This window comes from Vicia villosa, unplaced genomic scaffold, assembly GCF_029867415.1.
Source record: "Vicia villosa cultivar HV-30 ecotype Madison, WI unplaced genomic scaffold, Vvil1.0 ctg.000109F_1_1, whole genome shotgun sequence".
NCBI lineage: Eukaryota > Viridiplantae > Streptophyta > Magnoliopsida > Fabales > Fabaceae > Vicia > Vicia villosa.
In genome coordinates, this window is record NW_026705020.1 from 947,765 (window position 1) to 1,008,712 (window position 60,948).

Here is a 60,948-nt window from a genome sequence, read left to right on the forward strand (position 1 = left end):
TTCTGTAACATAAATAAACGATTAGGGAGCATGTATGTTCTTATTAAAATTATGTGTTTGTTATCATCAAAACTATTTCAAAGATGTAGAACCAAACTTTGTTCTAACAATCTCCCCCTTTTTGATGATGACAAAACTTGTATATTTTGAATACAAAATTAACATAAAAGATATCAGAAACTCCCCCTAAGTTAGAAACTCCACCTGAGTTTAATAATCAGAAGATTTAAATTAGAATACTTCCCTGACTTGTCTTCTTGAATGGAAGTTCTATTCCTGTTCTTATAAAACAAATTTAAAATATTAAATTTAAAATATTAAAATATTTGAGGGTTTATTCTCAGTAAACTGCTATGGATTCAAAATGTTTTAAGTTCTCCCCCTTTTTGTCAATAATAAAAAAATGTAATCAAAAGGAAAGAGACTTCATTAAAAATGATGGAATTACAAAAGGAGCATAAACAAAAGGGAATTACAAAAGCAGCGAAAAAGAAAAAGCTTCGCATCACTCATCAAAGAGGACTTCATTATTGTCCAGAAAATCTGTGTTGCGAAGAATATCAACTACTCCAGCAGATTCAAACAGAACAGATAAAATTTGTCCATAAGGAATGTGGAAGTTCTGACCGCATCTAAAATCCAAGAGAGATTCCCTCAAATGATTGAAGATAATGGAAGGGAGGTTCATAGGGCGTCCTCTTTCAAGTCGATGAATGGGAAAGTGATCCCTAGAAGAAAAGAGTCTATGACAATTTCCTCGGGGCTACAAGTTGGAGAGAACAACCCGAAACAAGACTTGTTTAGAAGGAGAAAGAAACTCTGGATTGTTGAGAACAAGTCTGGAAGTTCTGCTTAAATCACTTGGAATGGCAAATGCATTCCAGTAATCAAAGACGGTAAGACATGCAGCATTCAGGTTGGAAGGACAATCAATGGATTCAGCAATGGAGGATTCGGTGATGGTGAAAGAAATGCCATGGATGATGGATGAGATGTTGAGATTGTCATTACTAACAGAAGCATGAATTCAGAAGTTTTTTACCATATTGGTGAAGATAGGACCACGAAGGATGACGATATATCCACCCCATCCTTGATTTTCTAAGCAAGCAATGAAGTGGTCATTGCTTTTTGCTAGCTGTCATACCCCAAATTTTTCCTACCCCTTTTCATATAGCTTACTGTCATACCCCAAATTTGTCCTACCCTATTTATCTGGCTTACAATCCATATACATACATCATTTAGGTCATGGCCCAATTCATGCACTCATATCATGGTTACTGTTCCAAAAGGTGACAAGAAAGGGGGTTCCTGGTACAAAGAATTTCTAATCAAATATTAAGGTCTAAGGTCTGGTCTGATGGCATCATCCTTCTGAGGGCTTTCTTGAATCAGGGTTTTCTCACCTTCAATTCAGAGCATTGGAGAGAAAGTACAAGTTTGTTGTTCATCTGATTATCCTGAATTAGGGTTTCTTGACCAAAGTCAACACAATTGACTTTTTGGTCAACACATTGATCAAGAGCTGATTTTATAAAGGGAAATGGTAAGATGACTATGTGGAAGTGTTCAGTGGATCGCCATGGGTCAGAAACTGATTAATCAAGAATTTCATTGAGATCGGGGGAAAATCAGAACAGTTGACTTTTGGGTCAAAATCAGGTCAATCACTCAAATATTGGCTTTTGGTGGAAAATCGGTAAAGAAAAATCAAAGAATGAATAAAATCGGGAGTTTGATAAAAGTTGACAAAAATAGAAAAATAATCAAAAAAGGAAAATTTTTTATACTTAGAAAAAAATTTTGTTCTTAAAAAGTTTGATGAGCAGTCCACTTCAGCCCTGATTTACACGTGTCAAAAGACCTTACTTCAGAGAATTCCCAACATCAAAAATGTTCAGATCATGGCATGCTACAATTCTCTAGTTGAGAGTTTTTTCATTTGATGCTTGGTTGAGAAGATAAATTGATTTGAAGTTGAGATTTTTCATTTGGATCAAGTCACAAAGCTGGCCAAAATCCAGGCCATACGTGAAGCATTTCATCAAACATGTGATGTGCCACTGTAATACGGTGAACTGACTTTTATAATCGAAATGTGCGGTTGAGCAAGAGTAGCCACTGACTTTTATTTTATCCAAATATCGGAAAGGCTAAAAGAAACAGGAAAACACCTTTTAAAAAGATTTGAGTTCGGGGGGTAATTATGCAAAGGGAAGGTGTAAGGCACCCTTTGCATCCATGGTTTTCCCTGGGCTCTTAATTGCTTTGCTCGTTTTGAAACCAAAAGTTTAGAAATGTACAGAAGATGAAGAAACAAGGACTTTAGCTCGTAAATGAGCGTAGCCTTGAAAGTGTTTAGAAAAAGTTGATAAAAGACATTTTAGCCAGAGCAAGGCAATTAGGGGCAATTACCTTATAATTTGAAAAAGAGGTTCTTTTAGCCTTTCAGGGTAAAAGGATCTATCCATGCCATGGAGGGCAGGAAGCCTTTCATTTGGAGGTAAACGGGTCATCGAAATATCCTTCGCCATAAGACTGACCCATACCATAGAGAGGCAGGTAGTCTAAGGGAAAGACCAGAACAGCCTTATTCGTAGGCAACCAGAGGATACCTCAGCCTTTTCCGTAGGCAACTTCCGAGGGTCGAGATCATGCATATCGAAGGCAGCATCATTAGGGACCATGATCTTAATCGAGGCAACTGGCTAAGGTATCCTCGTATTCGAGGGACTGGCTATTTTGCAAAATAACACAAGGCAACAGGCAACAGGCAACAGGCAACAGAGAGGTTACCCCAAGAGTGTGCGTGGGTGCAACAATCACGTGATTAATTCGATTAAATTATCTTGTAATTAGTGAGGCTAATTCAATTCAAGGTTGTACTCCCTAAATTACTAACCACGCAGTTTAATATAAAGTAACAACAATAACAATATGGGGAAGGGGACAATGAAACCAGCGGATCCCTAATAGGGTTTGACATAAGTAATAAACGACAAGAAATATCAGGGTTTAGGGTTACCAGTACTCGTAGCTTTGGCAATTAACAAACCCTGAAAATTGGAAAAGAAAAAAATAAACAAAGAAGGGTGAGTGTATGGCTAATTCAATGAAATTAGGGTTAACCTTAATTTAATACAAAAATGGCAAAGAGAAATTAAACAAATATGAGAAGAGACTTAGCTTTCGAATTTGATCTGGTATGGTTGGCAGGCAGAGGAAGCCTCAGAGGTAACCCTAAAAAATGGCAAAGGCAGACAATAGGTGAATGTATGCATAGTTCAAGAAATATAAGGGCAAACCCTAAAATCAAAGGAAACAAAATAGACTTTTAAATAAATTAATACTTAACTTTCTATTTTGAAGGCGCGTAGTCGGAAGGCGCTTTAAGAGTAAACATGAAAAGGCATAGAAAATAAAATGTATTCAGTGTAGGGTTAATTCTCGCAAACCCTAATTAGGATTCAAACTGAGTATAATGGTAAGCTGATTTAATTAATTATTGGTCTCGCGACCTTATTAATTAACTCGAGGTAAGAAAATTAAATCGAGTGTAAAAATAATTTTTAGGAATTTTTTAGAATAAAAATAAGATAAATGTGAATTGTTGAATATATATATAAATAATTAAACATATAAATTAAATAGATATAAGAAAAATCATTTAAATAATATAAATATAATCAAAGAAAAAAATAAATAAAAGTAAATAATTATTGTTAATATAAATAAAACACAAATATTATTATTATTACCCAAATAAGTTTTTAAAAAAAAACTAATTTGTATTAATAAAAAAACAAATGTATTATAATATATATAAACATAAAAAGGGAATTATGCAATTAAAAGTAAAAAAAATTAGAAACTTAGCTGGTCGATCTTGTGTAGCGCATGCACGATGGTCCTTGATGCACATGCGTGTTCTGGGCATTGGATTAAGTGGTTGATCAGATGGAGGGCCAGGATGATGAGGGCACAGGATAGCGCGTGTTTCATATCACGCTGGATCCATTCGTCCATCAGCCAATGCGCGCCAAAAACGAATTCGAACTGGCCAATCTCGTCGTGCCAGCTCTTCGTCTTCCTCCTTTGGATTTCTGCAACTGCCTCTTTTACAGCGCTTTTTAGAAAAAGCGCTATGGATGCATGACCTGAAAATAGCGAATACATGCAAACCGAACCAAAAACGTTTTGCGACCTGTGCATTTGAATCGTCCAGATCCCCTGAACATGAATATGCTAATAGTTCATCCTAATTTTGGCTTGATCTAAAAGCCCTAAATCAAGCTCACGAACCCTAACATGGTGGTTTCAGATTCCCACGTTCAAAACTCACCAAAATTTCCAGAAACGATAATTAGATCATAACAAACAATATTATGCACTCAATTTATGTTTATGCCTCATGAATTAATGCAAACGAATCAAAGAAAGTTTCGACATACCTTGGCTTATTGGAGGCAGTTCTGGAGTTGTTGATGTCGAGCAAGGATCCAAACACTTTCAGTGATCCTCAGGGAACGTGTATGAACGATTGGAAGGCCTTGAATTGGCTTTAATCTCAGAATTGAACTTTGAAATTTTCTTTGACTTTTGCACTCGGGTTTGTGATCCTTATGCTGCCAAAAAATCGTCCCCTTGCATCTGAATGTGTTTGGTATTTATATTGGATGGATTAGGGTTGATAGAAACAGAAAAAAATCTTGCTAAATCAATCAATGGAGATTTGATTAAAATGTGATTTTTTAAGTTTCTAAACATGGCCTTGATTGACTTTCTTGAACCTCAAGCTATGGAACGAAATTTGTATGTTTTAATGAGGATATTTGATTGATATTTGGCTTAAAAACCAAGCAAAATCATATCTTTTTTTAATTCATTATTTTATGTAATTAAATCATGATTTAAATGTATAAAAATCATAAAATAATTAATAAAAATAATATAAAACTGAAGGATAAGTTTTTGGTGCGTGGATGGGCTTAGGATAAAGATTGGATGAAAAGAATATAGGCCCATTTGGAAATATTTGAAGTTTTGGACCTTTTCCTTTCACATATACCCTTGAAAATAGGTGAACTTGTGCACCTTGCCATTTCCTCATATTTCAACATTTTTCCAAGTTCTTGGACTTTTTAGAAACCTTAGAGAGTCATCTAACCAATGTTTTTGGTCTCATGTCAAAATGATTTTCCATGCTCCTTGTGTGTACTTTTGAAGAAAATGACTTTTTGTTGACTCTTGAAAAGGACCTATAATGTTTTGGTCCATATCTCCCAAATGAAGCATTTTTAGACTTGGCATGTGAGAGACAAAGTTGTAGAGAATTCAATTTCCTTCAAATTGAGCTTTGGATGGGAAATTTATGATGTTCCATGTAGGAGTTATGGCTGGTCAAAGTTCAGTTGACTTTTCCTATAAAAACCCTAATTTAGAAACTTCTTGATTTGTTGATTTTTGATCTTTCCTTGATGAACCATGATCAATTCTTGATCAAATGGTGAATGATACTTCAATATGGGGATCTTGACAAAAAATCAGGAGTTTTGACTTTACTTTGACCACAGTTGACTTTTAGGTTAACCTAGTCGATTGTTGACTTTCTGAACAATTGAGTGACCAATATTTTGAGATGAGACTTGATACTTGTCATGGGGATGATGTGATATATATTGAGTCATATGAGATGCCTTGGAGCCATTGATTTACTGATTTTCCCTTGAATAAACCAAACCCTAATTCTCTGATCTTTGCTTAGGAGAGTGTGTCTTGAAGCTTTGTGTTTTGATTTGAATTTGAATAGGAGAAAATGTATGGGCAAATTTTGGGGTATGACAGCTGCCCCTGTTCAATTATCTTAAACCTGAAGATGTAGAGTGGTTTGTATGCCAATCGGTATCTGAAGGTGGAAGATGATTGAACACTAGAATACCAAGAAATTTGCCCTAGCCGAAGTAGGGACTTTTGTCGGAGATGGGCTTGAAGATGCCATCCACGTGTTTCGAGAAGATGTATGATGGAGATGGGCTTGAAGATGCCATCCGACTTGATATACTTGAGAGTCAGAATGTGTCGTACGTAGATTATTTTTGAGGAAAAGACTTAGGTTGAGTCGTATGTTAGACTGGGTCTAGCTTGCATCCTCAGATGTCTGAAAACCGTGCATTAGGTCGAAGAATAAATCGTGCGTTAGACTATTCTCAATTGCATCCTCAGATGTCTGGAAAACCGTGCGTTAGGTCAAAGAATAAATCGTGTGTTAGACTATTCTCAATTGCATCCTCAGATGTCTGGAAAACCGTGCGTCAGGTTGATAGATGAGTCGTGCGTTAGACCAATCCAAATTGCATCCGTAGATGTCGGGAATGCCGTACGTTAGGCTGATGTTTTTTGCATTGAGGAATATTTGTTGGAGATGGGCTTAAAGATGCCATCCAGGTGTCGAGACTGAAGTGTTTGAGAAGTAATTGTTTGAATGTTGATCGTATAGTAGATGAATTAGATTTTAGGAGAGTTGTTCGCGTCAGCACTGTTCGTAGTAACTGAATTAGACTTTGGAAGATGATCGTGTCTACACCGTTCGTGATGATAGAATTAGATCTTTTTGTCGTGTCAGTACCGTTCGTAATAACTGAATTAGACTTAGGAAACAGTTGATCGTGTCCACACCGTTCGTGATGATGGAATTAGATCTCTGAGAGTTGATCGTGTCAGTACCGTTCGTAGTAACCGAATTAGATCTTGGAGAGATAATCGTGTCTACATCGTTCGTGATGATAGAATTAGATTCTCTTGTCGTGTCAGCACTGTTCGTAGTAATTGAATTAGACTGGGAAGGTCAGTGATCGTGTCTACACCGTTCGTGATGATAGAATTAGATCTCTGAGAGTTGACCGTGTCATTACCGTTCGTAGTAACTGAATTAGATCTTTGAAAATGACCGTGTCATTACCGTTCGTGGTAAATGAATTAGATCTTCGAGCGTTGACCGTGTCAGTACCATTCGTAGTAGCTGAATTAGATCTTTGAAATGATTGTGTCATTACCGTTCGTGGTAAATGAATTAGATCTTCGAGCGTTGACCGTGTCAGTACCATTCGTAGTAGCTGAATTAGATCTTTGAAAATGATCGTGTCATTACCGTTCGTGGTAAATGAATTAGATCTTCGAGCGTTGACTGTGTCAGTACCATTCGTAGTAGCTGAATTAGATCTTGGAAAGTTGGAGATTTCGTTCATTTGTCGGTACCTGTATCCTGCAATAGGTATAGTTAGTCTTTATGCAATGTCATGATGCATGTATTATGTAATGAGTCTCTCAAAATAAATGAGAAACTTTGTATGTTATGGATAAATTCATTGCGAGGTAATGCATGCAATGTATGAATATGTTTATGACATATGATAGGTGAATATGATTTATGTTGTCTTGATTGAGAAAATAAATCTCTATGTCTTTGTGATTTTGATGTCTGATCTTGTTTTGAAGATACTCAGCTGGGGGTTTTCAATATTGCTTGGGGATGATCAGTAACTTGATGTTCCCTGATTGGGGATTAGAGATATTTAATAAACCATGTTGGAGAAGAGCAAAGTGTTGGAGAACAGGTAGTGTTGAAGATGTAAACTCTGTTGGGGAGCCATGTCTTTGTCGGGAGCGTTTGAAGATATCTTCTTAATGATTACTCTGTGGGGATATGATCTTGTGAACCCGGCTCTGTGGGGAGACATGGGTGAAAGTTGCCCCCAGTATTATAGTAACTACCATTCTTGGATTTGATTAGGACACACCACTGAGTATTGATCAAGATGTCAAAACTGGACTTGCATAGACTTGCCCCTGTTAGTAGGAACTTTTGAAAAGATTCGCCTTGCGAGGACTTTATGAAGTGTATATTGTAGGCGACATGCCCCTAGTAATTGTAAACTTAGGATGATGCCCCTGACTGTTTGGCTTTTGAGAGATTCTTGGAATCTTGACTTGATTGCCCCAGATTGATTGGGCAAATCGTGCCATGCCCCTCGTGTGCGTAGGAGACATTGCTTCTTGGAGTAATCTTGTCTGTCGGGATAACTTTCAGTCGTTAGTTGTACCCTGTGCAAATTCTTTCTGTTGCTAACATTTGAAATTATGTAGCAGAATTTGTTTAGTAATGAATTCATGAGATGCAATGCATACGTTTGTCTTGAGTTTTGAAAAAACGTTAAAACAAGAGATGTAAAAGCGTGATATTTGTAAAACATGCTATTTTTGTATAAGCGAAATATCGACTCAGCATTTTAGTAAACCTTAAGGAGTCGGGATACCTTTTTGGTGACAGTACGCTTTCGAACTAACCATGCTTCAATTAGGACTTTCAAGGGTTGTAACGTGGCTTGGTTCACGGTTTAAGAAATAAAAGATAAAGGCTCAAAGTTTATTTGTACCCACCCCTCTTCGTGATGATCTTCGGTCCTAAGTTCAGTTAATTCAACTTACGCATTCAGGTTCCAAGAGACTTTTGAATTTGCACCTTTGATAATGACGATGCTTCACAAGCAAAGAGAACTTTTTGAGATGGCAGTCACTTCTTCCTTTTGGTAGTCACAATATTGTGTTGTTCAGGAATTTATTGACTTCTCTTCTTTCATCTTTTTGATATCCCTAACTTTTGCCTGAACTGTCTATTTTGAGCTTACAGTCAGCGGGATGCCTTGATTTTTGCCTAAGTCTTCTTTTTGATTTTTGACTTAGCAGGCTTTTCTTTGTATATATATATATTTTTTCATTTTTTCTTTTTTGAAAGATATTGACTGCCTTGCTTAATGATTGATGAACAAACATCTGCTTTTGATTGACATCTCCAACACTTCTTTGATGTGTGCGGATGAACGCTTGTGATTGAAGCCTTTATTGAAAGGTGTACTGAATGATTCTCTTAAAATAGAATGCGCAGCCAAATTAACTGAGAACTACCCTGCCCCAGGTTATGATCAAGGGTTTTAATTAGTACAAGAAAGAAACTTCTACTTCTTAGGCTCAAAGGGGTTGACGAGGGATTAACATCCTTATATCTCCGCTGTTTAGGAATTGAAATAATGCCTGTACATCGTCAGCATAGTCCGTTCAAAAGCATACTGTATGAGGTTGCGACATCATTTTCGTCATCCTCCCTCAAAAGGCTTACAGCTTAGCAGGAGTTGAATAAACACAAGACATATGCAAAGTAAATATATGATTTAAAATGAGTGACAACGAAATAATTTATTCAAGACAAATATATGCAATGCACTGATGATGATTATTAAAATATATAATGTCTATCATAATTTGAATGTTTAAACAAACAAAAATAGAAATTGCAAATGAAAGTAAAGCTAATGATTTAAAAATTTATCTACTTCAGACATTAGTCAGTCTTGTCGTGATTATGCCTGGGAGTAGTGATTACTACAGGAGTCTTGGGATGAGGGAATTCAATTTCACCAGCATCAATCATATCTTGGATCTTAATCTTTAACGGCCAACAATTCTCTGTGTCATGTCCAGGACTATTGGAATGATATGCGCACCTCGCATCGGGCTTATAGCTAGGAGCGGAGGTGTTGGGCTTTACAGGAGGATCCCTCACAGTAATCAAGTTTGCTCTCAACAAATGTTGTAATGCCTGAGCCAACGGCATGTTGATCTTTGTGAACTGACGCTTGGGTGCGGCTACCTTGCGTCTTTGTTGTGGAACTGGTCTAGAGATCAGAATTGTTCCCACAGATTGGTTGTGTTCGTTGCGACCTTTCCGATTGTGCTCAGCATTAGTTAGGTGAGGTTCTTCAGATGAGTTGAAGTCAATGATCTTTTCATCAATCAAGTATTGAATCTTGTGCTTCAATATCCAACAATCCTCTGTATCATGACCAGGGCTATTCGAATGATAAGCACATCTTGCATTAGGGTTATACTGATGAGACAAAGTGTTAGGATTCTGAGGAGGATCCCTCAAAGCAATTAGTCCTTTCTTCAGCATTTGTTGCAATGTTTCAGCCAAAGTCATGTTGATCCTTGTGAATTGTCTTTTAGGTGCGTTATGTTTATGTTGATTCCTCTCCTTCTCGATCAAAAGTGCCTTCAATTCTTCTTGCCCCTTGGCTAAGTTAAAGATCAAAGCTTGGAATTCAGCATTCTGAGCTTGGAGATTCTTGATAGATTGTTCGAGATCCATTTTCTTGCTGAAATAAACAGCATAAAGATGAGGCATTTGTTTTTTATGAAACCTGTGATGCGATGTTTATGAATGATATGATTATGTGTATGCAATGTTCTCAAGGAGTTAAAGGCTTTTTAACACATTTAAAAAAGAAAATAGAAACAAAACAAATTAATTATTTTAATTAGGAACCAATGTATTATATGTTTTTGAAGTTACATCAAAGAAATACTAAAAAATAATAAATAAGATAAAAGAAATCATTCTTCAAGTCGGCGCTTCCTCTTCAATCCTCTGATTTCTTCTTTATGGGCTTTGACCATCTCGTTCTTTTCTTGAATAAGCCTATCAATCTCTCGCTCCCATGATTGTATTTGATCAGGTGAGATAAAGTCTTCAATCTTCCACTTGCGAGAGAAATAGTCAAGCATGCTATCTCGTTCTTTAGCATTAGCTACTAATACTGCTTTTTCTGCCTCAACCTCTTGTAGACGTTTTTCAAGATCAGCCTTTTCTTGTCTTAAATGAGCAACGGTGGCAGCAAGTTCTTTGTTCGGAGCGGGTATATAAGGCTCCACTTCTACGTGAACCTCTGGAGGAGTGATTCTTGGAACAACAGGTGTGTCAGATGGATATGGTATGCCAAACTCGACGACTCGGTCATAAATCCATTTAAAGTAAAGATCTGAAGGAGTATAGACCCTTGTTCCCAAATCTCTTGCACCTACCTTTTTTACTTCGTACCAAGCTTTAATGAAACGCTTCTTCTTCTCGATTGTACCTGAACCATAGTCGAAACTTTCCGCACTAAGATATATGGAGCGAGGCTTATCTTTCAAAGCAAAACCAAACTGATGTCGAGCAAGTATAGGATTATAAGTAATTCCTCCTTGGGTGCCAAGAAGAGGCACATTAGGAAACTCTCCACAGCGATCAAATAACTGAACTCCCTCGAACTCTTTTGGATACCAAATGATGTCATCATATGAAAGTTTCATAATCCTCTGGATCCAAGTTAAACCTTCTTCATTCTTTATTGCTGATCGAGGTAAGTGAGAAATAACCCACTTATGTAGGAGGGGAATGCATCCTAGAACACAACCTCGTCTCTTTGTCACTCTGGCATTGATGGAATGCAATAGATCACCCAGTAGAGTAGGAACAGGATTCTTGCTAAGGAAGATTTTGATAGCAGCTCTATCAACAACTTTGTCGCAACGGTGTAACAGAACTTGTCCATATATCAACAGAGTTAGAACACTTTCCAAGGCATCCATGCTTAGAGCTTCAGCAAAGATCTTGGCTTTCTCGCATAAGAAATCCACGGGTATCCCAGAATAGTCTCTTTTATTGATCCAAACCTCGTTGATTTCTGATCTTGGCAGGTGTAAAGCAGCAGCAATGTCTTCCAACTTAGGACCTCCTTCCTCACCATTGTAAGGGATTTGATCAGGTATGGGGATGTCCATTATATGAGAAAATTCTTCCAACGTAGGTACCAGTTGAAAGTCTCTATAAGTAAAACAATGAAGAAGAGGATCATAGAATTGCATCATAGAATTGAGGAGAGCTTCATCTACTTTGACTCGCACTAGATTTATCAATTTGTTGAGAGGCTCGGAAAGAATGAGAGAACCAGTAATATCATCACATAAGATCTTCAGTGCAGTAGGTACTTTCTTGAAGTGGAGGAAGAAAGGCTTGCGGATTAGAATTCCCATATTTAAACAACCTACAAAACAAATTATGGTTAAAAGACCTTTTTCTCCTTGAGATGGGTTAGCCATGTCATGAATGCATGTATGCATGATGCATCACAGAAAAACAAATCCACACAAATCACACAATTTTTGGCTTAAGGCTTGCATGGAGTATCATCAGGTATCCTTCCCAAGGGCATTTCTATGGATAAGGAGATTTTCTGCAACGGGTTCTAAAAGTTATCCAGAATTGTCAGCCCTTCTAAAGCACCCTCGGACATGATACATTCGCATCATGCAATGATACTTTGAGAAAGAACCTATCTGAATTGTAGCATCGGGTAGCGACTAGTTCTCGACATTTGCCAAGAGTAGTCCCCCCACTACGTTCCTAAAGGCCAGGATGGGTTAAAGGTAACTAAAGGTCCTTGAGCTCCGGCGCACCCACAGACACATACATAGACCTCCCTCATTTGATAAAGGTGTGCATATGAATATGGAGTCCTAACTCAAGTGTGAACTTCATATTGACTCATCTCCCACATATGTGAAAGAGGTCGCCATGACTATGCCACTCCTAATCTTAAGTGTTCTTGAATCCGGGTATAGGATTCGTCCTTCAGTTAATTCCCAAAACGCCCCTGAAAAATAAAACAAACAAAGCAAACAATAGAAAACATTTAAAGTGAATCCTAAACTTTTAAGGTAACCCCTCTTTTAATCGAAAAATCCCCAGCAGAGTCGCCAGTTCTGTAATACGGTGAACTGACTTTTATAATCGAAATGTGCGGTTGAGCAAGAGTCGCCACCGACTTTTATTTTAATCAAATATCGGAAAGGCTAAAAGAAACAGGAAAACACCTTTTAAAAAGATTTGAGTTCGGGGGGTAATTATGCAAAGGGAAGGTGTAAGGCACCCTTTGCATCCATGGTTTTCCATGGGCTCTTAATTGCTTTACTCGTTTTGAAACCAAAAGTTTAGAAATGTATAGAAGATGAAAAAACAAGGACTTTAGCTCGTAAATGAGCGTAGCCTTGAAAGTGTTTAGAAAAAGTTGATAAAAGACATTTTAGCCAGAGCAAGGCAATTAGGGGCAATTACCTTATAATTTGAAAAAGAGGTTCTTTTAGCCTTTCAGGGTAAAAGGATCTATCCATGCCATGGAGGGCAGGAAGCCTTTCATTTGGAGGTAAACGGGTCATCGAAATATCCTTCGCCATAAGACTGACCCATACCATAGAGAGGCAGGTAGTCTAAGGGAAAGACCAGAACAGCCTTATTCGTAGGCAACCAGAGGATACCTCAGCCTTTTCCGTAGGCAACTTCCGAGGGTCGAGATCATGCATATCGAAGGCAGCATCATTAGGGACCATGATCTTAATCGAGGCAACTGGCTAAGGTATCCTCGTATTCGAGGGACTGGCTATTCTGCAAAATAACACAAGGCAACAGGCAACATGCAACAGGCAACAGAGAGGTTACCCCAAGAGTGTGCGTGGGTGCAACAATCACGTGATTAATTCGATTAAATTATCTTGTAATTAGTGAGGCTAATTCAATTCAAGGTTGCACTCCCTAAATTACTAATCACGCAGTTTAATATAAAGTAACAACAATAACAATATGGGGAAGGGGACAATGAAACCAGCGGATCCCTAATAGGGTTTGACATTAGTAATAAACGATAAGAAATATCAGGGTTTAGGGTTACCAGTACTCGTAGCTTTGGCAATTAACAAACCCTGAAAATTGGAAAAGAAAAAAATAAACAAAGAAGGGTGAGTGTATGGCTAATTCAATGAAATTAGGGTTAACCCTAATTTAATACAAAAATGGCAAAGAGAAACTAAACAAATATGAGAAGAGACTTAGCTTTCGAATTTGATCTGGTATGGTTGGCAGGCAGAGGAAGCCTCGGAGGTAACCCTAAAAAATGGCAAAGGCAGACAATAGGTGAATGTATGCATAGTTCAAGAAATATAAGGGCAAACCCTAAAATCAAAGGAAACAAAATAGACTTTGAAATAAATTAATACTTAACTTTCTATTTTGAAGGCGCGTAGTCGGAAGGCGCTTTAAGAGTAAACCTGAAAAGGCATAGAAAATAAAATGTATTCAGTGCAGGGTTAATTCTCGCAAACCCTAATTAGGATTCAAACTGAGTATAATGGTAAGCTGATTTAATTAATTATTGGTCTCGCGACCTTATTAATTAACTCGAGGTAAGAAAATTAAATCGAGTGTAAAAATAATTTTTAGGAATTAATTAGAATAAAAATAAGATAAATGTGAATTGTTGAATATATATAAATAATTAAACATATAAATTAAATAGATATAAGAAAAATCATTTAAATAATATAAATATAATCAAAGAAAAAAATAAATAAAAGTAAATAATTATTGTTAATATAAATAAAACACAAATATTATTATTATTACCAAAATAAGTTTTTAAAAAAAAACTAATTTGTATTAATAAAAAAACAAATGTATTATAATATATATAAACATAAAAAGGGAATTATGCAATTAAAAGTAAAAAAAAATTAGAAACTTAGCTGGTCGATCCTGTGTAGCGCATGCACGATGGTCCTTGATGCACATGCGTGTTCTGGGCATTGGATTAAGTGGTTGATCAAATGGAGGGCCAGGATGATGAGGGCACAGGATAACGCGTGTTTCATATCACGCTGGATCCATTCGTCCATCAGCCAATGCGCGCCAAAAACGAATTCGAACTGGCCAATCTCGTCGTGCCAGCTCTTCGTCTTCCTCCTTTGGATTTCTGCAACTGCCTCTTTTACAGCGCTTTTTAGAAAAAGCGCTATGGATGCATGACCTGAAAATAGCGAATACATGCAAACCGAACCAAAAACGTTTCGCGACCTGTGCATTTGAATCGTCCAGATCCCCTGAACATGAATATGCTAATAGTTCATCCTAATTTTGGCTTGATCTATAAGCCCTAAATCAAGCTCACAAACCCTAACATGGTGGTTTCAGATTCCCACGTTCAAAACTCACCAAAATTTCCAGAAACGATAATTAGATCATAACAAACAATATTATGCACTCAATTTATGTTTATGCCTCATGAATTAATGCAAACGAATCAAAGAAAGTTTCGACATACCTTGGCTTATTGGAGGCAGTTCTGGAGTTGTTGATGTCGAGCAAGGATCCAAACACTTTCAGTGATCCTCAGGGAACGTGTATGAACGATTGGAAGGCCTTGAATTGGCTTTAATCTCAGAATTGAACTTTGAAATTTTCTTTGACTTTTGCACTCGGGTTTGTGATCCTTATGCTGCCAAAAAATCGTCCCCTTGCATCTGAATGTGTTTGGTATTTATATTGGATGGATTAGGGTTGATAGAAACAGAAAAAAATCTTGCTAAATCAATCAATGGAGATTTGATTAAAATGTGATTTTTTAAGTTTCTAAACATGGCCTTGATTGACTTTCTTGAACCTCAAGCTATGGAACGAAATTTGTATGTTTTAATGAGGATATTTGATTGATATTTGGCTTAAAAACCAAGCAAAATCATATCTTTTTTTAATTCATTATTTTATGTAATTAAATCATGATTTAAATGTATAAAAATCATAAAATAATTAATAAAAATAATATAAAACTGAAGGATAAGTTTTTGGTGCGTGGATGGGCTTAGGATAAAGATTGGATGAAAAGAATATAGGCCCATTTGGAAATATTTGAAGTTTTGGACCTTTTCCTTTCACATATACCCTTGAAAATAGGTGAACTTGTGCACCTTGCCATTTCCTCATATTTCAACATTTTTCCAAGTTCTTGGACTTTTTAGAAACCTTAGAGAGTCATCTAACCAATGTTTTTGGTCTCATGTCAAAATGATTTTCCATGCTCCTTGTGTGTCCTTTTGAAGAAAATGACTTTTTGTTGACTCTTGAAAAGGACCTATAATGTTTTGGTCCATATCTCCCAAATGAAGCATTTTTAGACTTGGCATGTGAGAGACAAAGTTGTAGAGAATTCAATTTCCTTCAAATTGAGCTTTGGATGGGAAATTTATGATGTTCCATGTAGGAGTTATGGCTGGTCAAAGTTCAGTTGACTTTTCCTATAAAAACCCTAATTTAGAAACTTCTTGATTTGTTGATTTTTGATCTTTCCTTGATGAACCATGATCAATTCTTGATCAAATGGTGAATGATACTTCAATATGGGGATCTTGACAAAAAATCAGGAGTTTTGACTTTACTTTGACCACAGTTGACTTTTAGGTTAACCTAGTCGACTATTGACTTTCTGAACAATTGAGTGACCAATTCTTTGAGATGAGACTTGATACTTGTCATGGGGATGATGTGATATATATTGAGTAATATGATATGCCTTGGAGCCATTGATTTACTGATTTTCCCTTGAATAAACCAAACCCTAATTCTCTGATCTTTGCTTAGGAGAGTGTGTCTTGAAGCTTTGTGTTTTGATTTGAATTTGAATAGGAGAAAATGTATGGGCAAATTTTGGGGTATGACAGCCACATTTGAAGAGAATTTCAGGGCAATCCCATAACCCTACAAATGCAAACTTGGTATGCATCTAATCACCTCCATGTACTCTTTTCAATGGAACTATAACCACTACATTTGGCTATGTATTGAGCAAATAATGAAGGCTCAAAGTCAAGCCCTTGCAAGGTTATGTGTTAACATGACAATAAGCCAAAATTTATGGGCAGCAGGAAGCATTTGATCAAACAGGTGGCAGGCCACATATAAAGCCCACTTTAAAGAACTACAAGCATCTCCTCAACCCCATTACAATAAAAATGTGTTCTCCTCCATTCCCTCTATCTAATGAGATAAGGATCACTGACTTTGGTTGCGTGGTTGGAAAGATACGAAGCTTCAAACTCATGCCCATGAAACTTGGCAATGTGACTGGCCAACAACAACAACACACGTGCGCGCCATTCAGGGGTGGTACTACAAGTTCGTAGCTTTTTTCTCTTACTTGCAGCCATCATTTTAAGAACTCATTAACACCAAACTTTGTCCCCTCCATTTCCTCTTAATGTTGATCCCAAAATTGAGTCAGTTGGCAACCCATGGTCGAAGATAGGTACATACAAAGTTGGTATTATGAGTATTATGGTTTGGCACAAAGCATCAGGTCATCTACATCAAGGCATGTGTGAGGTAGAAAAGAATCAGGATATTACTACAAACAGCCATGAACCATACTGCACACAAAAAAAAAAGCCAAGGGAAGACTTACCACAAATGCCACCCTTTCTCACTAAGCATGAGAAATGATGCAATGCAACACATACACCATAACTTCCATGTAACCTCATACCCCATATAAAAACAAGACTCCCTTCACAATTTCAACACCGCACTCTCACTTTTTCATTTCTCAAAAATTCTCTCCTCACTCTCTCCTTTCTCTCTCGGTTCTCTCTTTCCACCCTCCTTCAAAAGTTTGTTACAAATTGTAACAAACTGTAACTTCCATAACCAATCTGCACTTTCCTCCATCTTCATCTCCTTCAACAAACCTTCATCTTCATCATCAAACCACAATCACCACCAACTCCATCTCTGATTAGCATCATTACATATCTTCTGAGCTGCATATCACTCCCTTAGCATTGGATTCCTGCAGAAGCATACGACACTGCCATCTTCCACAACTTTGAGTTTATTTCTCAAAGGCTTCTTGTATTTCTTCGAAAGCGCATCCACCATCATCATCATCGAAGAGCCTCAAGATTTGTGGAGTCTCCTTAATCTTTCTTCACTCAAGATACACACAGGTAAGTCACTGGAACTTCTCAACATCGCAGTAGCACGTAATAGGTCCATTTGTGATTGTTGTGTGTTCAAATCTTGCTCGATTGCATTGTGCTCATGCTCTGTAATTTTTAATGTGATGTTTGGATCATATGCATAGACTTGAGTAGGTTGATACTCCTAGCTTGCATTTTTGTTGAGTCTAATGGAGTTATAATTTTAGAAGCATGACTCGGTTTGTATCTTAGAGGCATAATAAAGGAAAACGGATGTTAGATTCGGGATCAGGGAGGAGAGACGAGTTGAAAGGTGGTGCCTTTTGGAATTTCTAGGCAAAGGCGTGTGTTTCCGGCGGCGGGTGACCGGAGAAGACGACCGGAGCCCTAGCTCCAACGTCTCTGTGTATTTGTATATATTCCATATGGTTGCTGACATGGCGACGCGCCACTGGCCTGTTTCACACTTTTTTTCTTTTGTCTTACTCAAATCATTAGAACGTGTGTTGGCTCGCTATGATTGGCTCAATATATTTTTGTCCTTTTGTGATTTAATTTAACTTGGACCGATTGATTGCATGTGTGTATTTGTTCTTGTCACGTTTTATTGAATTAAACACCATAGCATAAAAATAATATCACATGCTGAACAAAACGATAAGTAAAAATGAGATAAAACTTGGAATGGTTTGTGAAGTGATTGGGCCAGGCATGTTTGGGCCCTCACCCATCTTCAGAATCACACCCCTTCATTGATGGTGTACACGTTTGTAACATGGTTTGGGCCTGGAGAGAAATGATTGAGGCGTAGGCCTCAGTGTATTTCTTAACCGCTATTTAGAGAAACGATTGAGGTGTAGGCCTCGGTGTATTTCTTAACCGCCATTTAGAGAAACGATTGAGGTGTAGGCCTTGATGTGTGTTCTCAAAATATTCAAAAACTCTTTTTTTGTATGATCTAAGTCACAAACAAATTCCCACTTAAAAAATAAGGAAGTGATGCAAAGCCTTGTAGTGGGTTTTGTCATCATGGAATTACCCTAAAAGACACAAACCAAATCCTCTCTCTCTCTCTCTCCCTCTCTTCTTTCTTAAGGGCATTGTTATTTCCGCTCGATCGCATCGTAGGTCTTCCCTTATCCAAGAGCGCGAACGTTAACTCCGCCCAACTAAAAAACACAAAAACAAACAGAAACTATTGAGCCAAACTACGGCGCTCTGATTCCTGAAAGGGATACGTAGGCATCAAGTCGCGGGGCTTGAACGAGCACAATTGTAAATAACCTTTCAATTAAAGATTCAAAGGAGATTTGATGTAATTGTGTTGCCCTATTCCACTCACTTATAAGTAGATGATCAGTTCACAACATGAGGGGAGGATTACACACGTTTGCAGCCAAGAACATCAAGGATAGAGCTTGATTTTTTTCATAAAAACTCAAACTCGGTTTCAAAGATTGGTGGGGTTTTAAGGAGATTTGACCGTTGTTACACGATCCTTAGGAATTCCTGGAGCTTTCTGATCATCTTCAGGCCAAGACGCGTCGCAAATCATCAACTGTAAGTCACGGTTTACCTCTCTAATTTTCAATCCGATTGCATCCATTAACGCATCATAAACGTGTTTTGATTACATATTTGTGTTTGTATGAGCGTATGTATTGTTTCTGGACTGTTTAATTGTTGATTAAATACCTGTACGAAGATATGCCATGATTAGGGTTCTTAAGCTTGAAATTAGGGGTTTCAATTGAAAGCGCAATTGGGCTGAATCGATGCCACTATCGTGTTTAAATGATGATTTCCAATCGGTTTACGTCCTCGTATGGAACTTATGCTGCGTATTTTGTGAGATATGAATTTGCAGGGAATAGCTATGGCATGTTTCGTAGACAAATTGCAGGTAATTCATAGCAAAATTCCAAGAAGTCTCCACGAGGAAGACGATGCAGGGCGTGCGAAGTTTGTTTGAATTTTCTTATATGATCTGTTTTTTTTTATATTATTATTGAGTGCGATTTGGTTAACAAAAGCTTGGTAAGTGACCTAATGGTTGGAAGCGTGACTGGTAAGCATATATAGGGTCCCTAGTTCGATCCTCACCCATGCCATCTATTTTTTAGCAATGAGCGTTCATGGATCCGGTGTGCAATCTCCATGCGTGATCACCATGGATCGTTGATCAGTGACTGTCAGATGGTCTCAGCGTCAAATCCAATGTCCCATAGACTGCAGGTTTATCATGGACTTCAGGGAATGTCCACATTGAATCATACACCCAGGTTTTTTAATTGTTTTATTTTGTCTTTTGTTTTTCTCTTTTCTTTTATTTTTAAAACCCAATTTCTTTTCTTTTCAATATCCTTTTTATTAATTTTTCTTTTTTCTTAATTAACTAAATTAGGTTTAATAATAAATTAACTTAGAAAATAAATTAGGATTAGTAATTAAGAAATTTAGGTTAATTAATTTAGGTTAATCAATTTAGGTTGATAATTAATATTTTAATTTAGGATTTAATTAATTAATTTTAATTAGGTTAAATAATTAGAATTAATTAGGATAATTAAATTAGGGTTAATAAAATAATTTAAGCAGGATTAGTCGATTTTTAAAATTAATTAGGTTAAAAACCAATAGTTAATTTTTAGGGTTTGTCTAGCCTCGATTATTTTAGAAACCCTAGTAGCCATAGGGGTCTTAGGTAGATGTTGTCCTTTAACTGTAGGTCTAGGTTTCCTGCCCTTAAACCTTTTTAGCCACTAAGTTATTTTCCAATCGTTTTTGTTTATCTTATCTTCTAACCCTGATTTATTTCTTGCCAATTATTGTTTGCCCTTTTATTATTATTGCTTAAATTGTCTTGCAGGGTTATGATATTATTTTCTTGTGGTTTGCCCACGAGTCTATTTTTGTTATCATTGCAGGGTATCATCTATTTTTGCCTTATTATATATAACTGCTCAGAGGTTGTAATAGTTAATTAGGGTTTTATCTTTCTGCCTTATTTTCTGTATGATTAATTGCGTGGTTAGTAATTTAGGGCGTGAAAACCTTTAGGGATAAATGGTTGCTGCATTCTGTTTTTTGTTATGAAGGTGATCTTTTTTCCTAATAAGAATATGTATGTAGCACATACAAAATGAACTTTAGAGTTCTATTCCTTGTTATATAAAGACAAAAAAAGCTAAAAATATGTTCAAAGTGTGGTCTAATTGTGATGATTGCACATCCACTTGTTTATACAAACTTATTTCTTAGTTTATACAAACTTATAAAACTTTCATCCACTTGTTTATTAAGTTGTATAAACCCACTCAAGCCAAGTCTGCCAAAGTTTGTATTAAGTTTTATTAAGTTTCATTTTGATTATCACTTTTTAAATTACAGCCGAGATTTATTTACCATTATTTTTTAGTTCCATGTTAAGAGAGATGTCATAAAGATGAAAAAATTGAAAAGCCATTTTGGCTATGCATATTTGATATTTATCAGAAAAACTCATGCAATCAAGTTATTTGTAATATTGTCTATCATTCAATTTTTTTGATTTCCTTGATTTCAGAATGAAACTAAAATTTACATTTGTCTGGTCTATGATAATTAGGAAAATTATTGTGTTAAAGCATGTGATGTTTGCAATCATTATCTTTTCAAATCAGAACTTCTTGTAGAAAAATAACAGGGAGTAGATTAAATAGCAAGTTCTTTATGAGTTAAATCTATTATTACATCTAATTGAAGCTTTAGTTTCTAATTCCATGTCAATTGTCCCCAACAAATAATTAGTACAGTAATATCCTATCAAATGAAGAAGGTGGTATTGAATTTCTTCCTGTTATTGTATGAACTAGTGATGCAAAAGTTTAGAGTTTATTGTGAAATATTAGCCTTTATATGTAATGCATGCATTAAGTCTGGAGAAAGCATAAGACTTAAGAAGTTACGTCTAATGTATAATGTCTGTGATTAATATAACCACAATTGACAGTTGACGGACTATTCAAGATAATATTTTAACATAATCAATTGTTGGATTACTTTTAGAAAAGGATGGTAAAGAAATATATAAATTATCATTTTAAAAAATTAAATTGGTTTATTTTTAGAGGCTTAGAGAAAGGGTTATATATTTGTTGAATTCCTTTTCAATTTTTTATAGAATGAGTACTTGTGTGTCATCCATGTTTTGTTTGGTATTCTCTTTCTGAATTTTAAGGAGAATCTGTTCGGCCAACACAAGCATTTCAAAATGATTAAATCTCAAAATGACCCCCTCTTACTTTTATTGCTGTAGGTATAGAACAAATTTGAAGACATTCATTTGTGCTTGATATTGTTCCACTTAAATTTTCAAAAAACTTCTTGAAGTACAATCTCAACCAAGAAAATACAGGTATTGATTCCTATATGGTGGATTTTTCAATATCATTTTCCTAGATTGCTTTTGTAAATACCACGAGGTCCAATAAAAGTTGTAGGACCTCTTGATGAATCAATTGCACTATATTAATTATTGAAGCAAATTCCAGTAAGTGTCTTTTCAAAGAGAAAGTTCATTGTTATTGAATAAAGACATAGGTGGAGCAAATTTTAGATGGGAGTGGAGAGTCAATGTTTATGTTACTTTGTTACTATAGCCAGATGTTTATAGTATTATTTATCACTATAATATTAATTATGTTATTTGGTTTAGTATATAATAGGATATACATACATGTGTGGCTACAATGACCATGTTAATAATATTATTTATATATGGTGTGTTAATGTAAGAGGTAGAGGAGGGTTATATTTACTTCAGGAGTAAGTTATTATAACTTACTCTAAATCTACACTATTGATTCTTTTCAATCTAATGGTTAAAAATAATAAGTTATTAAATGTGGAGAGAGAAAACTAATACTTATTATTTTTAACCATTAGATTGAGAAGAATCAATTGTGTAGATTTGGAGTAAGTTATAATAATTTACTCCTGGAGTAAATATAACCCTCCTCTATATATATATATATATATATATATATATATATATATATATATATATATATATATATATATATATATATATATATATATATATATATATATATATATATATTTATGGTTTATAATGCATAAAATATAACCACGGTTTTAAATCTGTGGTCATAACCAAACCGTGGCTATACCTTGAACCAAAACTATATGCTAAACGTTAAATTGAAACCGTGGTTTTAAAATATGGCCACAGTTCTGTAATCATGGCAAATATAAACCGCGGCCTTAATCAAACTACCTAAACCGTGGCCTATAAAAGCCATGGATGTCAAAAAAATGAGGTATATACCAAAAAACCGTGAAATATACTTTAGGCCGCGCCCGCATATCCCACAGTTGGATTTTTGTGGCCAAACCGTGGCCTCAGCGTTACGCCACAGTTATTTTACATATAGCCTCGGTTTCTTGGCCGTGGCAGGAGACCTTTTTTTTTTGTAGTGGCAGGAGCTGTTACTGTTTATTAAATGTTTTTCTTAATTTATCCCAATTATCAGTTTAGGAAACCTTTTATTGAGTGCTGCATATTTCGTCCAGAAGATCCTGCTGACAGCACATTTTGTAACAGACAAATGGCGTGTGAATTAGGTTAACTTGGTTAACCCTAATGTGTTTCTTAAAAAGCCCAAGGCCCAAGACTGCATATAAAAAGGACTGCAATCCTATTTTGGAACGCAGACAGAAGATTTTGTATTGTGAAGAACTGTTGTTCTGTAACTGTCTCTTGTGATCCAAGCGATTGTCCTTGATGATTGCGTTGGAGTAGTTTATGTTTGTGTAATGTCACTCTAAGCTTTTAAGCACGAGTGTGTCTCTTGATTGAAGCTTTTAAGAAGATCAATATGTGTTTTTGAAGAGTGTCTTCTATCTGTAATTGTTATATTGTTTATGTGTAATTACTGCTGTGATTGAGGGGGAGTGAATGGAGATATTCCATATCTAGGTAGAACCTAGGTAGAAGGGTCATTGGGTAGTGATTAAGTGAGAAGTTGTAAACGGGGGAGTTTAGCTTTGAATTGATACTACTGATAGTGGACTTCATCCCTGGCTTGGTAGCCCCCAGAGTAGGTTGTTTGAACCGAACTGGGTAAATAATTCTGTGTGTTCTTTATTGTTTTGGGATATTCTCAAAACAGCACATGAAGGCACGTCCAAGGTAAAGATGTCGAGACTTCAAATACTTACCACCAAGTTTGAAAATCTCAAAATGAAAGAGTATGAAACCATTTATGAATTCTACATGAATGTCCGCGAGATTTCAAACAACTCAGCAGCCTTAGGTGAAAAAATGGCTGAAGAAAAACTAGTAAAGAAGATCCTCAGATCACTGCCTAAGCGTTTTGATATGAAGGTAACTGCCATAGAGGAAGCTCAAGACATCAGCAACATGAAGTTGGATGAACTTATTGGTTCTTTAAAAACCTTTGAGTCAAGCATCTGTGAGCCTGTTGAAAAGAAGAACAAAAGCATTGCTTTTGTCACCAACACAGGTGATAATTCAAAAGAAGGCAATGGTGGAAGTGATGAGAATTTATCAGACGCCATAGCCATGCTTGGAAAACAATTCAACAGACTTATTAAAATAGTTAATCAAAAGTCCAGACCCAATGTCAAGAACACTTCCAATGACATTAGTCAGACCTATGACTCGAGCCAAAGATTCAAAGCTGAGGAGAAGCCCTATCTAGGGAAACGGATTTAGTGTCATGGATGTGAAGGATTCGGACACATTAGAGCTGAATGTCCTACCTACCACAAGGAGCAAAAGAAAGGATTGACTGTTACTTGGTCTGACGAAGACTCAGATTCAGAAAAAGAAACTGCAAAACATGTCACAATTTCAACAAGAATCTATGAATCTGATGATGATTCCAGTGATGAAGAGCTAACCTTTGATGAACTAGCTGCCTCGTACAAGAAGTTGTGTAGGGAGAATGCTGAAGTCTACAAACAAGTGGAGAAGCAAGAGATAAACATAAAAGAGCTAGAAACTGAGAATAATAAACATCTTGCAACCATAGACTCCCTCAGTAGTGAAGTAAGCATGTTGAACCACAAACTTGATCAAATAACCAAGTCATTCAAAATGGTGAACAATGTATCTGATACTCTAGAAGAAACCCTGGAACTTGGACAAAGAACAAGAGACATGTCTGGAGTGGGATTTATGGCTAAAGGGGAATTAATCTCTGGACTCAGGAGGACAGAACCCAAGAATTGTGTGAATAACCAGATGTCAATCCAAATGTCACAACATCAAGGAAACATAAGAAGGAGGCACTCAAAGAAAAGGTTCCAAAAATGGAGGTGTCATCACTGTGGAAGATTTGGTCATATAAAGCCGTTCTATTTCAGACTATTTGGATACCCAAACCAAACTCAACAAGTCAAACTTGATCATGATACTTGTAACAGGAAGAAATCAGGGATAGCTAAGAATGTTGCTCTAATAGCACACACCTCTCTAAGGATGCCCACCAAAGAAGATTGGTACCTTGACAGTGGTTGTTCAAATCATATGACTGGAAGCAAGAACTCACTAGTAAACCTCAAACTTGAGGGATCCAACTATGTGACTCTTGGTGATGGAGATGTAAGAGAAATCAAATGTGTTGGAAGGATAGAAGGTCAAGGTGTTCCTGACCTACGTAATGTTTTACTTGTACAAGGACTGACCACGAACCTTATAAGCATCTGCCAACTGTGTGATGAAGGAATGTATGTTAGATTCACTAAAGAAGAGTGCATTGTTACCAACAAAGAAAATGAAGAAGTCATGAAAGGAGTCAGATCTGAAAAATAATTGTTATCTATGGGAGCCTAAAAATTCCAAGTCACTGACTACTTATCCCATGACCAAAAGGAAAAATAAAGAAAAAGATCAAGAAAGAACCATCAAATCGGAAGCTCCTGTTCCTAGAACAAGATTCTTGATAGAAGAAACAAATGAGTCTGAAGATGAGATTTACATTGAAGAACTCACCAGCGAAGAACTAGCTATTGGATACTCCGAGATGTATGTACTAAATGGAGAATTGAGCAAGAGATTGACGATGTATGAAAATGCTTATGCACTGTTACAAGAAGAAAGAGTAAAACTCATGATGAACATTGTTGATTTAGAAGGAGATGTGCAAGACACAAAGAAGGGAAAGAAGGCAAAAAAAGAGGGTCAACACACTCCTATCTCAGCCAAAAGGTGCTATCAATGTGGTAAGTTAGGTCACCTGAGGTTCTCTTGCCCTGAAACACAGGAAAACCTAACTAAAGAGAATCCATCACAACAAAAGCCGTGGGTGAAAGCTAATCACTCAAACCATCACATACATGAAGAGAAGGCTGTAAATAAAGCAGTAAACTCTAGAAAAAGGAAATCCAGGAGAAACAAACATCACAAAAAGGATAGGGGCTTCTCAGTTACAAACAAGAGCAAAACAGTCATGAAGGATATTGTAGAAGGAAGTGAGTTGACTCACTCAGCAGATCATGTCAATGTCAACACATATGTCTTAACATCAAAATTTGCTGAGAGTTGAATTATGCAAATTGAGACAAACAAAGCATCCGGGATTGACGAATGTTCTTCTGCAAACATTCAAAGAATCATTCAAAGGGAAATCAATGCTCCAAACAGTGTCCCAAGGAAGGTATCCATCGACAGTCAGGATCCCCTGAGAAAGAAGACACTAGAGATAGACCAAGTCTCAAGATTCTGGATGGAAAAAGAACTAGACTCACAGCCACACTTGAAAGATCAAGAAATCAAGGAGAGCATGATTCTTTTAATCACAACTGAAGATGCTAAGCTGATGACATGTATGATTCCTACAAATCTGTTGAACTGGTTTAAATCAAGCTGGACACATCTTGGTGTATCTCACTAGAATATAGAGTGGAATGTCGTAACTATGCCTTACTACATCAAAAAAAAGGTGGAGGACAAATGGAACCTTGTGCAAAAGTCAACTACTGATCTAGATATTGCCAACAAGTTAGATATCCAGGAGGACTTTCAGCCGACATCCCACCACAATAGCCCTAGTGTGGTCACAAAGTGCAATTTTCTCTCAGAAACAGGTTTAGAACTAACTCACATTGTTGATATGCTTTAACAAACTCGGTTCATTTCACTTGAAACAATAACTTGTCCACACACACATACAGAAGTGACTAACCCTGTAAGAACCCTGAATGATGCAAGTATGTGAATGATACATATGATGCATATTAAAGATGATCCTAAAAAGAGTGACGAGAATGCTTCTAACAAGATCATTGACATCTTCACAAAAACTTTTGATGCTACACAGGTTGAGAACTTGCGAAGCAAGTTGGGACTCTGCATCCTTGAAGAACCATAGAGTCAACAACAACAAAAAACAAAAAACAAAAAAATACAGGTAGAGAAGACATTTCTGTTGGCTTTGGCAACTTTTGTGGCCAAATAGGGGGAGAAGTAAGTAATACATGTCACCCCAGAACAACAAGAATGGTGGTTGTGTGTGATCAATAATACTAATTTTCTTATTTTTGTGTTGATCTGTTTGTGCTTGTGCTACTCTTGTGGCTGTCTGTCTGGTTTTGTCTAAGCACTGTGTGCATACTGGTGATGTATGCTGTCTGTTTTGTATTAGCTTGATTTATTGTGTTTTGGTTATCTTGTGTCCGCTGCAAGTTTTTCTCTAATATGGTGTGACAGGTTGTTTTAGCCAAAAATTTGCCAAAGGGGGAGATTGAAGGTGTTTTCATGTTGGCTGCATTAATGGTAAAACATACCTGGTTGATATTGTATTATGCAGGTTGCTTATGTGTGAAGCTAATACAGGTTTTGTAGTAAATGTCATGATCGATGTCATGACATCCGTGTGTGACAGCAGGAGCTGTTATTGTTTATTAAATGTGTTTCCTGATTTATCCCATTTATCAGTTTAGGAAACCTTTTATTGAGTGCTGCATATTTCGTCCAGAAGATCCTGCTGACAACACATTATGTAAAAGACAGATGACGTGTGAATTAGGTTAACTTGGTTAACCCTAATGTGTTTCTTAAAAACCCAAGGCCCAATACTGCATATAAAAAGGACTGCAATCCTATATTTGAACGCAGACAGAAGATTTTGTATTGTAAAGAACTGTTGTTCTGTAACTGTCTCTTGTGATCCAAGCGATTGTCCCTGATGATTGCGTTGGAGTTGTTTATGTTTGTGTAATGTCACTATAAGCTTTTAAGCACAAGTGTGTGTCTCTTGATTGAAGCTTTTAAGAAGATCAAGGTGTGTTTTTGAAGAGTGTCTTCTATCTGTAATTGTTATATTGTTTATGTGTAATCACTACTATGATTGGGGGGGAGTGGAATGAAGATATTCCATATCTAGGTAGAACCTAGGTAGAAGGGTCATTGGGTAGTGATTAAGTGAGAAGTTGTAAACGGGGGAGTTTAGCTTTGAATTGATACTATTGATAGTGGACTTCATCCCTGGCTTGGTAGCCCCCAGAGTAGGTTGTTTGAACCAAATTGGGTAAACAATTATGTGTGTGCTTTATTGTTTTTATGTTATTTTGTTATTACTGTCTGTGCTGCGTAATTGTGGATGTCATAACATCCAGTTTGAGATCGAGCGTGTGTTACTAGAATTTTCACCTTGTAATAATCTGTAGGTTTTATTTTCGCGCTCAATTCTTCACTATCATGTAACTGCCCCAAAGCCATGTAATAGTTGTAGGTTTTATTTTCTGCCTTTATTTTCTACATTCCCCCCGTTTTTGGTTTGTAATTCCCCTCCCCGAAGCCTTGTAATAGCATAGGAACTTTTAATTTCTGCCTTTATTTTATATTAACTACGTGGTTAGTAAATAGGGAGTGGCAAGATTAAAATTGAACATAGATCACCTCTAAAACATAAAATATCTGAATTCAATTCACGTGATTGTTGCACCTACATACCTTTAGGGTAATCCTCTCTTATGCTACCTTTCGACGAATAATAGTCAAGTCCCTCGAGCGTAGGGATACCTTAGCCTGCTGCCTACGATTCTAAATCATCATAGTCCCTCCGATTTAAAATCATGGTCCCTTCGATGTTGCCTATGATATAAATGATCTCGTCCCTCGAAGAAATGATGATAGTTCCTTCGAATTCTAAGGTATCCTTACTGGTTGCCTACAAATGACTATTCCATCCTTTCCTAAAGACTTCCTGCCTTTCTTATGGTATGGATAGACTTATGGCAAACGATGACCCTCGATGACCCGATACATCCAATGAAAAGACTACCTACCCTCCTTATGGTATGGATATCCCTTTCAAATCAAAGACTTAAAGAACAAGAAAGATCCAATCTTAGGGTAGGCGCCCTTAATTGCTTGCTCAAAATTCAAAAACTTCAAAATTACATTTCACACCTCTTTTCAAATTACTCTAAAAAAGGCTACACTTACTTACAAGTTAAAATCCTTATTCAAATCTTTTACTATACACACACTACGCTTTTCAAACAAACAAAAATAAAGTGCGCTAAGCAATTAAGAGCCCATGGATAACCATGGATACAAAGGGTGCTTATACCTTCCCTTTGTATAACCTACCCCCCGAACTCAAAATCTTTCAAAGGTTTTTCGTGTTCTTTTTGCCTTTCCAATTGGATAAAATAAAAGTCGGTGGCGACTCTTTCTGTCTGCAACATTTTAAAAGTCCGTTATCCCACCGTGTTACACTATTCCTGGTCAATATGTTCCTCAAGCATATGCTGCTGCACTTCCGCAACCTTGGGTGGCTCATCAACAGCATTTCATACCGCAACAACAGTTTGCTCCTCCTCAAGGCTATCCGCAGAATCCGAGACCTCAATGTCAGTGAGCTCCCCAGAGATAGAGGTATCCAGAAAGGCAGGTAGACCCGAATCATATGCCCTATGTTCAGCTTCTTCCCCAATTGCTCGCTAATCAATTGGTTCAGCTTCGTGAACTTGGTCCCCTTCCCAATTCTCTTCCTAGGGGATATGGTGCTAATGCTCGTTGAGAATTCCATTCAAGGGCTCCAGGCCACTCGATTGAGAAGTGTAAAGCACTGGAACACAAAGTTCAAGAGCTTATTGATGATAAGATTATTTCATTCGCTCTTACTGGTCCTAACGTGTAGAACAATCCTATGCCTCCCCACACGGGTGCGATCAATGCCATTGAATTATGCGATGAACAAGTCTTGATAACTGATGTTAATGAGATTAAGATGCCACTTGCAAGTGTCAGAGAACGTCTTTTGCAACAAGGGGTCTTGCGTGAACTCCATGACTTTTGTCTACAATGTTCTTCTAATCCCAAGGAGTGTGCTAAATTGAGAAATGAAATTCAGAAGTTGATGGAAAAGGGTATTCTCAGAGTGGAAAAAGTAGTTTCTAATGAAGATGTGGCTACTTTGGAAATCCCTTATTGTCCTGCGAATGTGTCGAGAGCTCAAGGTACTCCTTTGTTGATTCAGGCACCAACTACTCCTTTAGTAATTCATGCTCAGGTTCCACCAGCTTCATCTCCAGTTTCTCCTTCAGTTGGTAATTCAAAAGCAGTTCCTAGGAGTTATAATGCGGTGTATATTCGAGGGAAGAAACATGATTGTCCTCCAGTGGGTAACACGAATATCACTAATATTGCTGGAACCAGTGGTATTACTCGTAGTGGCAGAATCTTTGCTGCTCCACTGCCATTTCCCAAAGAGACCAACAAGGATGTTAATGCTCAAACTAAGGGCAAGCAAGTTGTTGTCGATCCGCCTAAATCTCGTACTGCACAAGACGTTGAGCAGCTTCTACAAATTATTAAGAAAAGTGATTATAAAGTGGTCGATCAGCTCGACCAAACTCAGGCTAAGATTTCCATTCTATCTCTTCTGGTGCATTCAGAGGCTCACCGCGACGCTTTGATAAAGATCTTGTTCTATCATAATCTCTAAAGTTAGAATTTCACAAAATCAACATACATACACCAAATCATATGCTATTTTCATACACATTCATAGAATCACACATAGAATTATTATAACAAGTTAGATTTCACATAATTCATGGATTAACATACCAATTCCAAGACAACACTCATGAAATAGTAAACTACCAATCCTAAATCATGCATTTTCTAGCCCCACATACATTACCCAATTATATCGATCCATAATCACTTGGATTCACACCCTTACCTTAGCTTACATGGAATCTCTAGTCCTTCTTTTTCAAGAATCTCCTCTTTTTCTCTTCTCTTCTCTTCTAGCCTCTTTTCTTTCTATTTCTCTAATTTAGGGTTTTCTAACATAACAACTTTACTAACTCTATTTTGTTATTTGGGCTTAACCCACTCAACCCCACATTCTAACTAATTAGGCCCATTAACTAATTACTAATCTTAACACATCTACTCAATTATTCAAATACCATATATATTCTTTATCACATAAATAATAATTAATAAAAATAAACACCTAATAAATAAATACGGAAATAAAATCGGGTTGTTACATTGAGATATTCTTTAGCACAAAATGTATATTAACTCTTGAATTGTAACTTGTACCATTTTATGAAGATCAAAGATAATCTTGATGATATATCTTATGAGATAAGTCTTAATCCATAGCTCGTTATACATTGATCTTTTGCTCATCCTTTCTTGATACATTCACATGGTAGTTGTCTTCATCAAAATATAGAATTTGGAGAAGCTTGACTTCACACGTATAACTGGTTCCCAATCGAAGGATGTATGTTGGTTTTATTTCACGATGGTGTGAGATCAGAATGAACGATCAATTAGAGTATGATCATAATTAGGCGGACTCCCCTATCGTAGAATTGAGACCTTGACTCTGAAGAACCTCAATTTCTTCACCTGATACACTTTTGAATTCAAATCTAATAATTGAACTTGACCTCGTGATAATAGCACGAATCACAAGTCGTTTCCCATAGATGGTGCCACTGTTCCTTTATGGAACTAGAAATGGAGAGGATTGCAGAAACTCTGACTGAAGAAGCTTCTTAAGTGATTTTATGATGCGACATAGGAGATTGCAAACATAATGCTTCTTGAACCGGAGAAGTCGATCTTGAATCCATGTTGTTAATCATTGTTGATATAGAATCAACGTTGTTAATCTGCGATGCGACATATCAAGGGTTGGGGGTACTTGTATGGTTAGCACTCCAACATCCAAGTCAGTCTAGGGTTCAAGATAATCATAGTGAAAGTGTATATTAGATATTGTGTCCCTGAAAACCCTTTATAGAGGTATTTATACCTTGAGTTCAATGAAGCGGTTGGGTAACTGTACCTCATGCTATTAGACCTTTGACCGGCACAAAACAATGACGATTCAAACTTATCCTCAAACATGAAATGTCCAACTTGTGAAGCAGTCAAGCCAAAATAGAAGATCGAGGCAACTGCATATACAAGTTAATATTAGTGAGAACATATTATTAAAATGTAAATACATGATGAACAAATAAATAAAACTCTAATAGAACTTACAAAGGGATATTGCAGAAACATATTTCAAGAGCAATCAAATCCAAAAATTCACTTACACATATGACAAAGAGTGCACAAGCTCTTTTAGATCATTTGTTGAAAAGCCAATCTCATTCATCATAACCTGATAATTTGTTGGCCTACTTGTCTTATAAGAATAGATTTTGAAAAACTCTATTTTGAAAAACTAAAACAAAGGTTGAATCAATGCCACATCCAAAAAGTTTTTTTCTTTACTGTTGTTGATGATGATGACATAGTTAAAATGAGAGGAAAAGTCGAGGTTTGTTGTTGTTGGAATGTATTGTTTGTTGGATATAAGCAAATGTATGTTTTGTAATCTCAAGCTTCTCCATATTTACAAGAAGCATTCTATTTTGATGAAGTCAACATATATCAAAAAGATATGCAAAATAACTACGATGGCATTTGGATCATTTGCAATTTTTATGAAGAATTAGCCTTGTGATTGATCTTCAAATATTTGGTAAAAGCTAAAACTTAAACATTGACATTTTAGTGCTAAAAAATATCTCTTTTATCATATATATGCATTACCTTATCAAGATATATCATTCCCTTGGTTTTCAAGCTTTTTCTACATGTTTTTTTCCTTTTAGCTTCAGAGTAACCGGTTACCAGAAACCAAGTAACCGGTTACCTCAACTCTTCAGTGCCTCTGTTTTCTTGTTTTTGGCTGTTTTTAGGTGAAGTACCATACAACTCTTCAGTAACCGGTTACCTCAACTCTATAAATACCATACATTTCAGATTTTATTTTTTACCTCTTACATAAAATTTTCACAACCTTTATCTCACAAATATTTTCAAACCAAGTGTTACATATCCTTCAAATTTCATTGAAAAATTTTCTGCATTGCTACATATCATTTCAGAAAAATATTCTCATACATTCATATACATTGAGCACTAATATATCCATGTGAATTGTTTTACTTGAAAGGGAAGATCAATCAAGTGATTGATATATTATTCATCTTCAAAAATCTTGTAAAAATTCATACATATTGTTGCTTACTTGTTTTCCAGGATTCACTACAAAAAAAAGGTCTCCTGCCACGCCCAAGAAACCGAGTGTAGCGGTAAAAATGTGACTCGACGCGTTTTCACGCGCTCGAAGTACAACAGAGTCGCCACCGAACTTTATTTATTCCAAAAGAAAAGGGAAAATATCGATAAAACCCACGGATTAAAAAAAGAATAGGATAAGATGGTCATCGCAACCAAATTTAGGTTCGGGAGTCGGTTAAGCAAGGGGAAGGTGTTAGCACCCCTCACCTCCATCGTACTCGATGGGACCCATTTAGTTAATCTTGTGATTGTTAGCTTATTATCTACTTGCGTTATTTATTAGGTTGGAAAAAAGAAAGGGACAAAAAAAAGGTTTTTTATTATTGTGCTCGCCAAGACGTTTGTATCTTGTGCCTACGTATTCCCTAGTGCAATGGGAAAGTCAGAGCAATCGTAGTTCGGGCTAAAACTACGAAATGTTTTGTTGGTTGATTTTAGCGAGAGGTACTCGATCGCTTTCAAATGGAAATACTACACGCACATGGATATGATATCACTACAAGAATGGATAACTAAATCAAGATAAGACATGATTTTGGCCATCATCGCATTCGAGTGGAAGATGTTAGATCTTCACATGTGGAAGTATGTTCGTATTGAAATTGAATAAGTGTCTCGTCTTATGAAAAAAGTGTTTTAGAATGTAAAAGGGTGTGAATGAATTGAAAGTTTGTTTGTTAAGAGAAATCAAACATTTAAACAAAAGCTTAACGGCCCTCGTCTAAATGTTTGAAAGAGAAAATTGTACAAGTACGTACAACCTCCTCGTAGGTGATGAAGATGATTTGATGAGTTGAAAGACATTTAATTGGATCCAAGTATTTAAACAAAAGCTTAACGGCCATCGCTTAAGATACTTGAAAGAGTGTTTGTTAAATTGATTTTTATAAAGTCTTTAATGGAGTTTAAACATTCGAACAATGGCTTAACGGCCATCGCCTAAATGTTTAAAGAACAAATTGTACAAGTACGTACAAACTCTTCTTTCCATTATAGATAAAATGATTTGAATGTTAAAAGAAAGCATTTTTGTTAGAAAGGTGAACTAAATCGAGTTTGAATGAGTCTTTAATGGAGTCTAAACATCCAAACAAAGGCTTAACGGCCATCGTCTAAATGTTTAAGAACAATTTGTATAGGTACGTACAAACCCTTCTTCTCCAATTAAAACTCAAGACTCAATTCGATTGTTTAAATTGTTTTGGAGTTTTTATTTCATTTGAAAAAGAAAATCTTTTTTTTGTTATTTTTCATTAAAAAAACTTAATTTCTATTAGAAAGTATATTCTTTTTTAAAAAAATACTTACTCTCTCTTTTTATTTAAAAGCTAAAATAAATAAACAAATAAAACTACATGATGATGCACCTAGAATCAAAATAATAACAAAACAATTCCTATAAAAAATGGAAGAGAAACGTATCTCATCCTTAAAATATTTTTAATTAAAATTTGATTTTTTAAATATAAGAAAAAGGAGTTCACTAAGTCATTTAGAATTTATTTATTAAACAATTATTAAAACTTAATAACAAAAATCAAATTGGATTATTAATAACTAAAAAAAGAAGAAAACTAAATGTCCTAAAAGAAAGGGAAAAAAAATGTGCGCATGCTTTAAACAAACACAAACTATTTTAATTGATTCTTTCAAATTAAATTAAAAATAAATAAAAATAAAACAAGAGGTTAATATTAAGAAAGAGAAACATTAAAAGAGGAAACGAGATTCTGAGGACTCAATCCTCTTCCTCATCTCGCCATCTCTCGCTGTTTTAAAAGAAACGAAACACCATGGAAGGAGCTTCGAAGCTCAATTTTCTCGTCTCTTTCTCGCACACATATACCAACAACATAGCCCGCAAACACTTACGCAAAACAAACATAGAAGACAGATCGGTACCCTTTGCCCCTTTCAAAACCCTAACTTCCCCGATTTCATTATCTTTCAATCAGGGATTACAAATTACATCAATATTTGAAGATTAAAGCAAAATAGGAAACAAGAAATAAATCAGGTATGATCTTTACTCTGTTGTCGTTCTTCACTTCCTTCCTCTTCTCCGATGCGAGTTTGCGCTATGATTCCGCTTCTGTGTGAATGTGCTGCATTTGTTGTGTTGTACGTTGCTGAACTGATGCTCGTGGTTCCGTTTATAGCGAGGGATGTGTGGTGCGATGTGGTTGGGTTGAATGTTTCGGTTACAGTGAGTTTGAGGGAGAGTTTTGGTTATTGGGTTGATGAGCGCGGGGAGTTATTCTGGGCAGAGTTTGGATTGTGTGTGTGTTTTTGTGGCTTTTTTTCTGAATATTCTGGCCGTCCCCTGGTGAATGAAAGATGAGAGGTTTAAATAGGGAGGTGATTAGGGTTTGGATGACAATTTGAGATGTAAATTGGGGGGAAAATTGAAGAGTTTTTGAACAATTGTGGTATCCTGATTTTGTTGCTTTTTGATGCAGGATTTGTATGGCTATTTTGGTGAAATATTTGGACAAATTGGAGGCTTGGAGCAGCTTTGTTTGTTGTGGTTTTGGACTGTTTTGTAGGCTGGTGAAGCAGAATTTTGGAGTGTAATGGCATGGTTTTGGAGCAGGACAGAGCAAGAGCAGAGGCGTGGGATAGCAGCAAATTTTTTTGTTTCAAAGTGTATTTTTGTTTGACTTTGTGTGAATTGGACTCTACAAAAAAACTAATTGGGCCAACATACAAAAGCCCTCTTCTTTTTAATTCTCACTATTTTTTCTTTTGTTATATACAACCATAAAAAAAACAATAATAATAATAAACTAATAATATAATAATAATAGTTACAATAATAATGGTTAAAAGATAAAAAATAAAGATGCAAAAGAAAAAAGAAATTAAAGTTAAAATATAATCAAATTACTATAATAAATTTAAAAATAAACCAAACCTTTTTTTTGTTAATATTTTTTATTTAATTAAAAAAAATTGTAAAATGCCTAAATCTAAATAGGACCAAATAAATTTTTATTTTTCTGGTAGTAAAAGAAAGAAAGGATGAATAAAAATTAGGAAATATACAAGAAATGCGATGATTTGCATGTAAATGAAATGCGAATGCGATATGACTATATGAAAAAAGACTAGGTCAAAAATTGGGGTACGACACCGAGACAATATGCAAAATAACCGTGGCGTAACGCTGAGGCCACGGTTTGGCCACGAAAATCCAACTGTGGGATATGCGGCCGTGGCCTAAAGTATAGTCCACTGTTTATTGGTATATACCACATTTTTTTGACAATTGTGGCTTTTATAGGCCACGATTTAGGTAGTTTGATTAAGGCCGCGGTTTATATTTGCCATGATTACAGAACTGTGGCCATATGGTAAAGCCATGGTTTCAATTTAACGTTTAACATACAATTTTGGTTCAAGATATAGCTACGGTTTGGTTATGACCACAAATTTAAAACCGTGATTATATGTTATGCTTTCTAAACCATTTATCTTGCCACGGTTTATTTCTGTATCATTACATAAATATGTCATTTAGTATAAATTTATACTAAAAGATTGATCGAATTTAAAATCCATTATTCTTTTTAGTAATGAAAAACCAAAGAGACCAATGCTTTGTTAGCTTGCAAGAGTAAGAACTGAGAAGGAATGACATTCATGAGTAATAGCAAGGATGGCCACTGCGAAATCACTTTCACCCATGACTTTAGGAATTCTTTTATTATAAGAAATGGTCATGGAGTAAGGATATCCAATTTGATGATGTACCTCATGGTGCTTTAAATATATTACCAAGATGCTTACAGTGACATATGCCTATGGCTATGACGGAAAAGCTATCTATATATTCAATGCTCTAAAGCTTAGCTCTACTAAATCAACAATTTAATTAAGGGCGATAAAGAAAATTCCTTACTTTGATGTGTAACATAGCATCACGTTAATACCAATCCCCTTACCAAAAATCACCCACGTTAATACCAAACAACTTCCCATTAAGGGAAGCTAGCTTACTTGCTTGGTGCTTATAAATAGTAACCTAGAAACAAATATGAAAAATAAACCAACTGAAGCATCCGTCTCTAAATGAACAATCGCAATAGAAAATGAAGAAAGGAATGAATGTATACTTCAAAATTACACACAACATTACCCCTATATGAAGTGGTTATAAATCATACTTCATATATGATAATTTTCTTCTGGATAGTAAATAACAGTCACAATATTACCCCTAAATTTCCGACCATTTAGAGCATTTTTCGCAGCTAAAGAAGCAGTGCAATCAGAGTATTCCAAGAACACCTACACGATAAAAAAACATGTTCAAACAACTTAGTTTGGATTAAGAATAACCTCAAACACAACCTTAAAGATAAACACAACCTTAAAATTCAGTCTGGGCTTCACATCCGCATCAATTCCTGTAGAAAATCAAGAAAGCGAACATTACTAATGACTCAAACGCATTGATTAAACACTTTAAGGACACAAACTTGTACCTTTAACTACTTCATAGGCAATAGTAGGCACATAAACTCCGGCATATGACTCTCCAGCAATGAAGAAAGGATTGGAAAGGAACTCGGGATATAGTTCAAACCACTAGTTTGTCATAAGAAAAAAACGATGAGAATATAGATTTTCCGATTCAAATAATACATTGAAATCTCCAGAAATTTTTTTAACTAACTTAAGGAGAAAGTCATGCGAATCTAACGCATTCTTTATGTCTCCGATTACATAATCAGTTTCATTATTAGAATAAGAAAAGCCAACGCGAGCCGGAGATTCCAAATATATAATACTAGAAACCTATAATGCAAAATCAAAATCATAAATAACACAGATAATCAGAATCACAAAACAACATATATACAAAGTTTCCATTTCCTTTAATCATGAAAAAAAAAGGCAGAAATCTTCATTTAAGCAATACTTGATGGAAATAAAGAAGGATGCTAAAAAGAAAAGCTGTATAGTATGAATAGCCAATTCCCAAACAAAACTATAAAACATGTGACTCAATGAATGTCTCTAGCGAGGGCTTGTAAGAAGAGGCTTATAATATACATTCAGCAAAAAATATTGAAATGAAGTAAACATGGAATTTGAAAATGCACCTCTTTCTAATTTCAGATGAAATGAACTCTTCTTCCTGTTGCGCTTCTCTTAACTTTTGGAGCATTACCTATGTATCTGGACTTTTTGAATATAGAGATTCCATAAGAGTTCTCCTTCTCTATTCCAAGTGTCTTCTTATAACATCCCTGCGACACATTAAAATCCAGCCAAGATAACAATATTTTCAAGTTCATTCTCTTATAGGAAAAGAAAGATAATAATCATGTGCACATGATATATCAGTCTTGTCTTACAAATATATGCACTCATTTATGTGTGAACGTGCATGTATATGAGCTCATAGTAGATTAAATTTAAAAGGGTGTTATTTGTTTTGGTTTGTAATTAAGGTTTGGTCTATCTTCCATGTTTGCTTATGTGAAGGGAGGTAGCATTTATACTCCATTCTAAATGAAGGGATTGAAAACTATTGTTGACTTAGTGCTATCTACATTTACATTTTGTACAACATTGAGTCTTAAAGAACTAGTGACTACAAACTGTAAATTTCTCATTTGTTGAAGGAGTACAATGATACTAGGATGGGGATAAACATTAATACCATTTCATTAATCACATATCCCAAAATCTAGTTGTTGGGTGATGATATTTAATTGGTTTTTATATTATGAGATATTTTGTACATACTCGTGCATGCCCGTAGCTTTTACTATTCTAACGTGTCTGGACAAACTCATGTATTCTAACTTCTAAGACTCTTCTCAAGCCAGAGAATAGGTGTTGATCATTTTTAACTAGGTAATATAGTCATCTGGTTTATGAGTGAGACTTTAAAAAAATTTAACAGTGGCTTTCCATTCTTCATGAACAGGTAGAATGACTCAATGCTGCTTTCATCAGTTTTTAAACATCCATCTAGTTTTCTCTGTTCTACACATTTTATATGTTTGAAGATATTGAGTGTAAAAAGGAAAGAGCTGAATATAAGCATAATTTTTTGACAAGGTATCAACTTAAGAACAGAATATCACAAGAGTTTCATGAAAGGTACCTTTTGTTTTGAGACTAGCAAATGTCCATCACCAATAGGAGCAAAATTTTCTTCATTTCCAAATGACCCCATTCCTGCATCAACCTCTTCTACGGCCAATTTGTTTTCATTTAGTACAGAGTTTAATTCATCATTAACAGAGTTGGATCCATCTATATGCTGGCCTGAGAGATAGAGGTGTCATCTCTGGTATTTTCTGTTCCGGGAGTTAGAGTCTCCATTTTGAAATCATTTAGTTTGCATTAAACTATAGAAAACAATTAGAAAATGATTCTTGTCAACAATGTTCCCTTAACAGCCAGTCAACAAATAATCACAAATGATTCCTGTTAAAACTTGGGAAATTGAATACCTGTGATTAATAAACCGGGTTGTATTTCCATGTGATGTTGCATATAAGAAAGAATACACTATCAAAACCAAATCCAAAAACCCCAAAAATGGTACTGAAAAAACCCATCTCAAAACACACACTCTTTAATCGATCTAGCGAATCTCACATCGGGATTTGTTTTCAGTTCAACATTACTACTGAAACAGAAAGTGTGAAGAACGGAAAATGATTAGGGTTTAAGAAGACAAACCTGTTCATATTCGTGGTGGTGGTTGCTTTGACGGCAGCGTGAGATGAGAGAGATCCCAAGTGCGGTTAAGGATTTGTACCACAGCTGAGAGAGATTCATGGTGGATTTGTATTAAGAAGAGAGATCTTAGAGAAGCAGAGAGATCTTTGACAACGGCGTGAGGTGAGAGAGATTTGCAGTTAGGGATTTCAAGCAACACACCCGAAAATACAGGCATCTAATTTAGTGATGTATAAAGAAAAAGGATTAAAATAATTCGACAATCAAGACTTTTGACTAAACCAAAAGTATGGCATCTAACTTGGTAGCACGACGTCTCTTCTTCACAGCCTCTTGTGCAATGTCCTGAACATCACATTCATAAAATTAAATAAGATGCATGAAATAAGTTGTGAAACTACTGGACAAGATGATTTAACACTTGGGTAATAACTTTGCACATGGTAAAATCATGTCAATCTCAACACAAGTGTAACTACAAAATCTCCACAATGTAAATACGTTGGTCAATTGAAATTTTATATTCAGAAGCTTAAGTTATTATATTGGTTTTGTTCAATTTATATTACAAACATATCAATAAAAAGTTAAGCAATCAATGACCTTCTTGTGTTACTTTCTGTACATGGCAGTCCATGTGAGCTTTGAAGGCTTCAAACGCTTGTGGAAATACCTCTTACATTTCGAGTTCACAAATGAAAAACCTACAAAATCAACAAAAAGTTTGTATATCAGTTAATCTAAAGTTGAACACACCATAGCAAACACATCACTAATATTTAGATAAAGAAATGGATCATATTAAAGCTTGGAACATTTTTAGATCACCTGTGAATCACTACGAATAAATCTGATGCCTCTTCTTGGGTAGATCTTTGCACCACTGAATCGACAGAGTTCGGTCCTAATATGGAAATATCATGCATTAAATTAAAAACACAACCACTAATTCAATCAAAATACAATGACACTGAATGGTCTAATTAAAAATCATTCAATCAAAATACAATGACACTGAATGGTCAAATTAAAAATCACGTGACTGATAAATTTCTAATAATCTAACTTTCCGTAACAACATTTTCACAGGTAATTTAAAAGTATTGTTGGAATTAAGTGTGTGCATTGAAGATGATTGTTCTTCTTGCACTTAGTGTTGAAGATCTTAAATGTTTTAAGAGCCTTTGATCTTTCTATAGGTTAGAGAGTAAAGCATCATATTTGTTGTGGATAGGCTTGTACAATCATTCTAACTATAGTGAAATCTCTTTCGTGTTGAAAGGGACTGAAGTACTCTCGGATTGTAAGGGGAACCAGTATATATAGTTGTGTCGTTTATCTTTCCGCATTTATTGCTTTATCCTCACTTAACCATACCACAAAAATAAGAACATACATATCTCTAAAACCAGAAAAATTTTAAGAACCTAATTCACCCCCTTTTAAGCGCATTTCATACTTACATGTTTTTAAACAAATCTCACATCGATTTTCTATAAAATATGATTAGTGTTTATATAGATGCGTAATTCATTGTTATTTTGTGTGATTGGTTCATGTTGAAGCTTAATGGGTCTTGGACTAAAAAAATTATTAAAAATTTTTTAATTAATTAATTTCTAAAAAGATTTAATTTATTTTATAAAAATTAAAAATAATAATAATTATTAAATCATTTTAGTTGTCAATATCATGTCACTAAAAATAAATTTTTTATCCTAATATGTGTAAAATTGAAGAGGGACCAACTAAATTTTAAAAAATATAAAATTGAGAGACTAAAAATTAATTTTTAAATGAAATTAAAAGTTTAAAACTATCAAATTAGAGAACTCAAAAATACATTTAAGTTTTTTTTTAGGTTAAAGATAGTGGACTGACCGTGTAAAATAATTTTACACTATCAGTGTATGTCTTTTTTCTCTTTTTCTTTTATAAAATAAAATTTGTATTTTTAGATATTTCTAATTTGTGACTAAATATTAACTCTTATGTTATTTGAGCTCTATGCGACAAACTCTCGATTTTAACATTAACAGTAACAGTAACAGTGTCAAAGTAATTTTTAAAAATTTTACATGTCATTACAAGTCGTAGGGACATCGTGTGGGGCTGAATATCTACATTGGCCATACCATAGTTGTCGTTCTAGATTTACGAATTATGTGTTTCTGATACATCAATCACAGTTGATATGTAAAGAAAGACGCGTGGGTTCTAAATGGTAGGCCACAGAAGATTAAACATAGTACTACTCAAACACAATCCTACAGTTTCTATCACTCGACCGTTCTGATAGTATCATCATTTGTAACGTCATAACGGCGGTTCTACACAGTAACTAATGATTAACGGCGGTTGTTCGCTAATTTAACGGCGATTCTCGCAAAATAATTTCTTTCTTATTTAGAGCTTGTCGGATCTTTCATGCATTTGACTATAGTCTATAGTTTTTCATGGGTCCATTCCTTCACAAATTTAAATACCCTTGTTTCGTTTTGAATTTCTATATGTAACTAGTGGAAAACTTTTGCGTCCGCACGTTTCTGCTGTCGGTCGGATTGAGGTTTTCTTATACATATAAATTAGTTGGAAAAAAAAATAAATGTTTTAAAAAATATACGGTTTAAAAGATATGTACACAAAATGTAATTTCATATGAAAGTGAAAAAAAATGGTATCGAAATCCAGATGTAAACTTCCATTGTAATGAGTGATATTAAATAATAGTTATTTGTTGGTCAAGAAAATACAATAATATAAATACAAATTTATAAATATAATCCATATAAGTTAAGTTGAATAGTGTCATACCCCAAAATTTGTCTACACTTTTCAAAAATTCAAAGCTATTTTAAAAATTGGGTGTTATAAAAATTTAGGGTTCATTTACATTGATATCCTATTTTTATAAATATTCGATTTAAAGTCTATTTTAAAATAACCGTTTACCCTTAAATTGTTATATTTTAATAGATAGAAAGATGTATGCCTACGCTTCAAATACTTTCCATTGGCTTTTTATTTCAAATAAATAACATAGCCCAAGTGGTAAGAAGGAAAGACTTGCAAACAAAAGGTCACGGGTTCAATTTTCGCTTGCTGCATTTCTATGTTTTTTAACTATTGTTTTTATCTTTTTTTGCACCTGGACGCATCTGGACACAAGTACGTCCAGGTTCTTAATCTTGGTCATCAAGAAAGATCCATGAGGCTCTGGGTTGGATCATTTCCTTATTTAGGACTAATGTTGTCCTAATTTCAGTCTATAAATAAGGGACTGTCTAACCTCTTTTTTCACCAACAACTTTCTAAATCCCCTTAATGAACAATTTCCTACAACAATCAATAATTCTCTAACTTTCTCATTTTTTACATATACTCTCACCACTTTCTTATCTATATTTTTTATGCTTCACCGCTAACATTTTTATTCTTGCGAGGTACGATATGTGAGGCCTTGAGATATTTCTTGTGGATATTTGCAAGTCACTAATTCTTGTACATTTAATAGTTTAATTTTCCTCGTGTTTCTTTTTTCTAAATATTGTAATTGCGCATGGGATGTAATAGTTTAATTAGGACTTTTAATTTCCGCACTTTATTTTCTCGCAAGGTTTAACCTTGTAATCTCCCATTCCGAAGCCCTGTAATAGCTAGGACTTTATGTTTTTCTACTTTTACTTTCCTGCAATATATCTGCGTGTGTTAGTAAAGTAGGGAGTGAAAAGATTTAAAAACTAAATCGTTAGCCCACTAATTAAAGATAAAAAAATATTCTAATCTAAATCAATTGCACACACTCACCCCTAGGATACGCCCCTCTGGGTTGCCTTACGAATAAAGGTCGTGTCCCTCGAATATAGAGGTATCTAAAGCGAGTGTCCCTCGATAAACAAAAAATCATCAAAGGTCACAGTCCCTCGAGTTGCTGTCTATAAAAATATGATCTCGTCCCTCGAATGGTTGCCTAACGAAAGATGATTTGTCCCTTCGATAACGCTAAAGATACCTCTATCAAGTTGCCTTCAAAACGACCTTCGATGTCCCGAACACGTCCAATAGATAGGACTACCTACCTACAAATGGTATGGTTAGCCCTATCCCTATGAAAAGCATAAAATTATAGGAAAGACTAAACGTTAGGATAAGTAGCCCTTAGCTTGCTTGCTCAACAAATAAACTTTCTTTTTTCACTACTTACTTTTTCAAACAAATTTCAAAAACACTTCGCATACATCCTTGAGGACCGATACAAGGATCATTGCGAAGTCTCGACGCCTCTTTTCAAACACACACACACACACACTTTGACTTTCAAACAAAACAAACGAGCTAAGCAAACTAAGAGCCCGTAGATAACTACGGATGAAAAGTGTGCTAATACCTTCCCTTTTCATAACTTACCCCCCAAACTCAAGTCTTTTCTTAAAAAGGATTTTCCTGTACTTTTATGCCTTTCCATAAATTGGACAAAATAAAAGTCGGCGGCGACTCATGCTCACCGCAACATTTTGCTTGCGAAAATAATAAAGTCAGTTCTCCCACCGAGTTACAAATAGTTCTATAAAGAGCTAGACCATATATCATAGATATTTATTTATTTAGTCTTAATAAGTAAGAGGAAATAACAATATACAAACCTAAACCATTCTGCATTTTCCCAATAAAATTAAAATAAAGATTTGTAAATAATAGAAACCATTTATTATTGGCAAAAAACAAAGGTGAAGAGGAAACGGTTTATTGTGGGAACATATTGCACATACATTTGTTTCCTAGTTTAATTGTAAAAATATTTCAGCCAATCAAAACACGTTAGTGATATATGGTACTTACTACAAACATACACTTCCAAAAAACCAAAGTCAGAGTTGGAAATGCTTATCCGAAGAGGAAACGGCTCTCAACACTCTTCTTATCCATTTAATGTCAACTCTGTCCATCTGTTTTCTTGTTACCGAAGGAAGGTCCCTCATCGAACCAACCGACATTTACGATGAACACGTCCGCTTCAAGATAAAGTTTTGCTACATTTTTCGTATAATCCACAACATGCATCCTTCGGTATTGTGAATTGATTGTTGACTCCAAATAGTGTTTCTGGGCCGCCGTCATTTAATGATACACACGGCCACCTCTATCGAGTCATACTAATAATCTTCCTTCGTTGAAGATTTAGGGTTTTCCATTTTGATGAATGTCGTGATATTCAGGAAAAATAAGATTTTTCGCGCTTTGTCGTCTCCTGTAATTTCACTCAGTTGATCATAGATGCATGTAAACTTCCTTTGTTAAGGATTTAGGGTTTTCCATATATGTTTTTTAGATTATAATCAGATAACATGGTTTCATATGTTTTTATGTCTAATGACCAAAGATTAGTATAGTAAAATGAGTTTTAATTTGGTTCTTTATGCAGATGTGAAGAACCCTCCCATGATATGAAGTACCCTCCCAAACGCACACGTAGTTTTGTTCTGAACCAGATGTTGGAGGAGCTACATTCTGTGAAGAGAGAAAGTAAAGCTGCAATGAACGAAATAGCCGCAGCAATTGTGAAATGTAACACCCCTCTAAAACCCCGCGAAAAATATAATAATGATCAGAGTAACTATACAACAAGGATGCTACAATTAATAAAATAAACAAAATACCAAGTCATTTGTCATGCTTTATTAGGAATAATCCAAAATTATCTAAACATATGTTCAGCACAGCGGAAATTTATTCAACAACATTATAAAACATCTCCAATAAAATCTACAATACATAATCCAATAATCGGCAAAACAGTGTATCACAAGTAACTCTAAGACTATCGATCCCAATGTTACAAATCAGAGCATGACCGACACGACCCGACATAACCGGATAAACTCTATGAGTCATCCTCACCGATCTCTTAAGCCGCTACTTCAATCTGAAATCATCAAAGTAAGGGTGAGACTACATCATAATTAAATAGCATTATAAGTTATCAGATATAGAATTTCATAAGCAATTATCCACCCTACATAGCATATTCAGATTATCAATTCATACCAATCACAAGCACAAGTCAAAAGTATGCATCAATAACACCACACAATCATAACACCGGATTTCATCCTGACATGTCACAATTTATACAAAGACCATGCAGACTCTTATGCATGTGGTACCAAAATTCGTGAATCACATTCACAGGAATTCTCTCTTTGATACTGCCCTTTAGTCGCTCACACCCCACATGGGCACACGACTACTGCCTCATCGCTCACACCCCACATGGGCACACGATGACTGCCTGCTAATCTCCGCACAATGGGAATCAGCCTTCCAATGCAAATGATTTATGAATGAATGCACACATGTCACATACTTATATCATCATCAATCCGATGCTTAACATCGCTTTATCACATCTTACCAATAACGTCACAACAAGTATGTACATGTATCATGCATCATTCAAAACAAATCAATCATCATCATTCATCAAAACACATGATAACAACATTTACCATGAATAACATCCATCTGCATCATCATTCATCAAAACACATGATAACCATATTTACCAAGAACAACATCCATTTGCATAACAAGCAAAAGCAATCACATTATAACAACACGCATCATTGCACATATTCAATTATGCAAACAACAATTCATTGCACCTCATCAACTATGCAAAACAAGAATAAACCACATTTGAAGAAAACGATGCTTTTCAAAATAAAATCAAGTTATTATTGTTTTCTTTATTTCATATGGTAAAGCATTCAATTTAAGGAACAACGTCCAAAACGGCATATAAAACGGACTTACGGTTTGAAAATTAGAAGCTTTTAAAGTTAGAACAGTTTTCAAAACGTGCTGCTGGAATTTGTACTGGAACCCGGTTCGTCCCACATGGGAACCGGTTCCTGGACCCAAAAATGCCGTTTTTAACGTTCTAACATAGTGGAACCCGGTTCCTCCCACATGGGAACCGGTTCCCACGAACTTAGTAGCTGAAAAACATGATTTTTAAGACTTTTATGCATCCCAAACACATACCAACTCATACCATTACGGAATTGATCATCGATAACATCAAAATACTCCAATTACATGATTCTAATACACAAACAACAAACCATAACACCATGTAACAATACTACATCATCAATTGCAAGCAATTCAGCAAATCATACATGTCAGTGTTGGTATTTCACAAAACCTAACATCCCAAATAGAGATTCTAATTCCTTAATTCAATCCTATCATCATCAAAATCATAATACCATATAATTAGAGCAATCACCCCTTACCTTAGCCAAATTCTTGATTGGTCTTCTCCCTCTTTGTTCCTCTTCACGTATCAGCTTCCCAATCTCTCGTCTCTTCTGCTCTACATTTCACGTTCCTTTTTCCTTTCTTCCAATTCCTTATTATTTTATAAAAATAACATTAAATTAGTAATGGGCTTTACTAACTTAACACCTCCTTCTTACTAACATCACACATGGCCCAATAACTATTTTCCAATATTTCTCAATGTTCCTCATAAAATCAATTATTCCAATTAAATAATTTTCCTACTTAAATTAAATAATTAGAAATAATTTTCAGGGTGTTACAACTCTCCCCCACTAAAAGAGTTTTCGTCCTCGAAAACATACCTCAAGCGAAAAGTTCCGGATAGGAGTCCTTCATCTGACTCTTCCGTTCTCAGTTAACACTTTCTTAGTCGAACTTCAAAATTCATCTGACATAACCAACATAAGCATGCCTCATGCATTCAATCTCAACTCATACGTCGCATTTGACCATCCCAAGGTGTACCACTCGCCATATCTCCCAAGGTTAACGACAATGGAGCATCAAGGTGCGACTCATACAATACGCCCAATAACTAAGTAATATAATTACACAACCATGGTATGACCATACCCGATCAACACTGCAGTAAAGCATTCCATCTACCGAATGTACCAACTTTAGACACACTTTTCCATCTGAGCGATGAAATAACACTTACACTTTTCACCAACTGCTTCCTTCAAGAGCTCGATAATAACATTCCTATACCATTGAATTTCAACTATCTGACTCCTCTCAAGTCATACCAGCAATTATCCAACATGTTACATTCCGCTTTTTCTGCATTATTTGATTACCCATTACAATCATCATTACTAATTAGATTTCTCAGTTTTATCCAATTCCAACTCTCTTTACTCATTCATTCCAGAATCCTTCTTCATCATACATGGTACTAATCTACAATTTAGCAACACTTACTCGCACTCAAAAAAAAGTCCAGATTTACTTCCTCTATTTAAACATTCTACCATCATAACGAGTACACACAAGTAATTATAATCACACTCATCAGCCTTAATATACCATTGCTTACAAAATAGCTCAAACCGAGTCTCGATCTTCTCTAAGAATTAAATCAACTTCGTTCTTCATAGAGTATAATTCCTCATTATATCTGGAAATCTACAATAATACCTTACAACAGTACAAAATTATTATAGCATCATATAGTATACACTCATCGCCTTAACTTCACTGAATACATACTCGTTAACTAAGTACATCCACAATAACATACTCATCATCTCGGCAATTATAAAAAAGAGTTCTAATTCTCTAGCACGACATCCTTGCATCCACTAGATTCTAAATCTATCATATAGATCAATTCATGTTCTCTACGTAGGCTCCCGGCATATTAATTCTTCGCTGCCCACGAGTAGTTCTCGCACACTACTCTGCATCACACTTCCGCTGCGCGACTCTGATTACCCGTCTTAAATCACCATCCCATATGTTGCACTCTTTCATATTCACTTCTTCATAAATTCACACAACATGGTGAGTGATTATTCTCACGGCTTAGTATCCATCATATCCTAAACCATTAAGGTAACAAACAAGTTCATCCTATCTATATGATTCCGTCTACTATCAACAAGAGATTAAGGGTGATCAAGTCCTCAATTTGTCAATAGATAGCCGACAACCATATTTAAGCATAAACCGTCGTTACTACATAATAGTGTCCTTTTCCGAGTTTGCACTCAAACTCATTAACATCGTCATAGTCCAATAGTTCACTCTGAGTCATTACAACTCGCACACTTCCCTCTCAGTGGATCTTGCCAGTGAGATACTAACATCCAAACATTTTACATAATCTGCTTTATGGTCACTTAGCATCACACACCTGTTAAGTACTTCCAACTTCATAATCACTAACATACTCGTACCTTTCTATTTATCTCGTTCCAAATCGAAATCCTCATCTTAGCAAAAGACCGCGACAACATTCATACTCCTGGTTTCACTATAAATCCCATGACATTTTTCGCGTCCAAGTATCATTCCACTCGGAATCTCTACAATTCTTCCTCACACCAATAGGTGTAAGAAATCCTCTACAATTCTTCTTCTATACATGTCGTTGCTTTGGCATCATAAATACGACTTCAACCGTACTAAAACTTATTTCACCTTTTCTACTAATTCACTCCTCTCTAGAATCCATCGGTACTCAAATCATCTTTATTACCGAACATCTCATTAACTTATTCCTCAACAACATATTCTACTCAATTTTGTTTTAAACAATCACGATAGTAGGCATTCCTATTCAACAAGTTTTGCGCTTCCTTAACCGACTTCAGAATATCTTCTCATAGGATCAAAAGTTATGGGTTTTTAAAGTAAAACAATTTTCCAAAAACACACAGTGGAACCCGGTTCCTCCCACACAGGAACCGGTTCCTGGCTGCTTCCCATAACTCGTCTCTGATTTTTACTATGGGGAACGGGTTGTCTCTATCTGGGAACCGGTTCCCAACAACCCAAAATTCCCACGCCTCTGTTTTTATAATGGGAACACATTTCAAACAAGTTTTAAACATCAAATAACAACATATATCATGGTTATTAAGTCAGCTTCGCAATGCCCCAAACGGCACTTAAATCAGACACTCGGATCTCAAGATATGAATTTTCCAATCGTTGTCCGAAATTACAACACTGACGCCATGCAGCGACACCTTAAATGATATTTCCAAAACTCCTCAAATGGTACACTTAATTCTTAAAATTGCTTCTCAACAAACCTTTTAATTATTCCTTCAATCCGTTCAACTCTGACACTGACATCCCGTGCCGTATCAACAAACAAGTCTAGTTCTAAGAGCACGCGTAACCGTAACTTCACCTCTTTCCAACATCATCCTGTCACAATTAAAAATGTTACAACTACTGCAACCATTTTTATAACGAAGTTCATCTCTTTAGCTTTCGGACGCTTCAAACGGAACTTAAATTGGATGTCCAGAACTCCAGTTATGAATTTTCGAAGTTCTGCAGCTATTCAGCAATTTTCCTGCGTTTTGCTTACGAAAATTTCACTCCAAAACTCATTCTCTTCAACTCGATCATATTCCAAACGGCCCCTTATCATATCTCTTCACTTCCAAACATTCTTATAACTCGAGCAACACATCCCATCGCCGAAGTGCGATTTCTGAAACATTACGACAACAATCCTCTTTGCAAACTTGCAACTGAACCTCTTCCGAGACGCACGGCTACTCAACTGACAACTTCGCAGCCCATCAGCAGAGCTGATACATTACAACTTCTTAATTTCCCTCTCCTACAAATAATCATCAATTACCTCTAATCATTTTCCTTCTAGATGTTCCAACTTAACTACCAGTCAAGTCCTAATTCTAAGTCACCTTCAATTCATAAAACAACAAACTCCAACAACGCTTGCACTGTTGCCAACAACAGCCGACTGAACCAATCATCTTACAACTGAACATAACCGAGAAGCAAAGCTTCTCCTCCACTTCGCTCAAACCAACCCCTGCAACAAATCAAACAAGTACCGACAGTGATCCACTCACATGTCGCGTACCAAGGGCTAATACGCCGACAATATTCAACTGTCGTGCAACTCAACAGACTCAACAATTGGCCGGACGGACCGACCTGCTCTGATACCACTATTGTAACACCCTTCTAAAACCCCGTGAAAAATATAATAATGATCAGAGTAACTATACAACAAGGATGCTACAATTAATAAAATAAACAAAATACCAAGTCATTTGTCATGCTTTATTAGGAATAATCCAAAATTATCTAAACATATGTTCAGCACAGCGGAAATTTATTCAACAACATTATAAAACATCTCCAATAAAATCTACAATACATAATCCAATAATCGGCAAAACAGTGTATCACAAGTAACTCTAAGACTATCGATCCCAATGTTACAAATCAGAGCATGACCGACACGACCCGACATAACCGGATAAACTCTATGAGTCATCCTCACCGATCTCTTAAGCCGCTACTTCAATCTGAAATCATCAAAGTAAGGGTGAGACTACATCATAATTAAATAGCATTATAAGTTATCAGATATAGAATTTCATAAGCAATTATCCACCCTACATAGCATATTCAGATTATCAATTCATACCAATCACAAGCACAAGTCAAAAGTATGCATCAATAACACCACACAATCATAACACCGGATTTCATCCTGACATGTCACAATTTATACAAAGACCATGCAGACTCTTATGCATGTGGTACCAAAATTCGTGAATCACATTCATAGGACTTCTCTCTTTCATACTGCCCTTTAGTCGCTCACACCCCACATGGGCACACGACTACTGCCTCATCGCTCACACCCCACATGGGCACACGATGACTGCCTGCTAATCTCCGCACAATGGGAATCAGCCTTCCAATGCAAATGATTTATGAATGAATGCACACATGTCACATACTTATATCATCATCAATCCGATGCTTAACATCGCTTTATCACATCTTACCAATAACGTCACAACAAGTATGTACATGTATCATGCATCATTCAAAACAAATCAATCATCATCATTCATCAAAACACATGATAACAACATTTACCATGAATAACATCCATCTGCATCATCATTCATCAAAACACATGATAACCATATTTACCAAGAACAACATCCATTTGCATAACAAGCAAAAGCAATCACATTATAACAACACACATCATTGCACATATTCAATTATGCAAACAACAATTCATTGCACCTCATCAACTATGCAAAACAAGAATAAACCACATTTGAAGAAAACGATGCTTTTCAAAATAAAATCAAGTTATTATTGTTTTCTTTATTTCATATGGTAAAGCATTCAATTTAAGGAACAACGTCCAAAACGGCATATAAAACGGACTTACGGTTTGAAAATTAGAAGCTTTTAAAGTTAGAACAGTTTTCAAAACGTGCTGCTGGAATTTGTACTGGAACCCGGTTCGTCCCACATGGGAACCGGTTCCTGGACCCAAAAATGCCATTTTTAACTTTCTAACACAGTGGAACCCGGTTCCTCCCACATGGGAACCGGTTCCCACGAACCTAGTAGCTGAAAAACATGATTTTTAAGACTTTTATGCATCCCAAACACATACCAACTCATACCATTACGGAATTGATCATCGATAACATCAAAATACTCCAATTACATGATTCTAATACACAAACAACAAACCATAACACCATGTAACAATACTACATCATCAATTGCAAGCAATTCATCAAATCATACATGTCAGTGTTGGTATTTCACAAAACCTAACATCCCAAATAGAGATTCTAATTCCTTAATTCAATCCTATCATCATCAAAATCATAATACCATATAATTAGAGCAATCACCCCTTACCTTAGCCAAATTCTTGATTGGTCTTCTCCCTCTTTGTTCCTCTTCACGTATCAGCTTCCCAATCTCTCGTCTCTTCTGCTCTACTTTTCACGTTCCTTTTTCCTTTCTTCCAATTCCTTATTATTTTATAAAAATAACATTAAATTAGTAATGGGCTTTACTAACTTAACACCTCCTTCTTACTAACATCACACATGGCCCAATAACTATTTTCCAATATTTCTCAATGTTCCTCATAAAATCAATTATTCCAATTAAATAATTTTCCTACTTAAATTAAATAATTAGAAATAATTTTCAGGGTGTTACAACTCTCCCCCACTAAAAGAGTTTTCGTCCTCGAAAACATACCTCAAGCGAAAAGTTCCGGATAGGAGTCCTTCATCTGACTCTTCCGTTCTCAGTTAACACTTTCTTAGTCGAACTTCAAAATTCATCTGACATAACCAACATAAGCATGCCTCATGCATTCAATCTCAACTCATACGTCGCATTTGACCATCCCAAGGTGTACCACTCGCCATATCTCCCAAGGTTAACGACAATGGAGCATCAAGGTGCGACTCATACAATACGCCCAATAACTGAGTAATATAATTACACAACCATGGTATGACCATACCCGATCAACACTGCAGTAAAGCATTCCATCTACCGAATGTACCAACTTTAGACACACTTTTCCATCTGAGCGATGAAATAACACTTACACTTTTCACCAACTGCTTCCTTCAAGAGCTCGATAATAACATTCCTATACCATTGAATTTCAACTATCTGACTCCTCTCAAGTCATACCAGCAATTATCCAACATGTTACATTCCGCTTTTTCTGCATTATTTGATTACCCATTACAATCATCATTACTAATTAGATTTCTCAGTTTTATCCAATTCCAACTCTCTTTACTCATTCATTCCAGAATCCTTCTTCATCATACATGGTACTAATCTACCATTTAGCAACACTTACTCGCACTCAAAAAAAAAGTCCTGATTTACTTCCTCTATTTAAACATTCTACCATCATAACGAGTACACACAAGTAATTATAATCACACTCATCAGCCTTAATATACCATTGCTTACAAAATAGCTCAAACCGAGTCTCGCTCTTCTCTAAGAATTAAATCAACTTCGTTCTTCATAGAGTATAATTCCTCATTATATCTGGAAATCTACAATAATACCTTACAACAGTACAAAATTATTATAGCATCATATAGTATACACTCATCGCCTTAACTTCGCTGAATACATACTCGTTAACTAAGTACATCCACAATAACATACTCATCATCTCGGCAATTATAAAAAAGAGTTCTAATTCTCTAGCACGACATCCTTGCATCCACTAGATTCTAAATCTATCATATAGATCAATTCATGTTCTCTACGTAGGCTCCCGGCATATTAATTCCTCGCTGCCCACGAGTAGTTCTCGCACACTACTCTGCATCACACTTCCGCTGCGCGACTCTGATAACCCGTCTTAAATCACCATCCCATATGTTGCACTCTTTCATATTCACTTCTTCATAAATTCACACAACATGGTGAGTGATTATTCTCACGGCTTAGTATCCATCATATCCTAAACCATTAAGGTAACAAACAAGTTCATCCTATCTATATGATTCCGTCTACTATTAACAAGAGATTAAGGGTGATCAAGTCCTCAATTTGTCAATAGATAGCCGACAACCATATTTAAGCATAAACCGTCGTTACTACATAATAGTGTCCTTTTCCGAGTTTGCACTCAAACTCATTAACATCGTCATAGTCCAATAGTTCACTCTGAGTCGTTACAACTCGCACACTTCCCTCTCAGTGGATCTTGCCAGTGAGATACTAACATCCAAACATTTTACATAATCTGCTTTATGGTCACTTAGCATCACACACCTGTTAAGTACTTCCAACTTCATAATCACTAACATACTCGTACCTTTCTATTTATCTCGTTCCAAATCAAAATCCTCATCTTAGCAAAAGACCGCGACAACATTCATACTCCTGGTTTCACTATAAATCACATGACATTTTTCGCGTCCAAGTATCATTCCACTCGGAATCTCTACAATTCTTCCTCACGCCAATAGGTGTAAGAAATCCTCTACAATTCTTCTTCTATACATGTCGTTGCTTTGGCATCATAAATACGACTTCAACCGTACTAAAACTTATTTCACCTTTTCTACTAATTCACTCCTCTCTAGAATCCATCGGCACTCAAATCATCTTTATTACCGAACATCTCATTAACTTATTCCTCAACAACATATTCTACTCAATTTTGTTTTAAACAATCACGGTAGTAGGCATTCCTATTCAACAAGTTTTGCGCTTCCTTAACCGACTTCAGAATATCTTCTCATAGGATCAAAAGTTATGGGTTTTTAAAGTAAAACAATTTTCCAAAAACACACAGTGGAACCTGGTTCCTCCATCACAGGAACCGGTTCCTGGCTGCTTCCCATAACTCGTTTTCGATTTTTACTATGGGGAACGGGTTGTCTCTATCTGGGAACCGGTTCCCAACAACCCAAAATTCCCACGCCTCTGTTTTTATAATGGGAACACATTTCAAACAAGTTTTAAACATCAAATAACAACATACATCATGGTTATTAAGTCAGCTTCGCAATGCCCCAAACGGCACTTAAATCAGACACTCGGATCTCAAGATATGAATTTTCCAATCGTTGTCCGAAATTACAACACTGACGCCATGCAGCGACACCTTAAATGATATTTCCAAAACTCCTCAAATGGTACACTTAATTCTTAAAATTGCTTCTCAACAAACCTTTTAATTATTCCTTCAATCCGTTCAACTCTGACACTGACATCCCGTGCCGTATCAACAAACAAGTCTAGTTCTAAGAGCACGCGTAACCGTAACTTCACCTCTTTCCAACATCATCCTGTCACAATTAAAAATGTTACAACTACTGCAACCATTTTTATAACGAAGTTCATCTCTTTAGCTTTCGGACGCTTCAAACGGAACTTAAATTGGATGTCCAGAACTCCAGTTATGAATTTTCGAAGTTCTGCAGCTATTCAGCAATTTTCCTGCGTTTTGCTTACGAAAATTTCACTCCAAAACTCATTCTCTTCAACTCGATCATATTCCAAACGGCCCCTTATCATATCTCTTCACTTCCAAACATTCTTATAACTCGAGCAACACATCCCATCGCCGAAGTGCGATTTCTGAAACATTACGACAACAATCCTCTTTGCAAACTTGCAACTGAACCTCTTCCGAGACGCACGGCTACTCAACTGACAACTTCGCAGCCCATCAGCAGAGCTGATACATTACAACTTCTTAATTTCCCTCTCCTACAAATAATCATCAATTACCTCTAATCATTTTCCTTCTAGATGTTCCAACTTAACTACCAGTCAAGTCCTAATTCTAAGTCACCTTCAATTCATAAAACAACAAACTCCAACAACGCTTGCACTGTTGCCAACAACAGCCGACTGAACCAATCATCTTACAACTGAACATAACCGAGAAGCAAAGCTTCTCCTCCACTTCGCTCAAACCAACCCCTGCAACAAATCAAACAAGTACCGACAGTGATCCACTCACATGTCGCGTACCAAGGGCTAATACGCCGACAATATTCAACTGTCGTGCAACTCAACAGACTCAACAATTGGCCGGACGGACCGACCTGCTCTGATACCACTATTGTAACACCCTTCTAAAACCCCGTGAAAAATATAATAATGATCAGAGTAACTATACAACAAGGATGCTACAATTAATAAAATAAACAAAATACCAAGTCATTTGTCATGCTTTATTAGGAATAATCCAAAATTATCTAAACATATGTTCAGCACAGCGGAAATTTATTCAACAACATTATAAAACATCTCCAATAAAATCTACAATACATAATCCAATAATCGGCAAAACAGTGTATCACAAGTAACTCTAAGACTATCGATCCCAATGTTACAAATCAGAGCATGACCGACACGACCCGACATAACCGGATAAACTCTATGAGTCATCCTCACCGATCTCTTAAGCCGCTACTTCAATCTGAAATCATCAAAGTAAGGGTGAGACTACATCATAATTAAATAGCATTATAAGTTATCAGATATAGAATTTCATAAGCAATTATCCACCCTACATAGCATATTCAGATTATCAATTCATACCAATCACAAGCACAAGTCAAAAGTATGCATCAATAACACCACACAATCATAACACCGGATTTCATCCTGACATGTCACAATTTACACAAAGACCATGCAGACTCTTATGCATGTGGTACCAAAATTCGTGAATCACATTCATAGGACTTCTCTCTTTCATACTGCCCTTTAGTCGCTCACACCCCACATGGGCACACGACTACTGCCTCATCGCTCACACCCCACATGGGCACACGATGACTGCCTGCTAATCTCCGCACAATGGGAATCAGCCTTCCAATGCAAATGATTTATGAATGAATGCACACATGTCACATACTTATATCATCATCAATCCGATGCTTAACATCGCTTTATCACATCTTACCAATAACGTCACAACAAGTATGTACATGTATCATGCATCATTCAAAACAAATCAATCATCATCATTCATCAAAACACATGATAACAACATTTACCATGAATAACATCCATCTGCATCATCATTCATCAAAACACATGATAACCATATTTACCAAGAACAACATCCATTTGCATAACAAGCAAAAGCAATCACATTATAACAACACACATCATTGCACATATTCAATTATGCAAACAACAATTCATTGCACCTCATCAACTATGCAAAACAAGAATAAACCACATTTGAAGAAAACGATGCTTTTCAAAATAAAATCAAGTTATTATTGTTTTCTTTATTTCATATGGTAAAGCATTCAATTTAAGGAACAACGTCCAAAACGGCATATAAAACGGACTTACGGTTTGAAAATTAGAAGCTTTTAAAGTTAGAACAGTTTTCAAAACGTGCTGCTGGAATTTGTACTGGAACCCGGTTCGTCCCACATGGGAACCGGTTCCTGGACCCAAAAATGCCATTTTTAACTTTCTAACACAGTGGAACCCGGTTCCTCCCACATGGGAACCGGTTCCCACGAACCTAGTAGCTGAAAAACATGATTTTTAAGACTTTTATGCATCCCAAACACATACCAACTCATACCATTACGGAATTGATCATCGATAACATCAAAATACTCCAATTACATGATTCTAATACACAAACAACAAACCATAACACCATGTAACAATACTACATCATCAATTGCAAGCAATTCATCAAATCATACATGTCAGTGTTGGTATTTCACAAAACCTAACATCCCAAATAGAGATTCTAATTCCTTAATTCAATCCTATCATCATCAAAATCATAATACCATATAATTAGAGCAATCACCCCTTACCTTAGCCAAATTCTTGATTGGTCTTCTCCCTCTTTGTTCCTCTTCACGTATCAGCTTCCCAATCTCTCGTCTCTTCTGCTCTACTTTTCACGTTCCTTTTTCCTTTCTTCCAATTCCTTATTATTTTATAAAAATAACATTAAATTAGTAATGGGCTTTACTAACTTAACACCTCCTTCTTACTAACATCACACATGGCCCAATAACTATTTTCCAATATTTCTCAATGTTCCTCATAAAATCAATTATTCCAATTAAATAATTTTCCTACTTAAATTAAATAATTAGAAATAATTTTCAGGGTGTTACAACTCTCCCCCACTAAAAGAGTTTTCGTCCTCGAAAACATACCTCAAGCGAAAAGTTCCGGATAGGAGTCCTTCATCTGACTCTTCCGTTCTCAGTTAACACTTTCTTAGTCGAACTTCAAAATTCATCTGACATAACCAACATAAGCATGCCTCATGCATTCAATCTCAACTCATACGTCGCATTTGACCATCCCAAGGTGTACCACTCGCCATATCTCCCAAGGTTAACGACAATGGAGCATCAAGGTGCGACTCATACAATACGCCCAATAACTGAGTAATATAATTACACAACCATGGTATGACCATACCCGATCAACACTGCAGTAAAGCATTCCATCTACCGAATGTACCAACTTTAGACACACTTTTCCATCTGAGCGATGAAATAACACTTACACTTTTCACCAACTGCTTCCTTCAAGAGCTCGATAATAACATTCCTATACCATTGAATTTCAACTATCTGACTCCTCTCAAGTCATACCAGCAATTATCCAACATGTTACATTCCGCTTTTTCTGCATTATTTGATTACCCATTACAATCATCATTACTAATTAGATTTCTCAGTTTTATCCAATTCCAACTCTCTTTACTCATTCATTCCAGAATCCTTCTTCATCATACATGGTACTAATCTACCATTTAGCAACACTTACTCGCACTCAAAAAAAAAGTCCTGATTTACTTCCTCTATTTAAACATTCTACCATCATAACGAGTACACACAAGTAATTATAATCACACTCATCAGCCTTAATATACCATTGCTTACAAAATAGCTCAAACCGAGTCTCGCTCTTCTCTAAGAATTAAATCAACTTCGTTCTTCATAGAGTATAATTCCTCATTATATCTGGAAATCTACAATAATACCTTACAACAGTACAAAATTATTATAGCATCATATAGTATACACTCATCGCCTTAACTTCGCTGAATACATACTCGTTAACTAAGTACATCCACAATAACATACTCATCATCTCGGCAATTATAAAAAAGAGTTCTAATTCTCTAGCACGACATCCTTGCATCCACTAGATTCTAAATCTATCATATAGATCAATTCATGTTCTCTACGTAGGCTCCCGGCATATTAATTCCTCGCTGCCCACGAGTAGTTCTCGCACACTACTCTGCATCACACTTCCGCTGCGTGACTCTGATTACCCGTCTTAAATCACCATCCCATATGTTGCACTCTTTCATATTCACTTCTTCATAAATTCACACAACATGGTGAGTGATTATTCTCACGGCTTAGTATCCATCATATCCTAAACCATTAAGGTAACAAACAAGTTCATCCTATCTATATGATTCCGTCTACTATCAACAAGAGATTAAGGGTGATCAAGTCCTCAATTTGTCAATAGATAGCCGACAACCATATTTAAGCATAAACCGTCGTTACTACATAATAGTGTCCTTTTCCGAGTTTGCACTCAAACTCATTAACATCGTCATAGTCCAATAGTTCACTCTGAGTCGTTACAACTCGCACACTTCCCTCTCAGTGGATCTTGCCAGTGAGATACTAACATCCAAACATTTTACATAATCTGCTTTATGGTCACTTAGCATCACACACCTGTTAAGTACTTCCAACTTCATAATCACTAACATACTCGTACCTTTCTATTTATCTCGTTCCAAATCAAAATCCTCATCTTAGCAAAAGACCGCGACAACATTCATACTCCTGGTTTCACTATAAATCCCCTGACATTTTTCGCGTCCAAGTATCATTCCACTCGGAATCTCTAAAATTCTTCCTCACACCAATAGGTGTAAGAAATCCTCTACAATTCTTCTTCTATACATGTCGTTGCTTTGGCATCATAAATACGACTTCAACCGTACTAAAACTTATTTCACCTTTTCTACTAATTCACTCCTCTCTAGAATCCATCGGTACTCAAATCATCTTTATTACCGAACATCTCATTAACTTATTCCTCAACAACATATTCTACTCAATTTTGTTTTAAACAATCACGGTAGTAGGCATTCCTATTCAACAAGTTTTGCGCTTCCTTAACCGACTTCAAAATATCTTCTCATAGGATCAAAAGTTATGGGTTTTTAAAGTAAAACAATTTTCCAAAAACACACAGTGGAACCCGGTTCCTCCCACACAGGAACCGGTTCCTGGCTGCTTCCCATAACTCGTTTTCGATTTTTACTATGGGGAACGGGTTGTCTCTATCTGGGAACCGGTTCCCAACAACCCAAAATTCCCACGCCTCTGTTTTTATAATGGGAACACATTTCAAACAAGTTTTAAACATCAAATAACAACATATATCATGGTTATTAAGTCAGCTTCGCAATGCCCCAAACGGCACTTAAATCAGACACTCGGATCTCAAGATATGAATTTTCCAATCGTTGTCCGAAATTACAACACTGACGC

The 60,948-nt window shown here is 35.9% G+C and overlaps 1 long non-coding RNA gene across 10 annotated transcripts; it reads right to left on the reverse strand.

Moving 5' to 3' along the window:
* Positions 1-31,762: 31,762 nt before the first annotated feature.
* Positions 31,763-41,136, reverse strand: LOC131624233 (uncharacterized). 10 transcript variants are annotated; one of them, XR_009290545.1, is made up of 7 exons: positions 39,441-40,533; positions 38,428-38,574; positions 37,807-37,909; positions 37,221-37,728; positions 32,228-32,924; positions 32,028-32,139; positions 31,763-31,916 (listed from the first exon to the last, which is right to left on the reverse strand). It is a non-coding gene; the product is annotated as an uncharacterized LOC131624233 (long non-coding RNA). The 10 variants fall into 10 exon arrangements; XR_009290547.1 differs by having other exon boundaries at positions 32,786-32,924; positions 39,441-40,528; XR_009290548.1 differs by lacking the exons at positions 31,763-31,916; positions 32,028-32,139; positions 32,228-32,924 and adding exons at positions 40,628-40,728; positions 40,853-41,136 and having other exon boundaries at positions 37,055-37,728; positions 39,441-40,241; positions 40,326-40,369.
* Between the last annotated feature and the right edge of the window lie 19,812 nt (positions 41,137-60,948).